Source organism: Pan paniscus, chromosome 8 (genome assembly GCF_029289425.2).
Source record: "Pan paniscus chromosome 8, NHGRI_mPanPan1-v2.0_pri, whole genome shotgun sequence".
Lineage (NCBI taxonomy): Eukaryota > Metazoa > Chordata > Mammalia > Primates > Hominidae > Pan > Pan paniscus.
In genome coordinates this window covers 68,866,610-68,938,698 of record NC_073257.2, presented here as the reverse complement: position 1 = coordinate 68,938,698, position 72,089 = coordinate 68,866,610, and the positions used below count along the sequence as shown (strand labels likewise).

General features: G+C 36.4%; 1 non-coding gene across 1 annotated transcript; it reads left to right on the top strand.

Annotated features, from left to right (window-relative positions):
• Positions 1-42,377: 42,377 nt before the first annotated feature.
• On the top strand, positions 42,378-42,446 carry LOC112441109 (small nucleolar RNA SNORD2). The gene has a single exon (XR_003029083.1). It is a non-coding gene; the product is annotated as a small nucleolar RNA SNORD2 (small nucleolar RNA).
• Positions 42,447-72,089: the final 29,643 nt, after the last annotated feature.

The following is a 72,089-nucleotide window of genomic DNA, read 5'->3' as shown; positions in this document are numbered from 1 at the left end:
GCTTTTTAAACTGAGAAGCAACTTTAGCAAAGTCTCAGGATACAAAATCAATGTGCAAAAATCACAAGCATTCCTATACATCAACAACAGACAAGCAGAAACCCAAATCATGAATGAATTCACATTTACAATTGCTGCAAATAGAATAAAATACCTAGGAATACAATTAACAAGAAAAGTGAAGGACCTCTTCAAGGAGAACTACAAACCACTGCTCAAGGAAATCAAAGAGGACGCTAGCAGATGGAAAAACATTCCATGTTCATGAGTAGGAAGAATCAATATTATGAAAATGGCCATACTGCCCAAAGCAATTTAGAGATTCAATACTATTCCCATTAAACTACCATGGATATTCTTCAAAAAATTAAAAAAAAAACTATTTTAAAATTCATATGGAACCAAAAAAGAGTTCACATAACCAAGACAATCCTAAGCAAAAAGAACAAAGCTGGAGTTATCACACTACTTGACTTCAAACTATACTACAAGGCTACAGTAACCAAAACAGCATGGTACTCATACAAAAACAGGCACATAGACCAATGGAACAGAATAGAGAACTCAGAAATAAAACCACACATCTACAACCATCTGATCTTCTAGGAGCCTGACAAAAACAAGCAGTGGTGAAAGGATTCCCTATTTAATAAATGGTGCTGAGGGAACTGGCTAGCCATATGCATAAAATTAAAACTAGATCATTTCTTTACACCTTATACAAAAATCAAGATGGATTAAAGACTTAAATGTAAAACCCAAACTATAAAAACCCTAGAAGAGAATCTAGGCAATATCATACAGGACATAGGCATGGCCAAAGACTTTATGATGAAATCACCAAAAGCAATTGCAACAAAAGCAAAAATTGACAAATGGGATCTAATTAAACTAAACAGCCTTCTGCACAGCAAATGAAACTATCAGAGCAAACAGCCTACAGAATGGGAGAAAATTTTTGCAATCTATCCATCTGACAAAGAGCTCATATCCATAATCTACAAGGAGCTTAAACAAATTTACGTGAATAAAACTAACAACCCCATTAAAAAGTGGGCAAATGATATGAATAGACATTTCTCAAAAAAAGACATGCATGTGGCCAACAAACGTGAAAAAATAGCTCAACATCACTGATCATTAGATAAATGCAAATCAAAACCACAATGAGATACCATCTCATGCCAGTCAGAATGGCGATTGTTAAAAAGTCAAGAAACAAGAAATGTTGGTGAGGTTGCAGAGAAATAGGAACACTTTTACATTTGTTGGTGGGAATGTAAATTAGTTCAACCATTGTGGAAGATGGTGAAGATTCCTCAAAGATTTAGAGCCAGAAATACCATTTGACCCAGCAATCCCATTATTGGGTGCATACTCAAAGGAATATAAATCATTCTATTAAAAAGCTACATGCACGTGTTTGTTCCTTGCAGCACTATTCACAACAGCAAAGACATGGAATCAACCCAAGTACCTATCAATAACAGACTGGATAAAGAAAATGTGGTACATATACACCATGGAATACTATTTAGCCATAAAAAGAAAGGAGGTCATGTCCTTTGCAGGAACATGGATGAAGCTGGAAGCCATTATTTTCAGCAAACTAATGCAGGAACAGAAAACCAAACACCGCACGTTCTCACTTATAAGTGGAAGCTGAACAATGAGAACACATGGACAAGGGGAGGGGAACAACATTTACTGGGGCCTGTTGGTGGAGGATGGTAGGGAGAGAGCATTAGGGAAAAGAGCAATGCACCCTGGGCTTAATATCTGGGTGATGGGTTGACAGGTGCAGCAAACCATCATAGCACACGTTTACCTATGTAATAAACATGCACATCCTACACATGTATCCCGGAACTTTAAAAAATAAGGTAAGATAATTACGATATTTTAAAAAAATGTCATAGAACTCGGTGGCTCAGACAATAGGAATTTATTCCTCACAGTTTTGAAGGCTAGGAAGTTTAAGATCAGGGTGACAGCATGGTGGGTTCTGTTGAGGGCCATCTTGCTGGCTTGTAGATGTTTGCCTTCTTGATATATCCTCACATGAGGGAGAGAGAGCAAGAGCAAGCTCTCCAGGCTCTTCTTATAAGGGCACTATTCCCATCATGAGGACCTCATCCTCATGACTTAATCTAAACCTAATTACCTCCAGAAGACCCCACCTCTTAATACTATCACATGGGGGATTAGGGCTTCAACATACAAATGGGTGTTTGCAGCAGTCCTTCAGCACAAATATAAAAGAACGGCTTGAGAAATGGGTTTCTAAAACTAAAATGTTTCATCTAAAAGGCTGAGATAATTTCCTACATACAAACATTAATCATAATACATGCTAAATCATCAGGCATGATAAAAGCTGTATTTTATGATTTATGATAATTAGTTTAGAGAACTGAAGGGTATAACTAAACTTCTGACAAGGACTTAAAACTAGCTAAGTTCATTTTATTTTCAGATCCTAAATGCAAGGCATAAGGTTAAAAAAAACTAGCTAAATTGATTTAAGTATTGTTGTAAGATCCTTATTTTTAAGTCATGAAGCATCAAAATCACTGTGTGATTTGATATACTCCATAAAAGATAAACAAATTACTGAACAAACCAAGTAAGAGAAGTTTGCTTTCCTCTATCTTTTACCCTTTTCCCTGGTCATCATCATATTCCCATAAGATCCAAAGTGTTCTTTTTTTTTTTTTTTTTTACTTTTGCCTTTTCACTCCTCCTTATAAGAGAATTAAAATAATATTAATAGTTTGCATGGCCGGGCGTGGTGGCTCACGAATGAATTCCTAGCACTTACGGAGGCCGAGGCGGGCGGATCACCTGAGGTCGGGAGTTGGAGACCAGCCTGGCCAACATGGAGAAACCCCTTGGAGAAACCCCATCTCTAATAAAAATACAAAATTAGCCAGGCGTGGAGGCGCATGCCTGTAATCCCAGTTACTCGGGAGGCTGAGGCAGGAGAATCGCTTGAACCTGGGAGGCGGAGGTTGTGGGGAGCTGAGATCGCCCCATTGCACTCCAGCCTGGGCAACAAGAGCAAAAACTCCGTCTCAAAAAAAAAAAAAAAAAAAAAAAAAAAAAAAAAAAAAAAAAAAAAAAAAAGCTTGCATTAGGGTTTTTTTTTTTGGTTTTTTTTGTTGTTGTTTTTTTTTGCCTAATATTAAACCTAATGGCAAAAACTGCAATTACTTTTGCGCCAACCTAATAATAACTGTAATAACTCTAGCTCACCTTCCTCAATCAAAATTAGCTAGAAAAATCATATTCTCCCTTCCTGACTAAACGGAGTAACTGAAATATCTCATGCATATGGCTGGCAAATGGCTTTGACTCTCATTTTGTCTCAGATCCTGTGGCTTGCCACTTCTTCATAGACTATAATCCATTCCTTTTCTATGAATAATTTTTTACTGAGATGACTTGGCCTCACATATGTTGACATGTATATTAGGATGACATGGAGCTTTGCTATTCTTGAATTTTGCAGAGCTAAATGTAGGCTCCCATTCTAGATGTGATGTTACTAAGAAGGTAAGTATCTTCCTTTATCAGGTGTGGCCCCTTCATGTGCTTTTCCTACCATTTAATAGAGACCCAGAGACACAGTTCTTTGACACCACCTTTCCTTTATCTTCTTGTGTCCAAGCCTTTTTTACAAGTCACTATCAACTGGGTCAGAAGACAATCTGAGTGACACACGCACACACAAGTACTCAAAATTGCCTCTCCCTTTCAACCGTTTTTCCCATTGTTTGTACCAGACTTCTGAAATTTTCTCCCTCCGCCTGAGTTCCTGCTTTATTAGGTAAACCTTTCCGGGGGGCTAAGTGGTAGTAAAATCAGCCCAGTTGTCCCATAGAGCTGATGTTTATGGTTCATTCTGAATAAACATAGAAATTTACCTTCCAAGTCTTAAAACTTGAGAAAGTTGCATTTGTCTTTTTAGAGTTCCTATCAGGCCTTCTAGAGAGTATCAAGGAACTGAAACTTACCAGATCACTGCATCTAGACAATGAGACAGCAGATAGCTCACCTGTTTTTACTGCCTAAACAACCACCTGCTTGCTATTGACCAACTCCTCTCTTCCTTACCACTTCCTAATTCTTGTTTTCCCCACATGTAATTACATTTCTTTCCTGATATGTGAACCTCTCATTTTAGTTGTTAGAGAAGACATACTTGAGACTGATCTCTTGTTCTCCTCAGCTGCAGCACCCAATTAAAGCCCTCTTATCTAGAGATACTCTTTGACTTAGTGATTGGCATTGTGTGTACTGAGTAGCAGGACCTAGAATGAACCCCTGGCATTTCTGTAACAGCAGCTCTTATTGATTTATTAATTAGAGGTATTTTTCCTGAAGGTCTCATCTTGAGTGCTGGTGAATCTGGTTGTTTCTATGCAACTCCTTGATGGAAAAAAAAAAAAAAAAAAAACCTAATGACATGCCTGAAAATTGAGTTTTAACATTTTTATTCTTTTCAATTAATTCAGTAAGTAGGCAGGTCTATTACTGGGATAAGTATTAGATACATCTGATTATGCTATGGTTATAAAGCTTGAGTGATTTCTGTGTGAAACTCTCACAGCGCAGACATTGCTAAAATATGAACCAGGCCACTTTGCCAATTATTGAACTATTTCCATGAGCTTTATGTAAAACTAATAGATAAAATTCCATGATTTTAAATTGTCTATCATACCATGTAAAATAAAATAAAATTATTTTAAATTCAAATAATATTGTAAGTAAAAAAACACACTATTTTATAAGCCCTTATCATTTATACTGTTTTTGACCATCACCTTTAAAAGAATAACTGTAGGCCAGCCTTATTATTCTTCATATTGCTAATAAGAAAACATGGGACACAGAGAAGTTAAAGGAGACACCTCAGATCACATAGAAATTTAATGGCAGAACTAGAACGGAGACTAGTGTTTCTGAATTTCTAGCGTCTTCATTTTTGGTCTATGGAGGGGTGCTGTTTCTTATTAAAAAGGACAACATAGTTATCCCATTTATTAGCCTGCTATAACTTACATTCTAACAGATTCAATTTGGAATTTCTCATGGATTAAATAAAAAATGTTACTTAACATAATTTAAATTATCTATTAGCAACTTTGAGGGTGTTGTTTCCTCAAGTCCACAAAGCAAATCTCTTGCAAAACTGCTAAATGAGAAAAGATCACAGATTTTCAGATCACTGTCAATAGTGTAGTCTCACATAGATTTTTTTGGGGGGGAATTAAAATATATGTATAAAGACTTTAACATCCCTCTAAATTTAGTCTTTCACCAAATGTTTACTGTGTGCCTACTATGATACAGACATATTCTAGGTGCTAATAACCCTTTATACGAAAAGAGAGGGCATCTTAGCATTCATGCAAATAATATTCTAGAAGGTGAAGGCAGACGATAAGATAAGAATGTAAAATGTACAGTATGTTATATGGTTATAAATAGTGTGGACACACAAAAAAGGAAGGGGATAGGAATTGTTGTAGGTTAGAGATGGGGGGACCACCAACGACCACATGGAGAAGATGAGTCATGGTGAAAGTGATGAGCAACATGAGACTATGGGTCACCTGTGCCATCTGTGGGCAAAGCCTAAAAGTGTGGCTCATGTGTACAAGGGACATCAAACAATCTTTGGATGGATTGAAGCATAAAATGAGGAAGAGATAGTTTTAAAAAGGTGGCAGAGGACAAGATCATGTAGAATATTTTGGGTCACAATGGGAATTCAGGGTTTAATAAAAGTGAGTGGTGTGGGAGTAGAAGGGTGGCTTTCAGTTTTAAGAAGACAACTCTAGCTGCAATATTGAGAATAAACTCCTGGACATCCAAAGCAGAAGCAGAGAGTTCTCTGTTTTTTACTGTGCTGAAGACAGACATTTCTATTATTGGGTGATTTACATGGCAATCGAAACCTGTATGCAACAGTAGTGTACTGTTATTAAAGATCAGTGGAATTCTGTGCTAAGTGGCAGAATCTGTCATGGGAGGTACTAGATGGATTTTGGTACTCTTGGTTGTCAGGTCCTTTTGATCAATTGTTGGCAAATGATCCCAGAGCTGCAGTGAGGACAAGGAAGAGGTGCTGAATTAGTACAGTCACTTAGGAGTTGAAGTGAATTCACTCAAAAACCAAATTGACTTTCAAATAGTGGGATCTATTAGGCAGTAATGATTTCAGTGTAGGCAGAGTTTTTCTAGGCTGGAAGGTAGAGATTGTGTTACAGCATAAAAATAACAGGTATTCAGAAGGTCCAAGACAATCTTTTGAGAGTTGCCCAAATTTTTCTGGAACCACTGCCAAACCATTTAGAGTTAACAGAAGGGTTATTTTCAGATACTACATTTTTATTCTTGCAAAATAGCTCTGTTCAAAACATGGCTCAGTTCTCAGAAGAGCCTTTAAAATATAACTATTATTTTTACTCCCATGGTCAATGAGAAGAAATGAACAGTCATAATCACTGAATAAATAATATGTATAAAGGATCAAAAATATTTTCCAAATGGAAAATGTGAATGAAAACATTCCCATTATCACAGAATATTGACAGAAAAGAAAGTTTTGAGTGCATTAAAAGAAACCAGTTTTGTATGAGTTATATCATTCCACTTTTAGGTTATTTTTGATTTTTTTCTCTCACTTTTAAGCTGATCCTCAAAAGATTGATTGAAACTCTGCCTGCTTCTGGTCTGAATCATTCCCTTTTCGCTGGGTCAGAAAAGCTGTAAAATTTCTTTTCTTTTCCAGGTTTGTATCTCAGTTGTTCAATTCTACTTGTTTGACCCTTCTATCTCTGGCTTTTTAATTTCAATTTTCCCTTTTTTATTAGATTTGTTTGGGAGTACATGTGCTTTCTTATCTCTATTTTCCCCACCCTTCATTCTGGCAATAACACTTGGTTTTAACAGAACATTGAATAGTTACAACCCTTCCTTATATTCATGAAATATTAATTCCTAAACTCTTGTTCATGTAAACTATTATTTTACTCTGAGCTTTTTTCATCTTTTTAATTAGATAAATTACAGCTAATTTAATTTATGTCAAATGATCAGCAGAAAGCAATTGGTAATGTGTTTACTGTTGTCATTGTTTTTGATGTTATTGTCACTGTAATTTTGTCAATAGAAAATAAAATCTCATAAATGCTATAGCGTATAGTTATTAACAAATGCAAATACAATTATGGATAATTAATTTAATTGATAAAGCTGTCTTCAAAATTCTGGTTAATGTTTATATGACTAGGCTTCAAATATTACCAAACAAAATAAAATCACTCTATCGACAGGTATTTATTTAGAACCTAAGTTAAAATAAGGACAGTATTGAAGCACATAAACAAAAAGCTGGACAATATATGACTCTCTAACAGTAAAAGTTCACATTGCTATCAGAGAAGCAGAAAAAGAAAGTGAGTGTGAGTATTAAATGGATGCATAAAAATACATTACATGATTTTATATAGATATTGTACTGTTATAACATGTCAGCTCAACTGGTGCTTTAGAAGAATATTAAAACACCCTAGAGAACATTTATACTGTATATCTTATTTACCTAATGGTTCCTTATATTGAATTGAGACTTTTTTCCCCAAAATCATATTATTTTGAGGTCATCTTTAGTTGATTGAAATCAATTAATGACTAGAGTCAGAGATGGTGTCTGGGTAAAAAATAAATGTGTAATAAGTATAGTTAATTAGCAATAAGGTGGATCTCAGTATTTCACCATATAGTATGGCAAGTGTAGAGAATATTTTTTAAAATATTTTCTCAAACAATGTACATATTTCTATCTTTTTCAGAATAATCTGTCACACTTCCCTATTAAAATGTTTCCAAAGATACTTCCTCCTAAGGTTTCCATAATTTCTATCCTTATTATAATAAGACAACTTTTACCTTGCCATTTGTTAATTGTATTTATGTTCTAGGTTAGTATCAGTTGTTACTTGAAGACAGATTATGATCTTCTTCAGTTCCATATACAAGTGATTATGACCAGGGTCTGTTTTATAAGCAGGCAACCTACATTGCTACATACATCAGTCACATAAGGCCCTACACTCAGATGGTCCCTGTACTGGTGTAATGCTTTAAACTCAGTACCTTAAAATTCTTAATAATTTTATTATGAACTTGTGTTTTATAATCAAAGTTTGTTGGGACAATAGGGCATTATGTGAGCAAGGTTAACATGTTCAATATAGTGCCATATATGTATCCACTGTTTCTTGCTGCTCACTTGCATATAGTGTTTGCAGTGATCCATGAGAACAGAATCCTGGTGTACCCATAATGCTTGGGAGTTCAGTGAAACAAGGTAAGCCTAGTCAGCTCAGGCTGCCATAAAAAGTACCATTAAAAAATACCATAAAATACTGATTGGATTACACAATACACTTATTTTCTCATTGTCCTGGAGCCTGGAAGTTGGAGATTCTGGTGAGGGCTGTCTTTTTACCTTGCCAGCGGCTGTCTTCCCATGTGTCCTCACATGTCAGAGAGAGAGAAATCTCTGGCACTTGGTATTTTTTTTTCCTATAAAGGCACTAATCTCAACACACGGGCCTCACCTTTATGATCTCACCTAAACCTAAATTATCTCCCAGAGGCCCCATCCCCAAATGCCATCACATTAGAGATTAGGGCTTCAATATACAAATGTCGGGGAGGGGAAGACAAAATTCATTTCATAGCAGTCTGTTACATCTATAACTGACTAAATGGGGGTGCTGACTGCCCTAATGTGCCACACTTTCTATACAAGCCATTATTTTATTTTAATGCAGAAAGAAAATCCTAGTGTTCTAAGAAACATGAATGACTGAGGAATTCTATTATATCCATCCTTATTCATATTACTTCTTGCATTAGTCAACGTATGCTGAAAATAATGACACAGAAGGGAGAAAGGCAGCTCGATCCACACACAGTTCTTTTTTTTTTTTCACTCCTTTCTCACTCCTCTGTAATCCAAAGTTAGAGGTATAAGATTATTGGTAGAATGTGCACATATCAAAAGTAAAAATAAATGAATTAATTTTCTTCAATGTTTTTACTATGTTTGTGTAGTGTGACAGATCGCCCACAAGGTTACTTAAGGTTACTTAAGATTTTATGTCCCCTGCCTGAACCCTGATCATCTCCAAGTAATGATCTCTGAAGCTCTCCTGCTGCCATCCAGGAGTGCCTCGTATGTAAGTCCTAAAACTCATCTGTTCACCAAACTGGACTTTTCCAAGCTGTTGTTGGGTCTCTGGGCTTTCTCCCAGTTTGGAGGATGGTATATTTTTTATATGATTCTGGGTTGTTCTTATTACAATTGGTGTAACAAACAGGATCCAAGAGACCAAATTAATGAGTCAGGAAGGGACGTCTGTCGGGGGAATCCTGGGGTGGGCAGTAACACGTATATGGGGTTGAGTTGCTCTACTGTTCAGCCTTTGTGGGCTGCCACGCAAGTATGGGGACACTCAGAGAATGCAAGTGGGACTGAGAATCTATTGCAAGAAGCTTAGATGCTAAAGTGCAATAAGGGTAGTAAACATGCTGTTGTTGAACTAAGGCTGGCTGCTGAGAAAGTATTAGAGCAGGGAAGGGAGCAAGGGTAGAAACTCCCACAGAAGTTTAAAGGCACGCCAGGTTTTCTAGGACTCCAGACGGTTGCATATTATGGCCCATTTTTGTACACTTCTTAATACTGATGGGTAAATTACATTAAGAAACATTCAGAGCTTAGATGGTTAATGTGCACCTATAGAGTTAAGTAGAGTCTTCTAAAGCTATTTCCTTTTCTATCTCCTTTTAATCTGCAGTCATACAAGCTACTGGAGTTGAGAGAAAACTGTTTATAGTAAAACTAATTAAAGGTTATTTGGAGATTTTGTTTTTCTTATACAGGTCAGCAAGTTGTAGCTAAGATATAAACAATGAAACTCATCTGGAACTAAAGAAACAGTAAAGACACAAAGAAGTTTTTTTGTTTGTTTGTTTTTTTATTTTTTTATCAAATTGTCATGGAAATGGCTTTACCCAAAATTTTAATCCAGTTTTCCTCAGACTATCTATCAGGGCAAATAAAGTTTAGCTGTATGAACAGGTCCCAATTTTGTCAAAAATAATTTGAATCCTGCTGTCTTTTGTAAAATAATGAGTTTGTGATACTTTCTCATGGATAAAATTTTGAGATAAAAGCTATTGGATCTTTGTGTGTGGATGTGTATGTTTTAATGTGTTTATGTGTATACACATGTATTATGTTCTGTGTTGTGTCTAGTATGCTACCAAGTTGGATGAAAAATACATTAGTGCTCTAAAATTAACTAAGTCCAGATTCTTTCAAGTTCATGTGAATTCAATAATCTTTTGTAAATAAGCTAGAGATAACATTATTGGCAAAATAAAAATAGAAATGTGTTCATAAGTGTCAGCAGATATTTTTGTCTGAGTTGACTGAACGGATAAGCTTTAGAATTATTTTAACACTTTAAGGTGTCAGGGTTTGAAATGAAGGTTATAAGACTGTAAACCTAGCCAAAAACAGAGTGATCTTTGTGTGATTTTTTGATAAGCAAGACTCATTCAATAATGTTGGTTTAATGAAAACAGCTGAATTTTCTGAGTCTCAGCAGAAATGTCCACATGTTTAGCTTTAACTTTCTTGCTTAGACAAATACCTGATATTCACAAGCTATGAAAATGGTTAACATGGAAACAACTTGGAATAATTATTAGCTTTATTTAATGTGTTGGTTCTCATCTAGATAAACTGCTAAAATGAGTATATTGAGCAAATGAAAGTGAAATAAATGCTTGCAGATGAAATGTTTGTGCAGTTTAAAATCTTAAACTTATTTTAGGTCCTCATTAAATGTCTAAGTCATTTCCAAATTAAAAAAAAAATGTTTTGATATGGGGCACTTGTCGCTCTTCTGAGCCCATTAACGGGAAATAGAATCTATGATATGAGGGACGCATTGGTGGACCTCAGTGAACTGCATGAAAGCAAGAAATTAGTTCAGAAAGTAATCAAAGAACAAAAAGGGGGTGGACCAAATAGGCCTGTACACTAGCTCTGTCAAGCAACTAACGCAAAACAGTACCATCCGCCATGGGGGCACTCTGAAATCACCCAAACAGTCCAGGAATTACGTAAATTACAAATAGCCCGGCCCAGAGCTTCTACAACAGCCCTGTGTGGTTTGTGAAGAATCTGAATGGCAGCTGGAGAATGATGGTAGACTACATAAGCTGAATAAAGTGATGCCATCTGTACATGCAGCTATACCTAATACTGTTCAACTGCTAGAACAAGTTGTCCTTAAGCTGGAAATCGTTCATGCTGTGTTTGTTTGGCTAACAGCTTTTCCAGTATTTCTTTAGCAGAAGATTCACAAAACCAGTTTGCCTTCACTTAGGAGGACCAACAATGGGCATTCCAGGTACTACCGCAAGGGTACTGGCACAGCCCCAACATCTGTCACACTACAGTTGCATGGGACCTGACTAGACTCTCTTCACCTGCCTCAGTTTTTCTGCTTCAGGATGTTAGTGATAACACGCTAATCTTAGAGTCTCTTACAGATCTGGAGACTGCCCTATAAACCTCCTTGTATGGCCTAAAGGACAGGGGATGGGAAGTCAACCCCTAAAAGTTATAGAGGCCTGGCATAGCAATCAAATTCCTGAGAGTTACCTGGTTGAGTAAGATGAGTAATATACCCAGAGGTGTCATTAATAAGAAAACACAGCAATCTGTTCCTCAGAATGTAAAGCAACTAAAGATTTTCCTAGGTTTACTGGGATACCGGAGGATATTCCTTTCTAATTTGGCACAAACCCTCTGCCCATTATGCACTCTAGTAAAAAGGGATAAAAATGGGACTGGACACACATGGAACAAGAGACATTTGACAAAATACATTTGTTGGTAAACCAAGTGTAAGCAATAGAAGACCACTGCCACAGCACCCTTTTGTATCAGAAGTCACTAGAGATGCTACAGGGATGAATTTTGGTTTGTGGCAAAAGCAACCAGTGGGAATTTACATGTAGAGTTTTGGTCTCAATTATCGAAAGGGGGAGAATACCATTATACAATTCTAGAGTAACAGCTATTGACCATATTTAGGGCATTGCAATAAACAGACGCTATCACCAGAAATAAAGCAGATTGCCACAGTAAAAACTGCCTATCCTATAAAAGTGTGAATGAAAGGCCTCCTAGCCAAGGTGAGTTTGGGCTCACCTCTGAGGTGGCACATCCATATATCCTGCAAACATGGCACATCTACCTACAATAAAGGGATGTCTCATCCACTTTTTTTTTAAGTGGGGCACTACAGGAAGTGCTTCGACCTATTCACTTTCAACAAGTGGAAGGGGCAGGCATAAAAATGGAGTCATCAACTAGGCCAACCACCGTATATAAGGAGACCCTGCCAATACCTGCTAGGGCCTGGTACACTGATGGGTCTAACCTGAGCGGATACAACATTGGGGCTGCTACAGGTCTTCCCAGTAAGATGTGCCACCCATCTGGATACCATCAAGTGTCTTACTACTTTTAGTGTCATGTATGGTATGCTGAGGATAGAAAGTGATCAGAGCCTCCATTTCACACACTGGAGGTTCCACTTATCATATAACCCAAACATGTACTGGCTTCATGGGGAAAAAAAAAAAAAAAAGCCCTGTTGAAAATCCAACTCTCATGCATTGTCCCAGGCTTGCTCTTTAAGGTCCTGGACCAAGAATCTCAATGAAGCAATGCAAACTTTGAATGGGTCATTCACTACCACACATGGCATCACTCCTTATGAATGGTTGGCCTGTAAAACAGGCCCTGCAAGCTCTCAGGGTTACCTCTGAGACTCTAAGCCATTCTCTGAAGCAGATGGTCAGACTGTGCTCCTGAGAACACCAGTGGATCTACCAAGTGGCGATGGCTGTATGGACCTGAAGTTGAGCTGGAAAGTGGCCCCATACTGGGTCGGTTTTATGGCACCAGAGGCCACCACAAGGACTGCCAGAGGTAGGTGATCTGAGCTGTGCTCCTTGATGGTGATCTGAGAGCCTTAAGATATCAACATGCAGCAGCACCAATACTTGCAGGAGCAGTCAGAGTGGGATAGTGTGGGCAAGGCTGGAAACTTACCATTTGGTTATTATGCCCAATCCTAAAGAGGGAAGTCATGTATATGGCACTGTAAGCCAGGCCTGGAGCCTACAGTGGCCCTTTGTGGGGCCAATGAGAAAAAATACAGCAGTAATAATGTTATAAGAAATGGATACGCCCATGATGGTCCCTACTGGATACCTGTGTTTATACCCATAAGCTTTTGTTCCTGCTACCCATGGCAACTGTATGGCAACAAGTAATGTCTTCCTTGTCTGGGTTGTGACTACAGCAGCAGTCAACAATCAGTCCGATTATTGGGTATATGTATACCTCCTCCTATTAAATGATAGTGGTATGCCTTAAATAAATACAATGCCATTCTCTGGACAGAACTCAACAGCACCAATAATGCACCCAGGCTCCTTGTGGATTGCATCCATCCAGAGGCTTGATCACCAATGCAATGGAGATCCAATAGCAGGTGCCCTTATCGGCACTACTGTTGTGCCTATATTCCTGATGAAGAAAATAATGTCACAGATGCTTTACATCATTTGTCAACTCAGATCTATGATATAGCCTGATTAAGTTTCTTTGACTCATTCTCAAATTTGTTACACACCTTTCCTACTCATTGGAGTTATATTTTGCTAATAGGCATCTTAATTTTAGTCACATCCTGCTTTTTATGCTGTTGTGTGTACTGGGGGTGCATCCTGTGTGTAAGAGTTATGGCTATACATTATAGACTTGTATAGTTTTTCCCCTAGTACTTCGCTCATTGCCTCTCACATAAGATTGGCAGAAAGAATGTAAGAGCTGGGGACAGGATGGATTGTAGTGTGATGGCCCCCCACAAGGTTACTTAAGGGTGAATATCTGCAGCCTGAAACCTAAACTCTGGGCAATGATCCAAGGAGCAGGTGTCTCTGAGAACCCAAACATCTTGAAGAATATCTGACAACCTCAGATAAAGTCCCATCACATACACACACACGCAGTAGGAAAACAGCAGAAAATTAGCCTAAAAGCAGCTTAGAGATCCCCAAAGCTGTCCTGCTGCCATCCAGGAGCACCTCGTATTTAGGTCCTAATAAACTCACCTACTCACCAAACTGGACTTTTCTGAGTCATTCTTTTGTCTCTCAGCTCCCTCCCTGTTTGGAGGAAGGTTTTTTTTGTTTGTTTGTTTGTTTACAATTCCAGGTTTTCTTGTTACAGTTCTTGTAAGAATTATGTATTTAAAATTGTATATATACCTGTGTGTGTATATATATATATATATATATACACACACACATGTACACAATACATACACGCACACACACACACACACACACATATATATGAGCCGGAAACTACCATTTGTGTGATTTCGGTGATTCCATACACATGGCAAATATTCAATTATCAGCATTTGCAATTTGTATTGCCCAACAGAAAAATGAATGGTAAAATTCATGCTAATAACTGAAAATGTTAATTTTTCTTACAGCAACATCAACAGCATGTAAATAAACATTTGAGGTCAACAAACATTTTAATTTTAGTATCCTAAAGGTCATAGGTCATGTTTCTCCTGTGTTTTGAGCAAAAGGCTCTGCAAATCATGTTGCCAGCCCTCACAATACTGTTCTGTGATGACTCTGGCCATTTGGGATTAATGTGGAAGGGAGAAGTGCAAACCTACCTTTGTATTGGCACTATGAAGCAGAAAAGATATAGCAGTGATACATTTAACTTTAAGGGAATCATTCTGAGTTCTACATACACTAAAAGGGAATGAGAGTTAATCCACCGAGTCCTGTGCTGAAAGATACAGATGAAGGTCAGTTAATGAAATACTAACATCAAGACATCATTGATGCAGGCCTGTCTAAAAATTAACTTGGTCTTTACAGCATTGTTTCCTTGAAAACAGCCACATTAAGATAAACTGGCTGTGTTTTGTCTGCTTCGATTGGAACACAGCTGGTTGAATATTTGTAAGTTAGCATGCTGGCTTGGCTCTGCATGCCTAAAATAGTATAAAAGATTGATGGGAAAGGGGGCTCTTGCTTCTATGTTTTAAGATGACCAACACACTTACTGGCTTTTTTTCTGGGAAGTTCTGGGTGAATTAAGGGGATAAAATACATTCTGTATTTGGTAGCTCGAAAACTTCCTGATGAGATGAACATGTTGTGCCTTCTGTATCTCCTTCCTTGTATCCTTTTTATAAAGCCAAATAAATATAGCATTAGATTAAACTTATTTGTTTCTCATGAGTCTGGTTGCCAGTACAATTTCAGAACCACAGCTGTTCTGGAATTGAGTAGAGTGAGGAATTGTCTAGGCTTTCTTTGATTCTATAGGACCAATCACTATGTTGTGGGAGAAAGAACAGTGGTGGGAAGGGAATGAAGAGAAGTTGATCGATGCCTAAAGGCCCACCAACCCACCTAGGAATTATAGTAGTGAAATCTCTGAGGCAAATAACAGGGGATAAATACAACTATTGAAATCTGGAGATATAATATTATCCCCTAGGGAATTGCCCAACTGTATGGTCAAGGAGAAAAATGAGGAGATAATAGCTAAAGATAGTTGTTTGGAGTTTGTATTATTAGCCGTAATGAAAGTGAAAGTGCTTGAGAGAGAGGTAGTGAAACCAAAGCAGCAATATGTTGAGTGCCTGAGACAAACATGTTCACATTGTAAACAAAAAGTCTTACTGGAGACCTGGAAAAACATTGCTTTAATCATGGCACAGCTTCATGACTGGTCATCAAAAATGTGATTTTGGGGTCAAATAGTGATAGAACCAGAGGCTGTAGTATAGGTATCATTTCATTGAGAAGAATCTTTAGAGACTAGAAGTCTCTATTTTTCTTGAATATTAGATTATAATTTCTGAGGGCTAATGTTTATTTGTGGATACAGCAGAGCCAAAAGGAATGTGTGATCTGTGTAATAATTCAATATTTAATGCAATAGTTGATATTCAGAAATTGCCATCAGTGATAAGAGCAATTCAACTTTTGGATAGAGATTGGGGAGTGATGTTAATCTTTGCAGAGGAGGGATATTGTCCACTTTCCTTTTGGCTATGAAGTAGAAAAATTCACAACAGTCTTCAAAATGAAGATAGTACTTCTGTACATTAATCATTAAATTTTCAAGTCATTTGTGTTATCACCTACTCCTTCTATACTTCTGTAAAAAGCCCCTATTATTCACTAATATGTCTCATTCTCTACAAAAAATTCAGTTTCTTTCATAATGCTGACTCTGTCAAAGATAAGTCTCAGAGTTACAATGATCTTATTTCAATAGTTCCACACTTACTTTGAAGCAAAGTAGCATTGTAATGAAGAGATTGGAATGAGATTTGACTACTTTTTCTTTTTTTTTTTAATTTTTAATTTGGGCTACAGATAGTTTTCTGAAACGCTGAAACAATAAAGAGATGCCAGCACAGTGAGAACAGATAAAGGACTGGAAATTTCTCCTGTAAGTGACAAGTGCGATCCTATAAAAATATGGTTTGTTGTTTTAGGGCAATAAGAACTTTAGAGTACTTTTTATATCCTGTAATTTTTAGTGCAATTCCACGTGCAATTCCACTGAATTGAAGACAGGAAATACTTTTTTAAAGGACTGACAGAGCATAGCCTAAATTGAACAACTGCTTGTCCTTTATAAGGTATTCTAAGGGAGAAGGTCTTGCTTTTGGTAGCTTTTCCATCTAATGTTTGGGTGGAACCCTAGAAGTCTTTTATAACACTATTCAGAGGTAGAATGTATACGAACTGTGCTCTATTCTTTAAAGACTTAGATTTGTCTAATGGTTAAGAATTTGGGCTTTGGTATTAAAGAATGTGGGTTTGAATCCTGGCTTTGGCACTTCTCAGTTATGAGCATGCTGACAAATAACTTACTTTCTAGGACTCAGTTTCCTTGTATATAAATATGAATAAATAATTGGTAGTTGCCTAAGAGAGGATTGCTAGATTAACTGACACAATGCTTGAAAATAACCTGTAGGAATGCTGACCATCTAGAAACAGCTTATTGCTGTTACTTTCATAGTTTTTATTTCTCCTGTTGTATTGCATAGATAGATAGATAGATAGATAGATAGATAGATAGACAGATAGATAAAAGATAAATGGATCAAAAATTAAGAGAAAATGAAAATCTGGGCTTATTAGCAACTTTTGTGTAAAAGAAGAGTGAAAATTTGAAAATATATTGAAACTTGCCTATCTCTCAAATTCTTTTAAGAAAGTAGTTCTGTTTGATATTTTGAACCTTTTATGATATATGGGATCCTCATCTGTAATCCTCACTTGTGATTTAAAATACAGACAATTTTTAATGACTAATTAAATAAGAGAACATGAATAACAGCATGAAAATGCATGAGACATGGTGTCTTCTTCCTAGTGACTGGAACTTAGTCAATATTACTCATCATCCTTTTCAGTGCATATTAACAGAGCTATTAATAATACCACTACACCTAATAATATAGTAATAGTCATGCTTAACACATATTGAGTGTTTATAATATTGTAGAAATTTCTCTCAGTGATTTTTTTATGTATCAACTCTCTTAATTTTTCACTGTAAATTTGTGAAAATTTTGCTATTATCATTGACAGTTTACAGAGGAAGAGTTTGAAGCACAAGGTGGAACATCTTGCTAAATCACACAAAGTTAATACACAGTAAATCCAAGATGTGAACCCATGTCATCTTTCTCCAAGATAGGAACTGCACCATATATTCAGTTCATTTTATTATGAATATTGTGTGAGAGCTGCAGATATATGTGTCTGTTTATAAAAATTAAAGAAAAAATATAAAACAAGAAAGGCAAGTAATGGTGAACCCATACAGCAGTTGCACTGTGAAGGAACAATAGAAATCTGAAATGTTGAAATAATATTCAAAAAAGTGTTGCTTTGAATTAAATTGAAATCTAAAAGTTCTAAAAATCATGGATAGCAGTTAAAAATTAGGTAAAATATCACATGTAGACTGCTTTTAAAAGATGATGCTTATTTTGCAATCCCATTAGTAGGTATATACCCAACGGATTATAAATCATTCTACTATAAAGACACACACACACACGTATATTTATTGCGGCACTGTTCACAATAGAAAAGACTTGGAACCAACCCAAATGCCCATCAGTGATAGACTGGATAAAGAAAATGTGGCACATATATACCATGGAATACTATGCAGCCATAAAAAGGATGAGTTCATCTCCTTTGCAGGGACATGGATGAAGCTGGAAACCATCATTCTCAGCAAACTAATGCAAGAACAGAAAATTAAACACTGCAGTTCTCACTCGTAAGTGGGAGTTGAACAATGAGAACACATCAACGCGGGGAGAGGAACATCACACATGGGGCCTGTCGAGGGGTAGGGGGCTAGGGGAGGAATAGCATCAGGAGAAATACCTAATGTAGATGATGGGTTGATAGGTTCAGCAAACCACCATGGCACATGTATACCTGTGTAACAAACCTGCACTTTCTGCACATGTACCCCAGAACTTAAAGTATAATAATGATAATAAAAGATGCTTATTTGATTATTTAATGCATGTTATTTAAAAATTTCTATAACATAAAAACCTCACAAGTAAACAAAAAATTCAGTGTTTAATAAAAATTTAGATAGAAATTTTGCTCATAAAGTGTGGATTAGATAAGTTCTCTTTTCTGTATTTTGTGAATATTACCATCTCTTGATATCCTAATTATTAAACCGGGGTCCCCATAAAAATCCTGCCCCACCAAAATAAGAAAGAAGAGGAATAGTCAAGATGAGACCCATAGAAAATGATACGTTTCTTAAGGTTTTATCTTTGATGCTCCCAAGTTTTCCTCTCTGACCCATAACTTCTTATCTACAGGGATTCTTTTCCTCACCTTTTCTTGATCTCTTCTCTAAGATCTAAGCAAACCTATTCACAAGGAATCCCACTATTAGTCTCTGACAATTTAATTTTCACTCAACTTGCAGTTTTAACTCTTCTAAAGCATTATCTATTTAAGACTCCTCTCTCATTAGAAACATTGAGAGTCAGGCATTTTGTAGAATTCCTCTCTCATGAAATTTGTCTGATTTTTTTTTTAATGCTCATAGTGGGATTATGGGTTTTTCAAAGGAAAATCATACTGATAAAGTTGCCATTTTAATCACAGAATTTCACAGATCTACACTATCAATGTAATTTATCACTATCAATGTTGACCTGGATCACTTTGTTGCAGTAATGGTTTTTACATGATGCATTTTTCTACCTTTCTTCACTATACTCAATGGATGAAAGTCTCAATGCACAGTTCACACTTATGGTGTGGAGACTTATGCTCACCTCTTGAGGATAGAGTATCTACATCAATTATATGAAGTACTGCACAGTTTACTTATCTCTTCTCCCTCATTTGTTTATCTACTCAGTTATTTATCTATATTTGTATAGGCTCGTGGATATTTATTGCATACTTTGGATTATATTCCAATCCTGCCCTAAGTATTCTGTGGATCAGTTCTTTTCTGGCTTGGCCTATTGGTACTTCTTCTGTTAGCACCTGTGTCCTTTTAACATACCCCCATCAGTGTGGGGATTGTTTGTTTTTAGCATTTCCTTGGTTTCTGGTATTACAGCTTGCTCTAGGTTTATCTTGTATATTTCCTTTCTCAATTTTAGAATCAATCATTTTTCCAAGAAACCCTGGTTTCTTCTATTGGAGCATGATTCTGATGCCAGGTATGTTTATTGCTACTGGGTAACATTTTTTTTCAGGCCCTAACACTTGACAGAAATAAACTGGATGTGTGTATACACATTTGTGTATACATACATCTGTGATTTTTTATAGTCATTTGCATCTTTATTTAGCAAAATATTAGTACATATTTATGTCTCCAACTCTAATCTATTATCACATGTATAATCATTCTAGGCTAGAATAATTTATCAAATTTTAAAGAAGATTCAAACCAAATCTACACAACCTTCTACAAAGTAGAAGAGGAGTAAATACTTATCAGTTATGATTATGAAGCTATTATTACCATACCAACATGAAAAAATTACAATAAATAAACCCATGAACCAATATCTCTTACGAATATAGATGTAACTATCCTTAACAAAAGTTAGCAAATAGAATTCATCAGTATCTAAAAATATATATATATAGGCCATATTCAAGTCTGTCATGACAAGGTTTCAAGACTGGTTCAATATTTGGTAATTCAATATATTAGAAGGCTAATGAAGAAAAACCATATGATAATACCGATCAATGCAGAAAAACACCTCACAGAATTAACACTTACTTATGACAGAAATGCTCAGAAGAATAGAGGATAATTTATTCAACTTCATGAAGAACATCAACAAAATATGTATAGCTAATATTACATTGCAGGGTGAAAGTCTGAATGCTTTCCCTCTAATATTAGAAACAAGAAAAGGTTGTCCGTTCTCACTATTTATATTCAACATATGCTGCATGATATAGTCAGTGCCATAAATCAAAAATAGGAAATGAAAGGCATACAAATCAGGGAAGTAGAAATAAACTGTCTCTATTGGCAGGTGACATGATTGTCTATATTGGAAATCTCCAGGAATTTACAAAAAGAAATCATACAGAAAGCAACAAATGGTCTCCAGAATTAAACAAAATACAATACCACTTATAATCACCTCTCTTGCCCCCTTAAAAAATGCTTAGATGCAAAGCTAACAACACATTTATAAGACTTGTATGCTGAAAAATATTTTAAAAGTGATGAATGAAAACAAAAAAGATAAAAATGAACGGAAAGTTTTTTTTTTTCATGAATTGAATTACTCAGTAGAAATAGCAATTTTTCCCAAATTTTTGTATAGGTTTAACCTAATTCCTATAAAAATCCCAGAAATAATTTTTTGTAGATATGGGCAAGATAATTTTTAAATGTATGTGGAAATGTCAAGGAACTGGATAGCTAAAAAAATATTTAAAAGATGAACTGGGTGGGGAGCGACGGCTCACGCCTGTAATCCCAGCACTTTGGGAGGCAGAGAGGGGTGGATCACCTGAGGTCAGGAGTTCAAGACCAGCCTAGCTAATATGGCAAAGCCCCATCTCTACTAAAAATACAAAAATTAGCTGGGTGTGGTGGCGGGTGCCTGTATCCCAGCTACTTAGGAGGCTGAGGCAGGAGAATGGCGTGAACCCAGGTGGCAGAGGTTGCAGTGAGCCAAAATCACACCACTGCACTCCAGCCTGGGTGACAGAGCGAGACTCTGCCAAAAAACAAAACAAAACAAAACAAAAACAATGAACTAAGTGCAAAGAACCATTCTACCTCATTTCAAGACTAATACATAGCTACAGTAACCATATATTAGGCTTGTATGCTGTCTAGTATTTGCAGAACAATAGACACATAGATAAACAGAACAGATTAGAAATCATGAAAATGTATCCACCTAAATGTCCATAAAGAATTCTAATAAAATCGTAAAAGCAACTTAGTGAAGGAGCGATATAGCCTTTTAAAAAATGATGCTAGACCAAGTGGACATCTATAAGCAAAACAAAAGAACTTTGATTTCCTTGATCTAAAACACATACTTTATGCAAAAATTAATATGAATCATGAACTTAAATGTAAAATTATAAAACTTCAAAAATTAATGGAATAAAATATTTGAAATTGAAAGCTAGGCAATTATTTCTTAGCTTTAACAGCAAATGCATGATCCATAAATGAAAAAAAATGATAAAATAGACTTGATTAAAATTAAAATCTAGGCCAGACACAGTGTAATTCCAGAACTTTTGGAAGTCGAGGTGGGAGGATCACTTGAGTCCATGAGTTCAAGACCAGCCTGGACAATATAGCGAGAACTCTAATAAAATAAAATTAAAAAAATTAAAATATTTTGTGATACAAAACACCCTGTTGAGAGAATAAGAATGCAAGCTCCAGAGTGGAAAAATAATTTGGAAACTACATGTTTGATAAAAGACCAGTGTCTAAAATATAGTAAGAACACTGAAAACTCAGTAGTGTTTTATTTTTAAACTAATGATCCACTTAGAAAACAGATAAAACAAAACAAACTTAAAGAGAAATTTAACTGGAGACAATTTGAAAATGGAAAATAAGCACATGAAAAGAGGCTCAACACCATTAGCTATTATGGAAATGCAAATTGAAAACACAATGAGATACCACTACACATCTTTGAGAATGACTAAAATTAAAAAATATATATATAGTGGCAACACTAAATGCGGCAAAGACAGGGCAATTCTGGACCACTCACACATTGCTGCCATACGTTTTAAGCCTCCCTTGATAACGTTTGACAGGTCACTAAAAATACTAAATACGCAAATATGATACGACCGAGAATTATACTCAAATAGGCATTTGTTTAATAGAAATGAAAATTTATGTTCACACAAATAACTGTTCATGAATAGTCATAACAGGTTTCTTCATGATAGCTCAAAAACGGAAACCATCTGAATGTCCTTCACGGTAAAACTATCTGTACTACATCCATACCATGGAATACTGCTGAGAAATGAAAGGAAATTAACTACCGAAACACAACAACCTAGACAAATCTTCAGGCAATTATTCTGAGTGAAAAAAAAATCCAATTTCAAAAGATTAAAGCTGTACACTTCCATCTACATAATATGATTGAAATGACAAAATTATATCAAAAGATAACAGAGTAATTCTTGCCAAGATTTAAAGACAAAAGTAGATGTAACTAAGAAATAGAACTAAGAATTTCTTTTGGCAATGGAAATATTGTGTATCTTGGCTGTATCACTGTCAACATTCTGGTGATGATATTGTTCTATAATTTTGAAAGATAATAACATTGAGATGATCTAGAAAAAGGACACATGGAATATCACTCCATTATTTATTAAAACTGACACATGAAGCTACAATTATCTCAAAAGAAAAAGATTAATTGACAAACATAAGCAAAAATATGTAAAGTATTTCAAATATTTGTCTCATTGTTGCTTCCATTTTCCTAAATGTGTTACAGTATAATCTTCCAGGCATCTTGGCCAATATGAAAATGAGAGGTATTCTTTCCACTTACAAGAAATTTCCAGTCCACTGAGGACAGTGATGTAGTAACAACAACAATAATAAACCAATGTAAACTTGAATATTGCTTTATAATATGTATCATATGTTCATAGAATAGCACATTAAATACTTAAAATTAATTATAGCTAAGGTTATATTACATATGAAGAATTTGAGATTCAGAGAAATTAAGTAATCTACCCAAGTTTCCATAGCTTACACAAATTAAGCTCAATTCAGAACCCAGGTTTGATTCCTGAGATAATTTACTTCCGATACACTAATTCATATTGTACATGCACAATTCTTTTTTGTAGATATCATTCACAAATTTTCATTAAATTTCAAAAGGAACAGTGATTGCTTACATTGTCAATAATGTATCTGGCTATGATGTGGATTTATCTGGCTTACTACATGCTTGCTTCCACATTAAAAACTATGGGTTAAGTAGACAACCATATTTTACTCAGCCATTTTCTTTTTGTGAGGACAGTTCACTGTTTTCCCATTTCTTCTTACAAAAAAAAAATCATCGCAATAAATATAAATAATATGAATGTGCTTTCTGACATTCTTTTTTACTTTAAGCTAACTTATTTTACAATCAAATTTTTCTTTTCACTTTTTGCTGAGATTTCTTATTCAGTTTTACTTTCTCAATAATTAGGTTTTATTTCTTTTTCTACTCATCAAATTTGTCAGTTCCACCAATTTTCCTATTACCCATTTAATTCGACTCTACAATGAGCATATCTTCAACTTCCAGTAATAGATAAGGAACACAGGAATCTCAAGTTGTGGAGAATGGTTCTTTACCATTCTCAAACCAGAATTGTATTTAGACATTTAGAGTCTTTAACCACTGATTTAAAGGATTTCCTTTTTGATTGTTTGATGTCCCACCCCATTCTCATAGATATATAAAGATGTGCTTTTTACTTTCTGTTTTGAAAGTAGTTTAATGAAGTACACAGTTCTCAAGGGAATGAGTAGTACACGAAAAATATTTGAGAATTACTGGCTTTAAATGATATTCTGAATGATCCTTATAATATGCATTAGAAATAATTTAGGCAATCAATCCATTCATAACTTACTTTTTGCATCACTATTTTGTTTGTGCAGTATTGGTGGCCAAAGACAGAGACCTACTCATGCTAGCTCTGATAAAGTGAGTTTACTTTAATGATATGCATAGAAGAGTAAGGAAAATTTTTATAAAATTAAAAAAATACAAAGTGTAGTATTTATAAATACTAACGCTGGAGTTCAGCTCTGCAATAAGGGAATATCCAGAAAAAAAGCAGTAGTAGAAGTTTGAGATCTTCATAGAACCTGACCATTAAGGTCTCTGAGCTACAACTCATATGTATTCCTCTTTCTATTTCATTACTGCCACCTACTTTTTAAATATCAGTACTAGGTTATAGATTTATAAAGACTTTATCAATATTGAGTTCTAATGAGTCAGCAGACCAGATAACTTAGATTTTAAAAATAGTGGCAAGGGAGATAAATTACTTTTAAATGGCTTTCTATGCCACACATATCTTTAGCTTGTATTAGGACTCTGAATAGGCAATGTCCTTTAAAGAGCGTGATTGGGCAAGAAGAGTGATTAACATTTCCACGAAAATTATTTTCAATAATCTTCAACCTTTCAAAGATTTTTCATACAGAAATCTCCCCATTGCATGGCATATCATCCAATACTCTTGCTATTTTCAAAGAAAAAAACTGAATCTTAAAGAAGGTAAAGGAGTTACCACAGCTTTATTTTTTTAAATAGTAAAGTTCTAGGATTACAATCTACGTCCGGTGGTAAGTCCTAGGCTTTTTCTGTTGCATCACAGTATCTCCATAAATGTTGCCTTACAATAAGCAAGGTATTTTATATTTCTTTACTGAATAAGGAAATGGAAGCGTAGGTAAATAAAAAGATTTGTCGAAGCAACAGAAGGAATAAGTATACAAACTACAACATTTTTTCTTTAGTTCATTAATAACTAAAGTGAATCATTTGTGAACAGCATCGATTTATTTCTTGATTTTTTTACACTGTCTGGCAATTTCAACTTTTCAAATGGAATGTAGAGTCCATTTACATTTAAAGTAAGTATTGTTATTTTTGAATTAATTCTATCATGATGCTAAATTTTTTCTTTTGGGATCATCTGCTCTTTATTCTTCACCTGTGTATATAAAGTTATGTATTTTACAAAATTATTCTATTACTTTATTTGTTTATTTATTTATTTAGTTTTTATTGTACTTTAAGTTGTGGCATACATGTGCAGAACATACAGGCTTGTTACATAGGTATATATGTGCCGTGATGGTTTGCTGCACCCATCAACCCATTATCTACATTAGATATTTCTCCTAATGCTATCCCTCCCCTAACCCCATATCCCACGACAGACCCTGATGTGTGATGTTCCCCTCCCTGTATCCATGTGTTCTCATTGTTCAACTCCCACTTATGAGTGAGAACATGTGGTGTTTGGTTTTCTGCTTTTGTGTTAGTTTGCTGAGAATGATGGTTTCCAGCTTCATCCATGTCCCTGCAAAGGACATGAACTCATCCTTTTTTATGGCTGTGTAGTATTCCATGGTGTATATGTGCCACATTTTCTTCATCCAGTCTATTATTGATGGACATTTGGGTTGGTTCCAAGTCTTTCCTATTGTGAACAGTGCTGCAATAAACATGTGTGCATATGTCTTTATAGTAGAATGATTTATAATCCTTTGAGTATATACCCAGTAATGGGATTGCTGGGTCAAATGGTATTTCTGATTCTAGATCCTTGAGGAATTGCTACATTTTCTTCCACAGTGGTTGAACTAATTTATGCTCCCACCAACAGTGTAAAAGCATTCCTATTTCTCCACATCCTCTCCAGCATCTGTTGTTTCCTGACTTTTTAATAATCGCCATTCTAACTGGCGTGAGATGGTATCTCACTGTGGTTTTGATTTGCATTTTTCTAATGACCAGTGATGATGAGCTTTTTTTCATATGTTTGTTGGCCACATAAATGTCTTCTTTTGAGAAGTGTCTGTTCATATCCTTTGCCCACTTTTTGATGGAGTTATTTGTTTTTTGCTTGTAAATTTGTTTATGTTCTTTGTAGATTCTGGGTATTAGCCTTTTTTAGATGGGTAGATTGCAAAAATTTTCTCCTATTCTGTAGGTTGTCTGTGCACTTTGATGATAGTTTCTTTTGCTGTGCAGAAGCTCTTTAGTTTAATTAGATCCCATTTGTCAATTTTGGCTTTTGTTGCCATTGCTTTGGGTGTTTTAGTCATGAAGTCTTTGTCCATGTTGCTTGGCTATAGTTTTTGTATTGCTATTGATTTTTTCAGGGATTTTAATATGCGTTTTTACCTTTTTACAGTCTATATTGAATTAATAATATTTCATTTCAGAAAAATATAAGAATGTTAGACGATTCTAATCCAACTTAAAAACTCTTCCACTTTTGGCTATTGTTGTCATATAGTTTATTTGTAAATAGCCTTTAAACTCCACAGTAAAACTATTTTTCTTTAAACATCCAATTGAATCTTAAAGAACTTATGAAAAAGTATTTTTATACATATCCACAAATCATCATTTCTAAGGCTCTGTATTCTTATCAAATATCCATAACGTAATTATTTTCTCAAACTTGAAAAATGTACCCTAACATTTTTGTCAGCAAAAAATTGAAAATAAATTATCTAAACTTTGGTTTGTATCATCATGCCTTTAGTGTGTCTTCTGCAGTTCCACTAGGTTAACAGCTTGTCTTGCTGTTGTGTACTTTTCTAAATATGTTTTTCCATTGTCTTCTGGCTCCTATTGTTTCAATTTAGACATTGATTCTGTTTGCATTTTATACTACTGATGTATCATTTGTTTTTCTATAATTGCTTTTAAGAATTTTTCTTTATCCTTGTTTTTGAGCAATTTGACTATCATTTACCTCAGGGTATGTGTGTATATACATATGTGTTTGTGTGTGTGCATGTGTGTGGGGTGTGTATGTGTGTGTGTGTATTCTCCATTTATCCCACTTCTGAGTTGACTCTTCTAATCAATATTTTAAGTCATTGAAGAATATTTTTAAAATTTTTCCAGTCCAAACTTCTCCCTACTCTGTCCTTCTGAGACTGCAGTTACATGTAGATTCAGCCACTTAAAAATGGTCACTGAATCTCTGAATTTAGTTAAATTCATTGAATTATTGAATTCATTTTTATTATATTTATTTTACATCTGTGCTTCCATTTGAATTATTCCTATATTTGTTTTTCTTCAAATTTTCTGGTCCTTTCTTTTTTTCATCCAAGTTGCCATTTATTTAAATCATTAGTATATTTCATTTTTCAATTGTAAGCACTGATACTAGTTTTTCATTTAACATAGTTTTCAGGTACCTCCTAAAATCACTCATCTTTTTTCCAGCATATCAGTCCTTCCCATTACTTTCTTGAATATTTAGCATAGATGGTTCAAAGGCTTTATCTATTAATTCCAATATGTACTTTATCTGTGGATTTTTTATTATTGACTGGATTTCCTGTTTACCTAATTTATCTTTCCCTGATGCTATACATGTCTAGAAATGCTCTTGTATTTTAGACTTTGTGCATAGTATGTACACTCTGAATTATTTTATTGCTCTTCAAACATGTTGACTCTTTTTTCCTCTCAGGCCCTTACATTACTGGGATTACATTTATATTTCGAAATGTAGATTTCACTAAATTGTTAGGACAGGTTAACTACTGGTTTGTTCTTAGTTCTGGGAAAATTTCTTAGTCCACAGAATTAGTCTTTATTACTGAAGTTGGCCTATCTAGGATAGCAACAGAAAGCTGTAAGAATTTAATGAGCCTCTGGCATGAAAGGAATCAAATTGGAAATTGTGTCCTACTGCATTAGCCATTGGCAAATACCTCTGCTCATGTTTTTCAGTTAGAGAGCTGTGCTTTTGCCCTGAAATCTCCAAAGTCTCATCTCATGCATAGGTGAATTAACAGAGTCAAGGTTTTAAATAGATTGTGGGCAAAGATATTAGGGATACCTTATCACTGTGGGAAGCCCCAAAATCTAGCTTCTCTCTAATTCCTCAGTTAAAAAGGATTATAGCTTTCTAAGTGAGTTTAATTTGTTGCTGGAAAAAAACAGTTCCTTCAGAAGAAAAACTGTATAAACATAAATCTCACCTTGTATGAGTAAAAATCTTGCTTTCTAGGGTCAAAATCCCTTCAGTTTTGGTTTGCCTTTGATACCGTTACAATGCTTTGAAACAATAATAATAACAGAGTGAAGTAATTATGTTATTTCCAACAGTAGCAATGTTTTATTATGTTACATTTACACAGGTATTGCATTTGATTTATACAAGTGTTGTCCAGCGTTTTATCATTTTTATAGGCATGAGGGTTATTCTAATATCACCCATTTTGCCTTTACCAGAAGTTAGAAAAATTTTAAATCTTAATTTATATTCTTACCTTCTTTTGGTTGAGGATATTTAATCATTTTTATCCTTCAATTTATAATGTGATATATTTAGGCTATTACAGTGGTCCAAAGGTAAGCATATCCATGAAATGGGAGAGAAGCCAAGAACTAAGATCATTCTCAAGCTAATAATATGCCCTTGAAAAAAAAACCAAAGGTTGAGTACAGTTAAACTTCCTTCCCTGAAATCCAGAAACTTATTTTCCCCTTATTGATACTACAATTTTGCTTTGCCAATAGTTTACAAAGTGCATTACTGTAAAAACCAACAAATAAATAAAACACAAATTTCATTCAAAAGGAAAAAAGAAAAGTTTTTGAGAGATTTAAACATTTGAATATCATGGTCTGGACTGAAAAGTCACATAAAAAGGGAGAAATAAGAAAACAGAAGATGAAGGAAAAACACTGGAATGATGGTTGTTTTAAATCTGAGAAACCAAGGTAAAAATTCTGTTTTGTTGGCCTGGGAGGATACTGACCTTTGAGGAGAAAAATTCTTTCTCATAGCTTGGAAGGCTCTTCAACATTACTTCAAGAATATCTCCTTATATGATCACTTCCTGTCACTTTTTAGATTTCCCACTGAAAAGAAATTACCTTCCCAGGCCACTGAATATATCCTAGCCAAGTAGTTCTCGTCTGAATATGATTGGTATTACCCACCTCTCTGATTCCGTCAGTCAAGTGCCTCTTTAGAAAGAGCTACATTTTGTTTCAAAAATAATCCATGAATGAAATCCTTTCTAATTAATTGATTTTTAGATCAATAAGAGAAAAATTTCCAGGTGCTCTGTGTAATCTAATATTTGGTATTTGGTTCATGAGTTTCATAAATTAGTAAATAAATCCAAATAAGAAAAAGCTTTGTTATAATCAAAGTAATATAAATAAGTAATAGCTAGCTGAAATGCCATCTTATTTCAAAATAAAGAAATATGGAAGAGACTTATTATGAGGAAATACCATATGATAAATTTTTTAAATTCACTAGTGTTTGGTATATTGACTTTCAGAATAATCAAATTTGTAGTCATAAAATCCAGGCCAGTCTTTAGATAATGATTAAATAGGTACTACATTTTAAAAGATGTTTTCTCTTTTAATGTAAATTGGTAAAGTTTTAAGTTCATTTTTTCTTCAATAACATACATGTGTGTGAAAATAACCAGTAATTCAACCTTGAATACTTTGGTTCCTTGCTTGTAAGCCTTAAGTTTCATTGTCCTTTGACTTCTCCTAGCCTGTCTCAGAAATAAAGCCTTTAGAACTCAAGTTTCGATTACTGGTGTGAGTGGAGTGTCAGTAAGAAAGTGAAAAAAAGGCTGAAAATAATTAAGCTAAAATCATCTATTATTAGTGAATGTGCCAATGTTTTCCAAAGCCTCAGTGATGTGGGTAAACCCAATGAAACATAAAATCTTACTAAGGAGACATGTTAACTTTTCTGAAAAAGTAGCTCCCTGAGTCCTCCCAGCTCCCAACCCAGACATTTATTGGTTTTATTATATCAGACATTATATCATTAATGTTTCAAGAGGTATTTGAAATAATTCTCAAGAAAGACAATTCAAGCTGTTTTCCCTCTCAGGGTGAAGGTAGTAGTAACACTTTATTGTTATGATGAAAATAATTCCCTTTCTACACTTGTTCTTGAATGGTATCAGAGATCACGTGTCTGACTTTATGATTGCTAAAGAGATATGGACAATATATCCCCATACTTACATGTTTAGCTTACGTATAAAGCCTGTATATAAAGGCAGTAGCCTATATATAAAGGTAAATGATATAGATGGCAAAGTTGGGCAATGGATAATTTTCTCTGCCTTTCAGAAATTCTCTCCTTACTACAAGCCCCTCTTCCATGAATTCTAGACTCCCAAATAGGTCTTATTATGTGTCCTATGAAACTTATCTTCCTAAGTAATCTAGAAGTGGCAGACTTTGACTTTAGTGGTATATTTGCTTCTCAGAAGTCCTAATCTTGTTTATCATTGCTACAAAACTTGATCTCATGATAGTAAATTTTTTTCTTGAACTTGCCCACACTAAAAATTTGAAGAATGGTGTCACATTCTACCATTTAAAGAACCTATACATTTTGATTATTCCTAGAAATTCAGGGAATGAGACTGTGATGATGGAATTTCAATTATAATGCTGAATGAATTGGGGAAAATAATTCTTCATTTTGTCTTTTATATCACACAGATATCTGTTTATCCTATTTGCCTTTAAAGCTAACTCTGCTTAAATGTTTTATTCTAGCTCTACTATTATATCAACTAATTCGACCGCTTTCTGATCACTTAAAGGAAGAAAAGGAAAGAAAATATTGTAATTGACTCAAATAATATTCTAAAATTGCTGTAGTCTTTTCCTCACAAAATGTAATTTCCCTTAGATCTCTGTGACAGAGTGTTGCATTCAGGGGTAGGTGTGTGTGTGCACATATATACCAGTGCCCAAGTTAATGCTCCCAGTAGGCTAGAATGAAAAGTACTGAATTCTGTAGGTGGTGATGAAGCCAGTACCTTACCACTTTGCCCCTTCAAAGATTCTCTTCCTCTTACTCCTTTAACCACGCACCCATTAGAAGACAAAATACTCTGGGTGCATCTGCAAGAGTAGACCATACTGTCAACTGTGTTTGCTCTCAGTGCAAAAGCCACCTGAATAATATGGGAAAAACAATCAAGAAAATGTATGTGTAGAAATAATAGGAATTGAATTTATTCCATAGCTAAATAGGACAAATATGTAGATATACACAACAATGTTCACATCTATCAGAATGGCTATTACCACAAGCAGACTAGTAGTTATTGGAATCACAGCCACAGATACATGACCCTCCAACAAAGAGCAAGGTCATAGAACTTTTAGAAAATAAAATCTGGTAGAAATGTAGTAAATATTTTGAAATTAATAAATTCTAATTTCTGTGAATGTATTGACATTTTGTTATTAAAAAATATAATGCATGTATACATAATATATAACATTTTTTGAGAGCTATGAAATGTCTGACACAAATCTTCATAGGTGATTCATATGCATGCATTATCCCTTGTAATATTTCTAGAAATATCCTCATTTTTTATACAAGGAAATTGTGACAAAGGTAGGTAAAGTGATTCATTCAAAGGCATAGAACTAGTAAATTATGAAAACAGAATCTGAACTCAGACAGACTGAGTCACAATCCAGTTGTTTACATATTAGTGATATAAGCTTTCCACATAGTACATCAATTTATTCTTGCTCAATGTCTTAATCAATTTATCAAACATGAAAACAAATTTTTAGATAGACAATTTTGAACTACAGTTAAATCTGAAAGTAAAAGACTACAAGACTAAATTAAATCTAGCTTATTTTCCCACTCCCTGCCTTTAAAACTTAAATATGTATTTTAAAAACATTTATTGATTGTACAAATAATTACATAAAAACTAGCTCTTCTACTAAGTTATTTAAACAAAAGATAATGCTTTAAATTTTCACTTGTTGTAAGGCAATCTTCTTATGTACAAACTGCTTTGATTTGATGACAGGCAATTTGGGGCTACAGGAAACTCCTTAATATCCAGCAGTTTCTATATGTATTAGACCTTAAGTTGGTGAGGAAATAAAGCGCTGAGAAAAATCCTGCTACCCTCGTTTGAATGCAAATCTTACTAATCTAATTCCAAACTAGTTCCTAGAATATATTCCTTTTTCATTTTGTGTACATGCAGCAACCCTGTTTTTATTTCCTTAACATAAACCTTCTACCAGTTAAATATTTTAAAGTTCTCTTTGGTTGGATGTTAGAAAAGTGGGCCTTCCACAAGCACAGTATTGTATAATGAACTTAGATTCAGATGTTCTTAAATGAACTAGTGAGGCCAGCAATCCACCTGTAGAGTCTGGGCTGTGAATATTAACTGTGTCACTTCCACGGTGGGGTGAGGAGAGATGGTATTACAGGTAATTGTGGCAAATTATTTTCTCTTTCTAGATTTTCTTCTTCTTTCTAATTTTGGATGGGGGAGACTGGTGTGGATGACGTGATTTCTAAAGTTATACTTAGAATGAAGTTTCTATAATTTCTATATGATTTAGCCTTATAAAAATTTTTACTTTCGTAACTGTCCTTCTTTTAAGGATAAAGCAGCTGAAATCCAGCAAGCACAAAAGGCTTACTGAGCAGCTTAGATGATCAGCAGCAATACTGAAACGGGAGGAGTTTTCCCTTATCCTGCTTGCAGGGCGTGCAATGGAGGTGTGGCTTGCTTCTTACGTGCTCTGCAGCTCAAACTCCTAGGGGGAACAGGCAGATGGGTAGGTCTTAAGAAGTGTAGGCTCCGACCTCACGTGCAGCGTCTAGGGTTAAGTGTTTACAGCTTCTGAAGCCCCAGTGAGCGTGTGTTACAGTGTGCTCTTTCAGCTTTCCCATCTGCAGGTAGCTTGTGTTAATAAGCTCAATTAGACCTTCTGCCTTATTGCAAGGACAGAGGGCTTTCTGTATCCCAGGGTTCCTTCCCTAGTGTACCAGAAAAATTGAATCACATGTGGGCTTGGAGAATGAGTGCAAGGTTTTATTGAGTGGTGGAAGCTCTCAGCAGATGGATGGCAGCCAGAAGGTGGTGTTCCCCTGGAATCCTGCTGCTCAGTGGCCGGGCTCTCCTCCCACTGTCCTAGGCCAAATTTCCCTCGGAGTCCACTTTGTTCCACCATCGATGGCCTGCTGGCATCTGCCAGCGTGTTCCTCTGCCAGCGTGTTCCTCTTGATGTCCATCCACTTGTGTCTGTTCCCGCTAGGTTCTCGGAGTTTTTATAGGCACGGGATGAGGGCATGATGCGTCAGGGTGGTCTTGGAAAATGCAATATTTGGGCCCGAAAACAGAAGTGTCTATCCTTACTTAGGTCCGTGGGCACAGGCCTGAGGGTGGAGCCCTCACCAGGGACCCCACCCTTCTCTGCCCAGCACTTCCCTACCCCTTTAAGCCAGTATCAATAATGTACTAGCCACTAGCCTCTGGATTCCCACTCCAATGCCCTGTTGCAATTTAGCAGCATTATACACAATTTCTTATTTTAGTTTTAGTAGGTTGATAGGAAGAACATTCTTTAAATGAAATTATTAAGACAGTTTCCTTTTGTTTTACATTGCGATGCTAATGTGTTTTTGCCATCAAAATTTATAAAATTTTTGACAATTTTATTAGCCAGCTCCAAGTCAGTCATTTGAAACTTTATTAATCAATCCCTTATGTACATTTTACTATATTTTTGGCAGGGTCCCAAGCTCTTTGCAAATATTGTCACATTTAATTCTCATAATAACCCTGTGTTGTAGGACATTATTATAGCTCCATTCTACATTGAGGAAAGCTGAGAAACAAAAAGCTTAAATGACTTGTAATTAAATGATTTTGTACTCAAAGTCACAGGGACAGTAGGAGAAGAAGCCTAGATTCAAACCCTAACAGACTGACTCACCTAATCTATGCCAGTCCAATATGGGAGCAAGATTATAGGAAAATTCTAGTTAGAAAATTTCAAGTGACAAAAATCTCATTTTAAAAATATTTTTTTCTATCTCAAAAGGATTAAGATATTATTTCAAATTTAAAAAGTGATTCTTCTGCACAAGTAACCTCATCCATGGAAAATATGTCATTTATGTCAAAAATAGCATACAGACAGGTACTGAAATTCTGCTGTCAGTAATGTGTTTTGTGTTGATGGTTTCTAACATATTGATATGAGTGTGTTTACTAGATAGACTGAATCCATAAAGTGGAAGAGAGAAAAAAAATAAGATCTTCAGTGTTTTCATAGGGTAAGTTCACCTAGAAAGGGAAAGCAAACATCACGGAAAATGGGGTATCCATCTCCTCAAGTATTTATTCCATGCCTATATCAAAGCATTTCATGTACTCCATCAATATATATACCTACTATGTACCCACAAAATAAAAAATAAAAAATTAAAAATAAAATAAAATTATAAATGTGAAAAAAGAAAGGGGAAATGAACAAGTTGTAGAAGATAGAGGCTTCACCCTCCTTTTGCCAATTTTTATTTGATTTTTTTTTCAAGTCAGACATTCTGTTGATTTTTCTATACCTATAGGATATGAATTCTAAAATGCCTTAAAATCAGACAGTTTGAACAAAAGTATCCACCAATAGCCTAAAATCAATTATTATCCCCATCTTGCTCATATGGAAAGAATGATGGGCTGCCCCTTCTGGGTATACTTGGCTACCTCAGTCCACTTTGAGGGTTTTCTTATGAAAGAGTGTTAGAACACATTCAAACTCCATTCCTACAGAGAAGTCATCATCCAATTCTACATTTGCTGTTCCTTGCTTACTCTGTAGGTTCACTGGTAATTGTCTTTTTTGGCTACAAAATTCACCAAGAAAACCTGAGGAAGAGAAAAATGAAAATGATTTTGGAAATATCAAAATTCTAAGAGTTGGAGGTGGCTTTTATAAGGACAGAAATGGTCAAGTAAAATCTAATTTTGGGGAGCTCAGCTGAAGTTTTTGATATGCATAGATATACTCTATCACTGAGGGAGCAATGCATTAATTTGGATCAAGTAATAAGAAATTTAGTGGATATAATGTCCTTGATTGTCTTACTGTTGAATGTTTCTGGGAGAGTGAAGCAAAGGTAGCATTTCAAGTGAAGGACCAACCTAAAGTACAGCATCTGTAGGACTTCCCATTCCTACCCCACACCCACACCCCAAAATCTCCCCCATCTCCACATATAACCATACACTCAAATACCTACACATCTATACAACCATACCCAAATGTTCAATCACACATGCATAACCATACATATATAAACCTACATGCACTAGTAGCAGAGCCATCCAGATTGGAACCTAATAAAAATGAATTGCTGACAATCCATCTTAATAACTGAAGAGCTGGGGAAGGAGATAAACAGATTACAGATACTATTACTAAGCCTTTCATCCAATATGAATTCAGTATGGTTTGAAAAATATGAATAAGCCTACCCTAAAAACTTGTTTTGCCCATTTTTCTAAACTTGATATGTGTGTGTGTGTATGCAGGTGAGTGTGTCTGCATGTGTATGTTTCTTTAGCTAATAGTAATATTGTTTAAAGATCAAGTAAATCCATCCCTTTTAATGTAAAATTATAGTGCTGGAGTTAAATATATAAAGGTTTGTCTCTAAGTTTCCCTGCAGAAACCCCTAATCTTGGTGGTCTGAAGAGGAAGTCATGAAGGAAAGCCTTTTGGTAGGACTACTTTTTCTATAGGTCCATTCTCTGATCTTGACCTGGAAAAAGTTTATGCCAAGGATGAGAAGATGCTGTTTTCCGAGAGATATGAAAAAACAAGTCTGTTAGGAAAATGGAAATACTTTGCTCCCAAATATGTATTTACATTCCTCCTTTGATCAATGATACGCTTTCCAGCTGCTTGGCCCTATGTCTTGATTCTTTAGAAACTGTGAAAGATTAGATTTCTGAAGTTTGATTATAACCAATGAAATAGATTAAACAAACCTAGCTTGTACTTTGTCATCTTTATTATTTTAAACATTGATGCCATAACAAGAAAAAAAAACCCAAATCATTCTATTAACATGCATTCCTTCTTTTATTTAGGATTTTAACTAATGAATAGTTAAGATGTTTTTAACTGAATCTTATTCCTTTTTATCTTGGCTTATTAGTGCTACAGAACACTTGGTCGGTCTATATATATATGTATGTAGTAGTCTACTACTATTATATACTATATACACATATATAGACTGATAAAATATTTAATGTATACATATACATATTAAACCTCTACATACTTGTTAGAAAGTCACAATTTTTTATCTTCATGTCCTTAACTTAAAGTGGAAATTTCTAAACCATATTTAGTCACTGCACTTCTTCACCTCACAAGTATGCCATTTAAAAGAGCTGCTATCATTTTGAATATCTTTCCTGTGCTTAAGGCATTTAAGCATTCTATTGAGTATAAAGTATTTTGGTGTGATGCTCATAAGAGATGCATTAAGTCAGCAATAATATGATTCTATTAGTGTAGTTAACACTTTTATTAAAGGCAATAAATCCTGTATTATGGCTTTGGTGTGCTTTGTATTTTTCCCAAAATGCTATTACATTTTATATGATCTTGTGTAAAAGATATTAAAATAAAAAATACATGTTCTTAGTATAATAGTGAAGGTAATAAATGCTAGGGAGATGTAAATATAATTTTTAAAATACTTATCTATTTTCCAAATTTTAAATTATCTTGTAAATGATAACTTTTTGAAGAAGCCAAAATACACAAGAGCAATAATTAGACTGATACTATTCAATATCTTAAAATGTAAGTAGGTCAAAGAGCTGCTTCTTGAAAAGACCCTAAAGCTTGGAGTGTAGAAAAACAGATACAGTGTTTAAATATTTATTGGTTATTATTCATGCTTGAAATAGATTGTTTAAAAAAACACAAATTTCAAAAATTTGGAAATAAGCAAAATTATAATGGAGTATCCTTTCAGTGTTTTACCAGAGCTTAGTGGGTGGGTCTAACAGTCCCATTCAAAGATTAATTTATCAGTGGTTATGCAGTTTTCCTTAACTTACTTTTTGTTATTGTATAGGATATTTTACAACTCTGTAAAGGTTGATATTAACTTGTAGAAAAGTGATAATGGTGCAAATAATATTTGTGAAATAGTAAATAAAATGGATTTGGTCCTGTAGAGATACAAATAATTTTTTCCCTAAGAAAAGATAATTCCCAAAGTTTACAATTTTATTGTCTTGTGGAACATTACCCAGTATTGGATAGATTTTGACATTATTGTTTCAGTATTCTTTCTTTCAGTGTCTATTAATAACTTTATTTCTCCTAAACTCCTTTGAACCAACATTTCCTTCCAGGTGTTCCATAAATGAATTACTTAAGTAAATCTTTGAAACACAGTCTCCCTCTTATATTTGTAAGAAAGTAATGTTTGTTTATTTTAACCTTTTAGAATCCATATTTTAGCCAGGTACAGTGGCTCACACCTCTAATCCCAGGACTTTGGGAGGCTGAGCAACAGGAGGATTGCTTGAGTCCAGGAGTTCAAGACCAGCCTGGGCAACATAGTGAGACTGCATCTCTATAAAAAATAAACAAAATTAGTAGGGTGTGGTGGTGCATGCCTGTAGTCCCAACTACTTGGGAGGCTGAGTTGGGAGAATCACTTGAGCCCAGGAGGCGGAGGCTGTGGTGAGCCAACATCGTGCCACGGTATTCCAGCCTGGGCGACAGAGCAAGAACCTGTCTCAAATAATAATAATAAATTGCAAAGGAAAGGAAATAAAAGAGAAATTCATATTTTAACAAGTTTTTCTTCATTTTGTTCTTCCCACTTTAGCGGAGATACATATGAAGCTGAAATTGCATACAATCTGTTGCAGATTTCTATACTACTGCTTCAAGGCTTAATCTTTCTAATTACTTATTATAACTTATTAGGTCTCTTTCTAATTACATTTTCCATTATTATTTACCTTCAATTATCTTGAATATTTTCAGTGTCCTCAAAAATTTTAATTTCTAAACATTTCTCTTAGGTTTACTCCTGTGAATTGGCTTCCATTATCTATCTATTAGAATTAATAAGCTAAATTGGGTTTATAATAACATCTGTTCATCTTTCTCATTCATTATATCTTTATTTTTAGCCATACTTACAAGGTTTTTAAACTCCCAGCTTATATAGGGGTTCCCTCATGGGTTTTTATTGTATTTTGTGAAAATTTTACTTTATGCATTTTTTTTCAAAAATTGATATTATTTTCTAAACAACACGGTATAACAGCTATTTACATTGCATTTACACTGTATTAGGTATTATACATAATCTAGCAGTGATTTAAAATATGATGGAAAATGTGCATAGATTATGTGCAGGTACTGTGCCATTTTATATAAGGGATTTGAGCTTCCCTGGATTTTAGTATCCACAGGGGCCCTGGAACCAATCCACTACAGATACTGAGGATGACTGTATTACCTTCTATTGTCACATACAAAGAAAAATGATTTAAATTGGCAGTTGGAGGCTAATTACAAATGTTTTGAAGAATACTGTGTGGTCCATAGTGTGACAAGAGGGAAGTCTGGCAACCAGCTGCCATGGACTCCATGGGGTGCATCTTCTATACACCAAGGTCAGATCCTCATTCTTTTATGTCAGAAACCAATTCACCCAGGGACAATACGATGCTCAATGATAGATTCACACTAGGCTGATGGATAATGCTCATTTATAGTCATTCCAGTTCATGTATTTACAGAGGCGGATATGTGCTTTAAATGGGAAGAATGTCATAGTGCTTCCTAGAGCACTTCCTACCTCCAAATTAAGATAGCCATGACATCTATTAGCAATCAGAAATTTAGCTGATATGAGAGCAGTGACAACGAAGACAAATGGATAACTGCATTGATTTTAACTCAGACCGTGGAGAAGCCTGAAGAAATCTCTCTGCCATATACCTGTAGAAACATTTTGGTGACCAATGTGGCCCTATCTCCTATATTCAACATTAAGCCCTATTCACTGTTGCCATCTACTTTTGTCCTGCTGAACTCCTTCATTATCTGCATACATACTTTAGATGGATTGATGGAGGTAAAACTGCTCCTGTATATAAGCTGTTCCTTTACCACTGTCTATATGTTCATTTAATTAGTTTAACTTATAGAAGATAATATTTTTCCATTATGGTACTTCACGATCTGCTATGTCCTGCTTACAACAGGGATAATGGCAAAATAAGGAAACATGCATATGAAAGTGAATTATTGAAGATGACTTTGAATAACTGTATTCAATAGGTACAGGGCAGGGCCTTTAAGTCTGCATTTTTAGTAAGCACCATGCATACTTGTGTTTACTCTGTGGTACCTCAAAGGTTCTGCTGGCTTCCAACTCTTCAGTTCTGAAGTACTGCTCTCATTTACTGAATTATCTAATTATCACTATAATTAAGGGAAGTTGGGGCCGGGCATGGTGGCTCATGGCTGTAATCCCAGCACTTAGGGAGGCCGAGGCAGGTAGACCACGAGGTCCGGAGATCAAGACCATCCTGGCTAACACGGTGAAACCCTGTCTCTACTAAAAATACAAAAAAATAGCCAGGCGTGGTGGCGGGCGCCTGTAATCCCAGCTACTCGGGAGGCTGAGGCAGGAGAATGGCGTGAACTCGGGAGGCGGACCTTGCACTGAGCCGAGATAGCGCCACTGCACTCCAACCTGGACGACAGAGTGAGACTCCGTCTCAGAAAGAAAAAAGCGGGGGGTGGGGGGACGGGGAGTTATTCCATTTACTCAAAAACTGTCAGGACCAGATTATGGATTGCTTCAAGTTAGGAGTTACCAATCTCAGGTCAAGAATGGCCAAGTTTTTAGACCACATTTTTCCATAAGGGAAAACTTGCAGTCCAACAAGCAAGCTGGGTTTTGCTTTTATGTAGTTACTACTCATAATGGACAGGAACCGTAAATAATGTGGTTATGTTTACAATGTAGGACTTAATGTTCAGATGTTCAAGCCATGTGGAAGGTCACAGTTTCAGTAATAGAAGTCAAAATCAGAGTTGTTTAGTCAAATTTACTGAGGGAAACAGATTACATGAGAGCTAGAACGGGCAGTAGTTTCCACTCAATACTAAAGCTGGCAGATTACTCTTGATCCTACAGCAAGGACTGCCTATCTTATTATTTAAGCAGTCATAGTAAGTGATTAGATAAGAACTATTAGGTTGGTGCACAAGTAATGGCAAAACTGCAATTACTTGTTCACCAATCTACTATCTTGCTTTATTCCTTTCATTAGAGCAGAGATTTCTGGGTGGAGAGGATTGTCCTGTAAGTCCACTTTATCTGGCAAATCTTCAGAGTTAAAGCAGATCATTTGGCATTCTCCTCAAATTTCTAGCTTCTACATTATCACATTCTTAGGATGCACAAGCAAGAATGCACTATCTGATCAGTAACAATAATATCTCCTCTTTGAGTGAAAGAACAGACATTTGAGTGAAATATCAAACTCTAAAAGGTGGGAGGGTGAGAGGAATATGAGGGTTAAAAAACTAGCTATTGTGTACAATGTTTGTTATTCAGGTAAAAGCCCAGATTTCACCACTATGTGTGTATCCATGCAACAAAACTGCACTTGTAACCCCTAACTCTATTTCTAAAACTATCCTGTGAGCTCTTTTCTTACATGGGTCAGACTGTAAATCTTCAAAGTTTGTCTCTTCTCTGAACTTGTGACACTTATTTTTATGAAAAAAATAATATTTGGAAATTGTCAGCCCTTTGATCTTAGATCATATTTGAAAAACTATTTATAATAGAATTAAAAACTATTTCTCATGGGTGTATGAGAAAACATTTGATCAGGAGATTGATATCTATCAAAAACTGCATGAGCCACATGAGTCCTAAGTTTTCTTTGAGTCTAGTATCTTAAGATTTTAAGATTTAGGGCTTGTTTTCTTTATAATCTCGTCCTTGTTAGGAAACTATATTTGCCACTTTTATGCACACCTTACCAAATGTAGGACCAAATAAGATGTTTGGTCTTTTCCTCTGTTTTCCACGTCTATTATTGACCAGACAACTTAATCAGGAGAAACAAAATACCTTTGTTTCCAGCTGAGCTATTTTCTTTTTGATTACTTTGGTCCCGCAAACTAAAACAAATCTTCCCTGCTTCCTATCAATTGTTTTGCTTTCTTTGTATTTGCTTCATTACATTCTTGAATTGATTTCTTTTTTCTGTTGGGTACATTCGGCTCTGATCTTTTATTCCTCACAAATATTTAAGTATGTGACAACTATAAAAGGAAGAAGATAATTTATACCTATTTTCTATGTTTCAGAGTTTACCACCAATGGTTTTCCAGCAGCATCAAACAGTCAAATAATTCACTTTGACTTCTAGGTTAGTATTGATAGTATTCAGAAAAATGGTGGTTCTTCTGAAGGTCTCTTGTTTCAACTGAACAGTGAACCATGACTTAGTTTTCACTGCTCATTTGACGTTTTGTTGACCACAAGGAAAGGGTGAATGTATTCATTTGTTTAAGCTGAAATTCGAACTCTAACGAAGACAATATATGTTCAGATTCTGAGTCAAACCTGTAACTCATTCTAGCCCAGTGTTTCATCTTTAACATAAAAGTATTCTACAGTGAAGACTTAAATTTTCCTTATGATTTCATCAGAAATGGTCAGGAATTAACCCAAATATCAACGTTTGAGGAGATTTTTGATAAGTACTAAATATTAATTCACTGTACTAATACAGCAACTGGTTTTCAATTAGAGAACTCAGTATTATTTAAAATTAAGATTATGAGCTCTGGTGCCAAGTCACATGAGTCTAAATATGTCCTCTGCCTATTACTGGTTTTGGATTTTGAGTAGCTTGCTTAAATTATCTCAGTGTATTGATTTCTAAAGAAAATTCTATCTGATGAATTGATGACAGTCATCTTTTGAGAGTGACCCTAAATGAAAAGAATACTCATTGCTGATCACTTGATTATTTGAGCATAATTCATGTTCTAAATGGAATACATGGTGTGAAGTAGAAGTGACATTTTGATGTGGGATTTGTAAATATGTACCATGCCAAAAAAAAAAACAAAACCCTACCTCACAAGATTAAGTGATATAATGCATAATGCATATAATGTATTTAGAATATTAGAATAGTTTCTAACACATGCTAAGTACACAACAAAAGTTAGGTATTAAGTTGTGTACTGAAAAACATGCTAAGCATGTGTGATGGTTAATATTGACTGTTGGTTTGATTGGATTGAAGGATGCAAAGTATTGTTCCTGGGTTTGTCTGTGAAGGTGTTGCCAAAGGAGATTAACATTTGAGTCAGTAGACTGGGAAAGGCAGACCCACTTTCAATCTGGGTGGGCACAATCTAATCAGTGCCAGTGTGGCCAGAATAAAAGCAGGCAGAACAACATGGAAAGACCAGACTGGCTTAGTCTTCCAGCCTACACCTTTCTCCCATGCTGGATGCTTCCTGACCCTGAACATTGGACTCCAAATTCTTCAGCTTTGAGATTCTTGGATCTTCAGCCACAAACTGAAGGCTGCACTGTCAGCTTCCCTACTTTTAGGATTTTGGGACTCAGACTGTCTTCCTTGCTCCTCAGCTTTCAGATGGCCTATTGTGGAACCTCACCTTGTGATTGTGTAAGTCAATAATCCTTAATAAACTCCCTTTTATATATACATCTATCCTATTAGTTCTGTCGCTCTAGAGAACCCTAACTAATACTGTGCATAAGAAATTAAATTTTCCTTCAAACATGAGTCTACTGTCCAGAATTAAGAGTCTACAGAGGGAAGATAAGCTTGTTTGAACCATTACATGTAGCATCAACGTGGTCGGCAGTCTTAGCTTATTATTATTACCCCTACCCTAACTTACTCAGAAAGTTGGGAAGGCAAAGCAGCTTAAAATTCCCAATCAGCCAGTATTCCTCCCTTAGTCATACATGTCAAGTCTTTATATTGATTCCCTTCTCTATGAACAGTCCTTCACCACCCTCTTTCCCTGTAATATTCTAAACCAGAAAGACTAAGTTTTAGTTCTTACTCTACTGCCATGCTCAGAAAATCAAAACGTGTTCAATTAGTTAGCTGTTCTCTTTTCTTCCACAAGTTTGACATATAACAGCCTCAGTTCAGCAAATTACATTACAACAAGGGAACAATTGATGTGGAAGAAAGAAATAGTGCTGTATGACTTCAGAGGTGGAATAATTTATTTCTGTTTGGAGATGTTGTGGGAGGTTTCATGGAGTACATTACATGTGTATAGTAAAAGACTAACTCAGCAAGCCTGGATTCTTTGAAATCTTCACATTCCAAAGAAAGGTCTGATGCTTAACTGGACCTAGAAGAAAAACCCTTGGAATATCTTCTCTTTGTTTTTCTGGGGCCTTGGGCCAAGCCAGATTATTAGCCAGGTTTATGGTAACAATGTGATGTATGGTGAAGACATTGGATCATACAGTATCATATCAGTTTGGAATCTGGAAAGGCTGAAGCAAAACCTATTAAAGGCCCATTCATATTCCCTAATAAAGAGGGAAGGCAATGTCAATTTGGGAAAATCTTTTGTCACACACAGGGAGAGACAGAGAGAAAGGGAGAAAGAAATATTATGGCCAATAGCCAGTGCAAGAAATAAACTTTAAGCACTCGAAAATTTCATCAAGCCATAAGAATAAAAAGTGTTACTGTTTTAATTTCCAAATTACAGAAACTGAGAGTGGCCTCCCATGTTGAAGAAAGTATACGCCTAGACAAATGGTAATCTTATGAGTGTTTCTTTCATACTTGTGTGGTAATTCATATTTCATATAAAAGATCTCATTTATGTTAAAAGATATTTTTAAAGTGACTATTTCTTTTTGTTCTTAGTAAAAATAATGCTAGTTACAGAAACATAAGCTAGAGTTTAAAAGTTCTTTTTTCCTGGAGAATCAAGCAGATGACCAATTCCTTACAAGAGATTAGTAACCGTAACAGGTTTGCTTATGCAAACCTCCTGATGTGGTTTGGCTGTGTCCCCACCGAAATATCATCTTGAATTCTCATGTGCTGTGGGAGGGACCCAGTTGGAGGTAATTGAATCATGGAGGCAGGTCTTTCCCATGCTGTTCTCATGAAGGTGAGCAAGTATCATGAGATCTGATGGTTTTGTAAGGGGCAGTTTCCCTGCACAAGCTCTTTCTTTGCCTGCTGCCATCCATGTAATACATGAGTTGCTCCTCCTTGCCTTCTGCCATGATTGTGAGGCCTCCCCACCCACATAGAACTGTAAGTCTATTAAACCCTTTTTCCTGTATAAATCACCCAGTTTCCAGTATGTCTTTATCAATTCTTTATCAAGAATTGGCCTAAGACCAGTCATCTCCAACCTGATAAATCCTCCAGTTCCAGAGGTTGGAACAAAGCTATTCCCAGGGACATAAGAGATAAGAAAAAAAAAATCTTAACTTTTTTTTGAAAAGATGACCAAAGGCAAAGTTTACCCAAGTATACCATTCAGATAAGGATTTCTCAATTCATCTGTCCTTTAGGTTTTCTCAAATACAGACTCATCTTTCTTCTGACTTTTTCTTAAAGACTGAAGGCATAAAGTGATCAGAATGGTCAGGAAGGCTTGTAAGAAGGCATTTTTTTTCACTGAGAACAGTTTTTAAATAAGATTAAAGTATTCATAAAGGTTTCTGTTTCCTTCAAAGCAAAATATAGTTTGAAGTAGAAAAGAAAAAAAGAAATGAATTTGAGTTCAGACTTAATGATAGACTACCTCACTGTCATATTTAAACAGATGTCTAAGAAAGACCTCAGCACTAAGGAAGTGACCCCCAAGCATGAGGATTAAGTAACCTCAGAGGACTATGCTTTTCTCAGTTGAGGACTTCAGCCAAAGCAGCAAGGGTGTTTGTATTGGATGTCAATGACATCTCCAGGTTTCTCAACAAGCAAAATCTCAAAAGCCAGATCAACTAATCAACAAACCAAACAACAGCAACAACAATGTTGAATAAGCAAAGTTAAATTCATTAATCCTACGGCAGTACAAGAAAATCACCTTGATTTTTTTTTGTAGTAGTGTTATACAGAAGTGAAACACCAAAGAAAATCATTTGTAAGATACCGGAACCTAGGCTTTGTGATTTTAAACAAAGTTTTGCAAGACAGAGAATTGGTTGAAATTTTAGTTTATAACATAAAAGCTTTAGATTACTTGCCACAGTAAGCAAGGGTCTTGAAGCAATTCTTGACAAGCAACCAATTCGTCCTATGAAATAAGCTCTTTTAGTTGGTTCACAGTCTTATCTTTTAGAAGCAAGCATTTTCTCAATCAAGTAGCTAAGTTGACTTTGCTTATTCTCAATATTAGTTAACCTATTAATAGGAAAGTATTTCCAGTCCCAATATTGTCCAACATAGAGACAGGAAATTATGTTGGCTTCAGTTTTAAAATCATACAGTTAGTGAGGGTAAACTTTGATTTTAGTCTCAGAATTTTTTCCCAAAAAACGCTTAAAAGATTAAACATTTTTCCTAAAGACTAAAGTATTACATTAATTTTCTGAATTCTAGAACAGTTTTTACATTTGTTTCTGCATTATTCAATAATTTTTATGGTAAATTATGTACTCAAAACTCACTCTATTGAACCATCCACTAAGTGTGGACAAATAATGTGGATATAAAAAAAGAATACATGTGCAATGTAAATATTTGATCAAGAAATAAACACTCATCATTTATTGAAAAAAATTCTAAAATATGTTGAATATGCAAGTGACAAGAAGGAATAAGAATCACTTGCCCCACTAGATATTTCAATGGCTATTAGATGTTGTATCAAGGTTGTTTTATTTTTCAGTCTGAGAAGTCTAAGTAGAACTGAATTAGGTAAATAAACGTCCACTCTCCAAAACACTCTTTTTGCAAGTGTTAGCCTATTTTTCTGTGATTTTCTGCCAAGCTATTCATGCTTTTATATGCAATGCTCACAGCAAAGCATTCTTGTATACATTCCTTTTTATAAAAAAGCTTTTACCTGCCACTTGGAAAACACTTGAAGCTTATGTACAGAATAGTGATCGATAGTCTTACTGCACCTGCAAGTTTGTAACTCATTTCAGAGTTTTCTGCTGATGCAGATAACAAGAACATCTCTTGAGTACTTTATAACTTGTTTTAAAATCCTGAGATTAAATTTAGAGCATGAATATTTACTTTATATAAATGTATTTGCTTCCCTAAATATGAGGATTAAAATGCTGTATGGATATATGAACGTTATAATCTAAGTATTTAAATAATTGTACTAAAAGAAAGGAGAGAAGTTTCTAATGTAAATTTTGGATATCATATTTCAGTGACTTGAAAAGAGAGGAATTAACATTTTTTTTCCTCGGGATGGCAGATTGGAAGCACTGTGAGCATGCTTCTCCCACTTGGCGAGACAAAATAATGTGTAGGGACTCATGCTGTGAACTCGTTTTTCAAGAAGCAACACAGGAACAAAGGGAAAACTGAAAGAAACCACAGTCCTTTTGAAGGAAGCGGCAGGCTGCAGCTTACACTGTGAGCCAAGTGGAATACTGCCAAGTCCCCAGAGCCTAAGAGGAAGAGAAACTGCCTCTGGGATATGCACTCTCACTGGGGAACTTGGCAATCCAGGCCACCGGGAACAACATCGGACCGTGCTTTGCTCTCCTAGACTCCAGCAAGAATGGAAGGTAGCCTGCCATTCCGGATCCTACCTCACAGGGGACCTCGCGGAAGGCAGCCGGCTAACTCAGGAGGCGGCCACAGGTTGAGAGAAGCTCACAACTGAGATGCGTGATATAATCTCAAGCAGGGACAAACTCACTTTGCCAGAACCGAGCGATGAGTGGGAAGTATGTTGTAGCCACAGGCACAGGAGCTGGATGCCCTGCTTTGTGAGGGGACCACAAAGGCCATGTCCTCAAAGCCACAGTTTCTATCTCAGTGGGAAAGGAATATGGCCTGGGTCAGTATTAAGTTCTGGGCACAGACTGCCTTGAAACCTAGCTAGCTGTTGCTAGTGGAACACTGCGTTTGAGACGTGCCTTGCCAAGTGCTTGGGGGCTGGATGGAGCTTACTGCCACCTGCTACTCTCCACTCCCCATATGGACTCTTCTATGCATTGGGGCAGCTGCACTACTTCCTGTGGCTAGAAGACTGCCCTTTGATTCCCACTGGGGCTGCTGCTTGTACCAGCACATGGGCATTCAGAGCATGAACTTGCCTGACTCAGTCCCGTGCTGGCTTTGCCCCTTCACTCGTCCTGGTAGCTTACTTAACACAAAGGGCAGAAACCTTGGGGAGCTCTATGGCCCTGTCCATTGCCTGAGACAGCGGAGTACCTCCTTGAGGTAGCATAAGGCAACACAAATCCTCCTGCTACCACCACAGTTGGCATTCTTTTGCAAGGGCCATTTCTTGCCTGGAGCCCAGCTGACAGAGTCCATTGCAGCATCCACAGGCACAATAACAAAATGCCAAGGAAGGAGAAAATTTGTGTGTGACCTCAGCTATCATCACTGCCTGCATCACGCTGGCTAATCAGGAGGTCCAGAGTCTGTCCACATGACCAGTTCTTAACTACTAAAATTGGCATTTGATAAAGTCCACACACTAAGGCTATTTATACCCAAAGAATCTCACAGAGTCTATGTCACTCCCTTGCCAACCCCATCAGAGCTGGTGCTGCTACCTGCCACTGGGAGACTTGAGTACAGGTCACATACATCCTCGAGAGTCAACAAAGTAAATGTGTTGTGTGTGTGGGGGGGGGGTAAATAAAATATATATATAATGTACATGTATATATGTGTATTATATATAATGTACACACATATATGCATTACATATATTCAATATATATTCATATATGTATTCATATATACATATATATAGGAATACTAATCAACAGTAAGAAAGAACAAAATAATCTCTTTTTAAAATCTTTTGCAGCAACTTGGATGTAGCTGGAGGCCATTATTTTAAATGAAGTTACTCAGGAATGGAAACCCAAATACTGTATGTTCTCATGTTCTCACTTATACAAGTGGGAGCTAAACTGGGTACACAAAGACATACAGAGTAATATAATGGACACCGGAGACTGAGAAGGGGGAGAGTGGGAGGGAGATGAGGGGTAAGAAACTACGCACTGGGTACAATGTACACTACTCAGGTGACCAGTGCAGTAAAATCTCAGACTTCACTGCTATACAATTCATTCATGTAACCAATAATCACTTATACCCCTAAAGCTATTGAAATACAAGAAATAAATGAGTAATTACAAAGAGAATTATATTTTAAATTCTTTAAAATATATTTGTCAATCATTTTGCAGTTTCAAATGATGGAAATGTAATTACAAACAGAATTGTTTTGCTCTCATCTCTGGAAAGAATGGTGATGTCATTAGAACTGACGGACTAGTCAATACATAGATTTGATGCTGTGAGGACTCAATACTCCACCCTCAGCTTTGCAATTATCTTTGTATTCACTTCACTTTAATGCTCTGCAAGCAGTGAGCAGCTTCATCTACATAGTGGGATATACAATTATCGAGAGCTCTTGAGCTTCATACTTCTCAGTTTCTACTACCATTAACTCTCTTTATTCCCAATTAGAAAAAATATGGTTCAGGTTGATAGGGTTTAATCTTCCCATGACCAGAGTTAGAGCCACATAATACACTTGCAGCTCTCATTGGGAAATACAGATGTAAGTGGGAGGAGGGCAATATGGGGAGAAGAGACAAATGTTGACTCAAAAATATCAGAGATGTTGGTTTTTAAAATCTCCTCTGAAAAACATAAAAACGCTGTATCAGTTACATAGTGTTGGTTACAATAACAGAAAAGTTGACTCAAACTGTTAAGCAATGTAGATATAGATAGATAGAAATACAAAATACATGAAAAGCCTAGAGGTGTATTTGACATGATTCAACATCTCAATAATGTCCCCAATAGCTCAGTTACTTTATGTCTCTTTGCCTTGACTCTGCATTATGAACTTTAGCAAAGGGGGCTGTGCTTATGACTGTAAGATGATTACAATGAGCTCCTGGACATGGGTATTTTTGTACCAGTATTCCCTCCCGAAGTCCTAATACTCACACTTATTGAAGTATCTTAGACTCATGTCTATCCTGTAACCACACTTGGCCAGGGCAGTGGAATATTCTGATTGTTTATGTCCTCCTCTAATTTTGGAGCTGGGAATGGACACAAATGGATAAGTAACATAACTTGAGGGCTTTTGAGAAGCAGAAAGTGCAGAAATGCTTGCTAGAATGTAACCTAGATTACCTGCCATACATCCATCTCTGTGTCATTATTTTTAAGTTATTTTATAGGGATGTTACTTAAATGGAAGTTAATAAAATTTAAATAAAGAAAACATTGTCAGAGCTTATATATGTAATTTACTCCTCCTTCCAGGGAAGCCAAACAGTAATAAAATCCTGGTTGTTGATCACCAGCTTGGTATTTTAATGAAAACTTTTACGGTTGAGTTAGAAATCACAGTTTAGATTTAAGGCTAAATTATTCCTATTCCCTCTTTCCCATTCTATATGTTTGTAGGAATAATTGAGTATACCTATGGAGAAAGAATGAGAGAAATAAGACTAGATCCCTAGAGAGAATATAACTCAACTTATCCAGTTCACTAAAGGGATCAGCACAGCCAGTCTGCCTTAAATGCTGGCAGCAAGTAAAAGAGGAGCCAGAAAGAGACAGAATGTGCTTTGAAAGAGTGCTGACTTACAGCATAGTGACTTGCTCATACATGTCGATTTGCTCTTCTACCTTAGGGAATACTTCAAGAGAGAATGAAAGAGAATGGCAAAATCTCTTTTCCCTTACTCCCCTGAATGAAATAAGGCAGAAAATTTAGGGGTTCAACTTTTCAATGAAGAGAAAATAATTGTGTACCTACTTTTTTAAGTAACACATTTCATATCAGGTAAGAAATCAGCATATATATATATATACACACACACACACATATGTATATATATATGTGTGTATATATAAACATACACAAGTATATATGTGTGCATTTTCAGATATAATTGTATATATATTAAAATTATATATATGTGTATTTGTATATTTTATTCTCTGTAAGTTGTGTGTGTCTACATGTATCTTAAAATTATATCTATTCAGTGACAAGGGAAATGGATGAGAGATAGAAAGATCAATGGTTGAGCTCACTGAAGTTGCCCTTCGCTGGAGTCAGAGTAGGAAGAAGGGAAATAGGCAGAAACAGATTTTTCAACCAGTTTATTTATTGTATTGATTATGTGATGATGAGAATGTGAACATTTTTATAAGCACAGTTATTCCTAAGGCTTGGGAGTTTATTGATCCACTTGAGAGTGAAAACTTTAGCTAACAGACTGTTAGCTACTCTACTTGTTTTTGTGTTTGTTTTGTTTTGTTTTGTTGTTTGTCTTTCTTAGAGGTAATTCACCAAACGAGCCATTTATATGTACAATAGAATTATGGTGCTTGGTAAAGAAATAAACAGAAAAAGATATTGACCCAAGTCCTGAAATTCAACTCCTTTTCACCCCTTCTGTTAATGTTTAGATTCTATTTATTTATACATTATTTTTTAAATGGAATTTCTTATTGACAAGGGCACAGTAGAACAAAGAATTTAGCCTCTTTTAGGCTACTAAGCAGTCATTGTGTTAGGACTGACCCATGAGAGTTCATGAAAGCAGATTTTTTTAATAAAAAAGCGAAATTTCCTGATCTTACTATGTATTACACTATTTCATATTAAAGATCTCTAACAGAAATGAGGATGCAAGAACCCTCTGTCAAAAGCCTTCAGGGCACTGTGTGGCCCTTCTAGGTTTTGCCACTTGCCTAGTTTAAGTGTTAGAGCCAAAAAATTGCAAAGACATGACTCACAAGACTGTCTGTCGATTAAGCATAAAGGGGCCAAGCTATAGGGGATTTGAGCTGCATTAAAGCCAAACTTAAAATGGAACAGAAGGTCTGTGGCAGAAGTGACAATAATTATGTGAAGACAGTTATCAAACAGCATTGCTATTTCTCCATTTTTCCCTTCACCTCACCATACTCCTTTCTGGATTCCAAGTGAGACTCCTCTGACTAAGAACAGTATTTCTCTTGCCCTTACTATATAGCCAGGCAGTACCTCACTGGCCTATCCAATCAGTCACTAGCTTTGTTCTCAGTGGTAAAACTCACGAGATCTGTCATAAACCCTGTCTTCATTATCCAGGTGCTCCTTTCTTAGGGAACTGACTGATGTTTAAGATTTGACTTGTTTCAAATAGTTCAATGTAGAGTCCACCACATCTAAAGCTAGCTGATATCAACCCAAAGATAAAAGTGCAATTTACATTGCAGGAAAAGGAACATTAGTTGTTCCAATGCTATTCTTTTCTTTAATAAGTGAAAAGGAAAATATGATTTTAGGAGTTTGATTTCTATCAAGAAATCAAACATTTCTAAATGTTAAACTAAATTTAACATCATTTAGTTAAACAAATTCAAGGACCCCCCTGTCTAATTATTTTTATCACTTTATTAATTTATTTCACTGGTAACTGTTTTAGTAAATTACTATGTAGTAATGATCCTAATTTTTACATATATTTTGAGATTACAAATCTCATTTCTTGACCATCACTGTAAATCTGGGTCCCTTTATATTAAGAAGAGTGTGTCAATTCAGCACCATAAAGTTATGTTTATTATTAAATATTAATAGTCTTGTTGGAGTCTAATCTTGAAATAGAATTGGAAATGAACTCGGGCAGGAAATTTAGTATCTACTCCCTCCTCTCTGATCACTCTCAAATTTATTAATGGAGGATGGCATTGAATGGCCATTTGTTTGCATAATGACACTGTGTTTCTTTTATTTCCATTGACACTGTTAGAATGTGTGTGTGAAATGAAAATATTTTTAAATTTAGGGTTCATTTGTAGAACTTGGTAAATCTAGCTAACTAGACAGATTGGCAGTGTGTTTGGAAGTCTGTTACACTGATGGCTCCCAGTGATCACATCTCTTGACATTCACAACCTAATAATTCATCTTCCCTTGTATCTAGGCTGGGCCTGTGATTTGTTTGAACTATTAGGATATGGGGAGAGCAATACTGTCCCAATTCTCTGCCTAAGACAAAAGACAACATGGAAGCTTCCACCTTTGCACTATGGGGAGCCCTACACTACCATGAAAGAAATCTGGATATTCTACTGGAGATACAATTTGGAGAGAGACTCTATGGGGAAGGGAGGCCCTAAGACATCATGGAGGCAAGAAGATGTCAGCCATTCAAGACATCCAGTGCATCTCACCCTCTAAATTGATCGATCAGCTGAAACGTGGCCTCATGAAAAACCACTGGCACAGAGAGCTGAAGACATCAAATGCAAATGAATGGTTGTCATTTGAAAGACATAGTGTTTCTGGGAGTGGGGAGAGTGGTTATTTAGAACAGATAGGAATGGTGAAAACTGAGTATCTCCCACCCCTATCCCCATCCCCAGCCTTAGCCATGCAGTATATAGATTTAGATTTGGGGGTTTGGCCTGGGCAACCAGAGTCTGGGGTTTATCTAGTACTTGGAGTATGAAATGATGAGACAAGTTAATTAGACAAAACAATATCAGGATTCTCACTGAATAAAGTGTGGTTGTTACTTACAGAACTATATGTCCTAATATGATCCCCTCCTGTAGCACATTTCATGAAGTACTTGCTACTCTCATGAAGTAGTTGCTACTTTGCCTTGAGAAGGAAAAAATATGGGTGCACAGGATATTCTTAGTTCTTAAAATCTTTGTGAGAGTCAGTGCTCCCTGCACTGCCACAACTGTCAGACACTCTGCTCTGAGTTCATCTTGAAAGGGACATTGACTTTTGAGTTTCCTTAAAATTCTGCTTCCAGTTGTCTCAATTTTAAATTGCTCTACCTCATGTATATGCAGGGACGTTATTATACGTGTGTGTCTGTGTGTGCACATGCAAGCATGTGTGTAAATTCGTCCACAATACTTTGTAGATGCTAAAATGACTTTACAATATGGTCTTTGACTGTATTTTTGTCTAACCATTCAGGCAAATTTTACTATTTTCATTCAAAATGAGTAGATTTTGCCAAGAATATTAAGAGTTTTTCTGGAGCAGCTGTGTTTTAAAAAATATCTATACATATGTCAAATACAAATACTGATTCTCATATTAAGTGTAAAGCTAACTTTTTATAAAAATAATACATAACACTAATGCTGCACATGTAATGAAAACTTGTTATTTTGAAAATATCATAAAAATAGTTTATGTTTATTACATTGTCAAATTAAAAGTATGATAATTTTTTTCAATGTGTAGTATATGACAATCACCTGGAATAATTTTTGAAAATATATAACATTAACCCATATGTCTAGATTCTAATGACTAGTATGTACTACTATAGAATTTCATTTAAACATATGTTTCAAAGCAATTTACTGGAAACTTAGTAAATGAATCAGTAAGAATAATGAAAATACGATATGAACAAATTATGTTTTCTATCTTATCAGAATTCTTGTGACACTTAGGTAAGAAATCTGATTGCTATAAAATGCTAAATTTCTACTCGTGATTATGTTTGCACCTCCTGCAATTGTGACTGTATCATAAAATTTGAACTGGTTGTGGTTTTCAATTGCTGTCTTCTGTTTTACAAAATTACAAATAATTATTCGGTAATATTTATTAACTATGTTTACCTTGTATGGATAGTTGCTTATTCCTATAGCGTGTAGAGATATATATTTTCAGCAACAGTATTTTTAAACTGTAATCATTAGTAACTATATTAACCCTTCATTAACATGGATATACACAAAATTGTTTTAAAATTCTTAAGGAATAAAACTTCACTAGTAATTTGCTACCTGTGAATTTGTTGTAACATAATGTCAAAGCAATCATACTTTAAGTTTGTGGGTATTTTTTAAATTCACAGGTAGTTATTTAGTAATCTGAGGTCATATGTTAATTTCATACTCATGTTTTATTATTTATTAAATATTTATATTGATACAAAATGTTACTGTTAGTATTTATGTTATTGTGTTTATGGTATAGTGTTGGTGTAATTAGTATTTATGTTATTATGAATTGGTTTTATTATGGGATGTTGAGGATGGTTGAAGTAGCCAATGTTCTAGTAGGTAACATCACCCTCAAGCAGCTAGAATAGAATTAACTAACATCTTATTTAGGGACACCACAGAATATAATGCTACAAGTTCTACCAATACTGGAAGCACTTACGACAATTTGGGATGTGTACAAGAGTAATTTTCAGGATCCACAGAGGACAACTGTATGGGAATGGCCTCCTGTCATGAGCAGAAACTTGACAGAGAAATAGCAAATCAGCAGGGAAGGAATTTTGAAAATAAATATTCCACCCTCACTCTCTGACTAATGTCCATCTCCTAAAAGTGACTCTCTTTATTTTAATTAAGGTCATGAGGCAAGAGAGTACACTGATATAGTTCAGTTTGTCTGTCGGGGTACAGAAGATTATAAAGAAGGGTGCAGAGTGAATCTGGAAAGCAAAAGAAAATATCCAGTATATATTGGTAACGAAGATTTTGGAGAACCACTGTTTTAATAAATCAGTATTTCATATAATAATTCAAATATGTCATTGATGTTTTCATATATTATATTGTATGTGCTTTGCAAAGTTGACTTCATTGTAATATTTAAGCATTCATGTTTCTACAAGTTGAATATTGGTTCCATAGCATCTTGGATACTTTCTAACTGAAGCGCTATACTAAATCTTACCACTACTTTTTAGGAGTTTCTCTCATTTTTCAAGGTCAGTTTATATTGATTTTATGTCTCAAAGGAATTAAAACCTCTATATACTTCAGAGTTAAGTGGAAATTTGCCAAGAGATATTATTATTCCTTTTTTGAATCACAGATTAAGAAATGACATTTAAAAAAATTACACCTGCCTCAATTTGCAGTAGGCACTCATTCGTGATACTGTAGAAGGATGGATGTGATATAACTAGTAAATCACTAAATAATGAATCTGTTTGTACACTCTGGCAATTTGCTTTACAAGAACAAAAATAAGTCAACTTTCTACACATATTTATAATATAATATTTCATAGTTTACATTTTGTGTTCTTTATTTGAGCATAAGTAGTGGTCCTAATAATACTGACAGCTGAACTTAAAAGTATGCAAAAACCAAGTTTATCAATAGTTTTAGAAGAGAAGAAAATGAGTAAATAGGAACTTCAAGTTTTAAGTAGGTAGATTAAAAATGTGTAGAAATAATGGGAGTCTCAGCTTCAACCAGTAGCATCAGGTAAAATTATGAAGAGTTCATAAACCATCTTATACTCAAATTCATATGGGACCAGGAGGAAAAAAAATATATATATAAAAACATATATATAAATAAATATATATGTAACCATATATATATGAACAAATTATATATGAACATATATACGAATATATATGTTCATATATATATGAACAAAACATATATATATATATGTTCATATATATACTTTAAGTTCTGGGATACATGTGCAGAATGTGCAGGTTTGTTACATAGGTATGCATGTGCCATGGTGGTTGATGGGTGCACCCATCAACCTGTCATCTACATTAGGTATTTCTCCTAATGCTATTTCTCCCCTAGTCCGCCACCCCCAGACAGGCCCCAGTGTGTGATGTTCCCCTTCCTGTGTCCATGTGTTCTCATTGTTCAACTCCCACTTATGAGAACATGTGATGTTTGGTTGTCTGTTCCTGTGTTAGTTTTCTGAGAGTGATGGTTTCCAGCTTCATCCATGTCCCTGCAAAGAACATGAACTTATCCTTTTTTATGGCTGCATAGTATTCCATTATGTATATGTGCCACACTTTCTTTATCCAGTCTATCACTGATGGACATTTAGGTTAGTTCCAAGGCTTTGTTATTGTGAATAGTGCTGCAATAAACATACGTGTGCATGTGTCTTTAGAGTAGAATGATTTATAATTCAATGGGTATATACCCAGTAATGAGATTGCTGGGTCAAATTGTATTTCTGTTTCTAGATCCTTGAGGAATCACCACACTGTCTTCCACAATAGTTGAACTAATTTACATTCCCACCAACAGTGTAAAAGCTTTCTTATTTCTCCAGTATCTACAAGGAACTTAAATTTACAAGAAAAAACAAACAACCCCATCAAAAAGTGGGTGAAGGATATGAACAGACACTTCTCAAAAGAAGACATTTATGTGGCCAACAAACATATGAAAAAAAGCTCATCATCACTGGTCATTAGAGAAATGCAAATCAAAACTGCAATGAGATACATCTCACGCCAGTTAGAACGGGGATCACTAAAAAGTCAGGAAACAACAGATGCTGGAGAGGATGTGAAGAAATAGGAATGCTTTTACACTGTTGGTGTGAGTGTAAAAAAACCTTAAATCTCAAATTTTATTTCTTTATATAGCAAAGTGATTTCATCTCATAATGTAGATATATTGACCTTTATTTTTCTACCCTTAAAATAAAGAAGTTTGCCATAATAATGCTTTCCTGCTTTAAAATATTTTATTTAAAAGTTAAAAAAATTCACACTATTATTCTAAATGAGCATCACGTTTCTCTGTTAAAAAACTATAAACTAAACATACGTATTTTTTTAAAATTCCCAAATACCATGAGTCTTCTTCAAAAAAAATATGGTAAAAAATATAAATTCAAACAGATTTTATCCATTATGGAATCTAGTTTACAAGGCTGGTGAAGGGAAAGTTGTGCCTTCTTTCCTTTCAGCCCTGTTTTCTATTACTTGGGTTATTTATGGTCCGTTCCTTTATTGTTTACTTAAAGACTACTGCCTATTGACTGCTACATTATTCTAAGTTCAACCATGGTGACTCTATGTTTTCTCCTTGAAACCCATGGTCTTCTCCAACCAGCACATCCATATCACCCAATCACTTGTTAGAGATGCAAATTCTTAGACTTCAACCAATCCTAGAACAATTGAATCAGAAATTCTGAAATCAGAATGCTCTTTTGTATCCCCCTAGGAATGGCCTTTCTCCCTTGTCTATTTATCAAAATTTTACCCATTCTTTATGATTTGTTTTGGGCATGATGCATCATAACACAAAGGTGGCTTCTTCCTCTGGAGGAGAATTTTTGTCTATCAGTGATCATTTTTATCCCCAGCACCAAGCACAATTTCCCAAGCATAGAGCTTTCAACTAATAAATAGTAGTTCTAAAAAAAACCTTTGTTATGTCTTTGAATTACTGGTAAAAACACAAAAATATAAAAGAAGGTAACCATTCAGGCAATTGCATAAAGAGTAGTAATGCTTCAAGCCCTAATAACCTACCATCAACTGGTAAGATATACAGGAGGTAGATCATGAAGAGCTGATTAGCCATGTTCAAGAGTTTGGACTTGGTCTGAAAACTTTGCATAACATTTTAGTCTGGGCAGAGTGTTGATTGGTTAGTGTTATGCTAGGATCACCATCACAGTGGTTCTGTGGTTGGAGACAAACTAACTGTACTTGAAGAATATGATGGGTTTGTGTATGCAAATATAGAGGGAAGGAACTTCCTAGGCAAAGAAAAGAGTACTTTGGACTTTTTCATCATCCTCTATGGTCATGGTAAAGGGTGCTGAGCAAATGGTGTCTATAGCTTACATTCTAATATTTAAAGTTAAGAGAGGGAAATTTACCAAAGGAAGACAGAGCTAATTTTTTTTTTTAAGAATACTGAAAAAAAAAATCTGGGAAAACCAAGATTAGTTCACAAGTCTAAATAATGCAAGAAGACAAAAATATCATGATCATCCCCAAGAAAAATGTCAATGGCATATCAGAAGAAAGAAAGAAGCTGAACATCAGAGTATGTAGTGTGTAAAAACTGAGGCATTCCTAAAAAATTTACCTACAATCTATGTGAATGGACCTGGCTAGCTTAAGGTATGGGATCAAAACTGGGGAAACATATAAAGAGAGGCTCTGAATTAGAACATAAATAAGACATGTAATAAACTTTGGATATTGTCCCTACCCAAATCTCTTGTTGAATTGTAATCCCCAGTACTGGAGGTGGGGCCTAGTGGGAGGTGATTAGATCGTGGGGGTGGATTTCTCATGAATGGTTTGGCACCATTTCTCATGAATGGTTTAGCACCATCTCCTTGGTGCTGTCCTCACAGTAGTGAGTGACTTCTCATGACGTCTCTCTGTCTAAAAGTGTGTGGCATTTTTCTCTCTCTTGCCCTTGCTTTTGCCATGTGATGTGCCTGCTACCCCTTTGTCTTCCGTCATGATTTTTAGCTTCCTGAGGCCTTCCCAGAAGCAAATGCTGCTATGCTTCCTGTATAGCCTGCAGAATCGTGAGACAATTAAAACTTTTTTCTTCATAAATTACCCAGTCTCAGGTATTTCTCTATAGCAATGCCAGAAGAGGATAATACAGCATGCATGAAGGAAAAACAAGTCAGATTCAAAAAACTGACACATTCATAATGAGGATAATTTACATACAGAGTTTGGAGACATCTTATGTTTATAAAACTGATAAAATAATGGAATATACATTCCTTTCAGTAAGACATATCAGAAAAAAAGGCCAAAATAATAACTGCCTATTTAATTGCCCTGTTTATGAGAGAATCTTAAAAGGCAAGGACAAAGCAGTTTCTGTAACATTGGTCACTTGTTTGATAATAGGATTTAAATAGGTCTGATGATGAAATATTGTCTCAGTTAAATGTGACAACTTCAGAACTGGTAGAGAATGTTAATACCAATATATTGATTTTTCATTTTTCATTTAGCAGCAGGATGAGAAAACTGTTTTTGACACTGCATATATCAGTAATCAGGCCAGTGAGCCAAATGTAATAGCATAATGATATGTTGAGTTATCATAGTGTCTTTGAAATGCATTTTCCATGGCAGCATCATTATCCCCAATTTATAGGTAAGAGGGGCATGTACCTCTGTCAGTGTAAATAGATGGATTTTGTAACTAGGCCTCAATAGCTACTGTCTCACCATTGTGAAGCATAATAGTCCTTGCAAGTTTAAAGCTTATCCTCAAGTTTGTCCTGGGTTCATTACTTTTTGTTCCTGGTATATTTCTCATTATTTTTTACATGCTAGAACTGGCCATGGAACTGTTATAGATACCTCAGCATATGCAGTGGAGTGACAATTGTAAATGAAGAAAGGGTTTTCCTCCCTCTGTACTTTTACTAATTGATAAGAACACCAGATACTATAAATATTATTTTTGAAATTGTCTTTAATTCTTTTTGGTTCTAGAATATGAAAGTGTTTTAACTTTTAGATATCTGAAAAAATGAGAATTTATAGTGATGAATATGATGATAAAACTAGTAAGAGTTTAAAAAGAGTTAGAAACTATCCAATTAGTGGCACAGCTAAGGTTTGAACCAAGGATTGTTAAATGTTAAAAATCTCTTTTCCACTAGGTCAAATAGTTTATTCATTTTACACAATATATCGATTCACTTTATTTGTCAAAATTTTCAATGTAATAACTTATAATTTCAATTTTTATAGGTTCCACATCTTATCTAATTGATCTTAGTGTATTTGATTTAAATAATAACTTCTGGTTGCACACAGTGGCTCACACCTCTAATCCCTACACTTTGGGAGGCAGAGGTGAGAGGATCTATTGAGGCCAGGAGTTTGAGGCCAACTTGGGCAACATAGCAAGATCTCACCTCTACAAAAAATTAATAAATTAAAAAAATCACTTCTCTATTGGAATATATGCTATCAAGAATATTTCACTTCATTTAAATTTGATTTCAAAAGAGCAGTCTTCAAAGGTAGAATCTTTAATAAAGAAAAGTGAAATGAGACACAGTGAGTGAGCAGATGTGAAGAACCATTTCTGTTAAAACTCTGGGGTTAAGTAAAGATTTGCGAGTTATGGGGAAGCAGGCTTTATATACATATCTAATGTGTCTATTATAATTTCCTAGATATAGAAAGAGTATATGCTTATGTATATAATACAGAGGTGAAGACAGCTGGACTTCCTGGGTCAAGTGGGGACTTGGGGAACTTTTCTGTCTAGCTAAAGGATTGTAAATGCACCAATCAACACTCTGTAACAATGCACCAATCAGTGCTATGTGTCTAGCTAAAGGATTGTAAATGCACCAATCAGCACTCTGTAAAAACGCACCAACCAGCATTCTGTGTCTAGCTAAAGGATTGTAAATGCACCAATCAACACTCTGTGTCTAGCTAAAGGATTGCACATGCACCAATCAGAACTCAGTAAAAACGCACCAATCAGCGCTCTGTGTCTAAAGGATAGTAAACACACCAATCAGCACTCTGTAAAATGGACCAATCAGCACTCTGCAAAATGGACCAATCAGCAGGATGTGGGTGGGGAGAAATAAGGGAATAAAAGCTGGCCACCCCAGCCAGCAAAGTCAACCTGCTCGGGTCCCCTTCCATGCTTTGGAAGCTTTGTTCTTTCACTCTTCACAATAAATCTTGCTGCTGCTCACTCTCTGGATCTGCACCACCTTTAAGAGCTGTAACACTCGCTGTGAAGATCCGTGGCTTCATTCTTGAGGTCAGTGAGACCACGAACCCACCAGAAGGAAGAAACTCTGGACACATCTGAAGGAACAAACTCCAGACACACCATCTTTAAGAGCTGTAACACTCACTGAGAAGGTCCATGGATTCATTCTTGAAGTCAGCAAGACCAAGAACCCACTGGAAGGAACCAACTCCGGACACATCTTGGTGACCCAGATGGGACTATTGCCAAGCAGTGAGTACCATCAGACCCCTTTTGCTTGCTATTCTGTCCTATTTTTCCTTAGAATTCAGGGGCTAAATATCAGGCAACTGTCAACCAGTTAAAAGCAACTAGCACAGCTGCCGGACTAAAGACACAGGCATCAGGCTTTCTGGGAAAGGTCTCTCTAACAACCCTTTTTGGAGTTGGGAGCATTGGTTTGCTTGGAACCAGCTTCTGCTTTTCCTGTATTTCTGGGCTGAGCTGAGGAATGACAGAGAGGAAAGCCATTCAGCTCCGGGGTCCCGACAAAAAGTTGGTTGACCCTGTAGCCATGAGCGGAACTCTCAAAGTCACATCGCCCAAGCGAGACTCTCCCATCTATCCTATCTATCCTGATCCTTGCCTCCTGGGTCCTGATGCCTGTCAGACAAACTTCCTCTCATATCTCTTCTCTGAGGCTAGTCCTGCTTCTAAAAACCACTCCCTGTCTCTAGTGATTTTCTAGTTTCTCCTATTAGAATGATTTCTAATATAAACTTCAGGAATCTGTTCCCTTCTTTAGGCACCCAGGCTCACTAGGCAGAAAGATATAATTTTTGCCCAAAGCCCCACTGTGGGGGTGGGGAACTATCTGGAATCTCAGGATCCCTCCTCAGACTAGCAGGCCTAACAAAAGCTTTTCCCGAAGCTAAGATATGGGGAAACTCAGAAATGATATTCTTCCTATTCATATTTTGAGAAGTGAGGACAAAAGGCATCGCTCTTCCAACCCTGGAGATCCCTTCCTTCCCTCAGGGTATGGCCCTCCACTTCATTTTTGGGGCAAAACATCTTTATAGGACAGGGGTAAGATCCCAATACTAACAGGAAAATGCTTAGGACTCTAACAGGTTTTCAAGAATGCATCGGTAAGGGCCACTAAATCCGACCTTCCTCGGTCCTCTTTGTGGTCTAAGAGAAAAACTAGTGTTTCTGCTGCTGCATCAGTGAGCACAACTATTTCAATCAACAGGATCCAGGGACTGTTGTGGTTGCTTGGGCAAGAGGGGTTCCTGCTGCTGCATTGGTGATTACAACTATTACGATCAGCAGGGTCCAGGGACCATTGTGGGTTCTTGGGCAAGAGTGGTTTCTGCTGCTGCATTGGTGACCACAACTATTTCGATCAGCAGGGTCCACAGACCATTGCGGGTTCTTGGGTAGGGAGTGGAAAACAAGCAAAGCAAAACAATGGGCATTTTTTTCTTTCAGATAGGAAACACTCAGGCATCAGGCTCACCCTTGAAATGCATACTAAGTCGTTGGGACCAATTTGACCTACAACCCCTGAAAAAGAAGTAGTTCATTTTTTTCTGCACTATGGCCTGGCCCCAATATTCTCTCTCTGATGGGGAAAAATGGCCACCTGAGGAAAATGTAAATTACAATACTATCCTGCAGCTTGACCTTTTCTGTAAGAGGGAAGGCAAATGGAGTGAAATACCTTATGTTCAAGCTTTCTTTTCATTGAAGGAGAATCCACAACTATGCAAAGCTTGCAATTTACATCCCACAAGAGGACCTCTCAGCTTACCCCCATATCCTAGTCTCCCTATAGCTCCCTTTCTTATTAATGATAAGCTTCCCCTAATCTCCCCTGCTAAGAAGGAAACAAGCAAAGAAATCTCCAGGGGTCCACAAAACCCCCCAGGCTATTGGTTATGTTCTCTTTAGGCTGTGGGGAGAGGGGAATTTGGCCCAACCTGGGTACATGTCCCCTTCTCCCTCTCTGATTTAAAGCAGATCAGTGTAGACCTGGGGAAGCTTTCAGATGATCCTGATAGGTACATAGATGTCCTACAGGGTCTAGGGCAAACCTTCAGTCTCACTTGGAGAGATGTCATGCTATTGTTAGATCAAACCCTGGTCTTTAATGAAAAGAATGCCACTTTAGCTGCAGCCTGGGAGTTTGGAGATACCTGGAATCTTAGTCAAGTAAATGACAGAATGACAGCTGAAGAAAGGGACAAATTCCCTACTGGTCAGCAAGCCATCCCCAATATGGATCCCCACTGGGACCTCAACTCAGATCATGGGGACTGGAGTCACAAACATCTGTTGACTTATGCTCTAGAAGGACTAAGGAGAATTAGGAAAAAGCCCATGAATTATTCAATGATGTCCATCATAACTCAGGGAAAGGAAGAAAATCCTTCTGCCTTCCTTGAGTGACTACGGGAGGCCTTAAGAAAATATACGCCCCTGTCACCCGACTCCCTCAAGGGTCAATTGATCCTAAAAGATAAGTTTATCACCCAATCAGCTGCAGATATTATGAGAAAGCTCCAAAAGTGAGCCCTGGGCCCTGAGCAAAATCTGGAGGCATTATTAAACCTGGCAACCTCAGTGTTCTATAATAGGGACCAAGATGAACAGGCTGAAAAGGAAAGGCAAGATCAGAGAAAGGCTGTAGCCTTAGACATGGTTCTCAGACAAACAAATCTTCGTGGTTCAGAGAGGACAGAAAATGGAGCAGGTCAATCACCTGGTAGGGCTTGTTACCAGTGTGGTTTGCAAGGACACCTTGAAAAGGATTGTCCAACAAGAAACAAGCTGCCCCCTCACCCATTACCACTATGCAGAGGCAATCACTGGAAGGTGCACTGCCCCAGAGGACAAAGGTTCTCTGGGCCAGAAGCCCCCAACCAGATGATTCAACAACAGGACTCAGGGTGCCCAGGGCAAGCACCAACTCATGTCATCACCCTCACTGAGCCCCAAGTACATTTAACCATTGAGGGCCATGAAATTGACTTCCTCCTGGACACTGGCACAGCTTTCTCAGTGTTAATCTCCTGTCCCGACAGCTGTCCTCAAGGTCCATTAACATCTGAGGAATCCTGGGATGGCCTGTAACCAGGTATTTCTCCCACCTTCTCAGTTGTAATTGGGAGAATTTGCTCTTTTCACATGCCTTTCTTGTTATGTCTGAAAGCCCCATAGCCTCATTAGGGAGGGATGTATTATCCAAAGCTGGAGCCATTATCTACATGAATATGGGGAAAAAGTTACCCATTTGTAGTCCCCTGCTTGAGGAGGGAATCAACCCTGAAGTCTGGGCATTGGAAGGACAATTCAGAAGGGTAAAAAATGCCTGCCCAGTCCAAATCAGGCTAGAAGACCCCACCAGTGTAATTACACCTTACAACTTCAAGCCCCAACTGATCATAGTAACTTCCAAGTCACCCAAACAGCTCCATCCAGATGGCTTGTCTGCTTCTAAGGAACTCCAAAAATCATCAACTCCTCCCTTCTTAACAAATAGTCCAGGTTTTGTAATGGCAAACATACTCCCTGCATGACCATTCACCCCTGGACCCCCTGCAGCAGCACCCCCATCACTAGTGAATGCCTTCTCATCCCCTCTTTCAATCACTCCCTCAAATGGTTCCTAGCAGATACAAAATGATTTTTCTCCAATGGGAAAATAGAACACAGGGAGCCACTCAGTTTGCTCCCAACACCTCTTTCCAGCCACTCACTAGAGCTGCCTTGGCAAGTACTCTAGGAGTATGGGAAAATGGAAACAACATAGCTTTTTAACAACATAGCTTTTTAACACACACAACCAGTTCTGTCTACCCAGCCAAGGCATATTCTTCTTATGTGGAACGTCAACTTATATCTGCCTCCCCACTAACTGGACAGGCACCTGCACCTTAGTCTTCCTAAGTCCCAACATTAACATTGTTCCAGGAAATCAGACCCTATCAGTGCCCCTCAAAGCTCAAGTCCGTCAGCATAGAGCCATACAACTAATACCCCTACTTATAGGGTTAGGAATGGCCACTGCTACAGGAACCAGAATAGCAGGTTTATCTACTTCATTATCCTACTACCACACACTCTCAAAGGATTTCTCAGACAGTTTTCAAGAATTAACAAAATCTAGCCTTACTCTACAATCCCAAATAGACTCTTTGGCAGTAGTGACTCTCCAAAACCGCCAAGGCCTAGACCTCCACACTGCTGAGAAAGGAGGACTCTCAGGAAAAGGCTTCTAAAATCAGACAAAGCCTTTCAAACTCATATATGAACCTCTGGAGTTGGGCAAGATGGCTTTTCCCATTTCTAGGTTCCATGGAAGCCATCTTGCTGTTACTCACCTTCAGGCCCTGTATTTTTAACCTCCTTGTCAAATTTGTTTCCTCTAGGATAGAGGCCATCAAGCTACAGAAGGTCTTACAAATGGAATCCCAAATGAGCTCAACTAACAACTTTTACCCAGGACACCTGGACCGACCCACTGGCCCTTTGGCCTAAAGAGTTCCCCTCTGGAGGACATTATAACTGCAGAGCCCCTTCTTGACCCCTTTCCAGCAGGAAGTAGCTACAGCAGTCATCGTCCAATTCCCAAGAGCAGCTGGGGTGTCCTGTTTAGAGGGGGGATTGAGCGGTGAAGCCAGCTGGACTTCCTGGGTCGAGTGGGGACTTGGAAAACTTTTCTGTCTAGCTAAAGGATTGTAAATGTACCAATCAGCATTCTGTAAAAACGCACCAATCAGTGCTCTGTGTCTAGCTAAAGGGTTGTAAACACACCAATCAGCATTCTGTAAAAATGCACCAATCAGTGCTCTGTGTCTAGCTAAAGGATTGTAAATGCACCAATCAGCACTCTGTAAAATGGACCAATCAGCGCTCTGCAAAATGGACCAATCAGCAGGACATAGGCGGAAACAAGTAAGGGAATAAACTGGCCAACCCAGCCAGCAGTGGCAACCTGCTCGGGTCCCCTTCCATGCTGTGGAAGCTTGGTTCTTTCATTCTTCACAATAAATTTGCTGCTGCTCACTTTTTGGGTCTGCACCATCTTTAAGAGTTGTAACACTCACCACAAAGGTCTGTGGCTTCATTCTTGAAGTCAGCGAGACCAAGAACCCATCAGAAGGAAGAAACTCGACACATCTGAAGGAATAAACTCTGGACACACCATTTTTAAGAGCTGTAACACTCACCATGAAGGTTCATGGCTTCATTCTTAAAGTCAGTGAGACCAAGAACCCACTGGAAGGAACCAACACTGGAGACATAATCACAATATTATCATGATGCTACCATGATTTTTCATGGGATATAATGATGCTCTCTAATAAGCACTTAAAAATTGTGTACATTATGCTATGTTCCTTAGTATCATTACCTTTGTATCTCTACAAGACGCTCTGATCAGTCCTCTGATTTGTATTATCTGCATGTTCCCTTGCCCCCTCTTCTTGACACTTTTCATTAATAGATTTTCCTACTCCAAAACTTTTTTTTCCATTCATAGGTTTCCCTACTCAAAAAATTTCTCTTGTTTTTCTCCTCAATATTATTCTCTGTCTGTATGTCTCTCTTTCTTTCTTTGTCTTACTGTTATACATAAAGACAGTCCAGAGCAGATCAAAACATAGTCATTTTTGCCAAGCAGGATCTTCTCAAAAGGATGTGTGTGGAAAGCTTATTGAATTCAATAGCAAAGTAACATCTAGATTTAATTGCTTTGAGTTTTGAATAATAATATGTGTTTAACTTTGTATCTCAATAATATTAAAATACAAATTGAGTTTTTTGGGGTTTATCATGAAGAAGTAGGCTTCTATATGGTTGAGAAACCAAAAAGAATTTCTCTGTGCAGTCGCAGAACTGAAAGATGACTAATATATCAGCGCCTTATTTTTCTAGTGTGTCTGTCACAGTTATTTTATTTTCCTTAAGCTCATTCTATTGATGGGACATGAGTATAATCCTTACGACACTGAGTAATGAAGACTAAATTTTCAGTTTTCTTTCAGAGGTTTCAGCATTTTCTCTACAATATAAACTTAGAGAAAGGTATCAAGGTGGAGAAGGGAAGAGAAAGAGAGAGAGAGAAAGGAGGTGGTTTGTTGAGTTCATACACACACACCCACACACTTATATTTATTTTGTCCAAATGAGAATAAAATATATTAAATTATCATTCCATCAGCATCTTCTGCCAACATTTCACTATACCAAACATTTCATAAGTCATAGACATACTTTGGCCATAGGTTACAAGTCTAAAATATACCTATGAACAAGCACAACACACAGAGAGATTTATAGCTAAACTTTAATATCCTTAAAATCTGACAAGTGCAAGCTTGCATAGAGGAGGCCCTAGGTATCAATTTACATAAAGGCTCATGCAAAGCAATTTATCTTCAGGGAAGACAAGATACATTAGCTTAATCAAACAATAATGAATCCATGTAATAGAGAAACAATTATTTAAAATATAATATGAGGTATATTAATTGTTTCACTACTAAGGACCTTGTACACAGAGCCCACAGAGGAGGAGATTATAACTCTGGGATGGCTCATATCACTCAAATCTCTAAGACATGTGGAATATATGGTAGTATTATTTTATGGTAGGGGCAAAGTAGGGTGTGAAAAGGATTTTTCTCATTTTAGGGAGGATGACATCTGGAGTCCACTGATGAGAAAAGACAACACCCATGAAAGAAAAGGATAGTTTTAACAGCAAGAGGTCAGTTTAGCCAGTTTTAGTTCAGCTGCCATGCCACCTGGGTACCCATAAAAGAAACACTGGGAACAGGAGAAATCACAGCCATATGCAAATCAGACTCCTACATCAGAAGCAAGTATATAGAAGAAGTGGTAGATTAGGTGTGACAGATAATGCCCTCACTGCCATAGGAAACTGAGGGGGCCATGAACAGTTTCTGAGATAGTAAAGAGAATGTCAGTTGGCTCAGTGGTCCTTAGCTAGTCATAGCCATTCACAGAATTTTACTCTTAAGGGGAACATAGAAATTGAGCAGTATCAGTTCTGGGATTTAAGGTGAAAAAAAGTTGTTTTTTTTTTTTGGAAGATGAAAAATATTCCAAAAAGTTGTTATGCTAATAGGAGTAATTAGTAAAGAGAGGAAATATGACTGTGAAGGAAAGAGGCCAGAAGGTGTAATCTAGTACACATGCAGAGATTAGCTTTGGGATTTTGGACTTGGTGCCCTGTATCCCAGCCCCTCCACCTCCAGCTGTGGCTGAAAGGGGCCAAGTTCTAGCTCAGGTCACTTCTTCAGAGGGTGTAACACCCAAGCCTTGGTGGTTCCTATGTGGTGTTGGGCCTCCAGGCGCACAGACGACAACAGAGCTTTGGAAACCTCTGCCTAGATTTCAGAGGATGTACGGAAACTCCTGGATGTTCAGGCAGAAGTTTGCTGCAGGGGTGGAGCCCTCATGGAGAACTTCTGCTAGGGCAGTGAAGAAAGGAAATAGGTGGTCAAAGCCCCCACACAGAGTTCACACTGGGACACTGCCTAACGGAGCTGTCAGAAAAGGGCCACCATCCTCCAGATCCCAGAATAGTAGATACACCAACAGCTTACACCGTATGCCTGGAAGAGCTGCAGACACTCAATGCCAGCCATGAAAGCAGCTGGGGAATGTGGGTATGTACCCTGCAAAGCTTCATGGGCACAGCTGCCCAAGGCCATGGGAGCCCACCTTTTGTATCAGCACGCCCTGGATGTGAGACATGGAGTCAAAGGAGATTATATTGGAGTTTTAAGAATTAATGACTGTCCCATGGGATTTCAGACTTACATGGGGCCTGTAACCCCTTTGTTTTGGCCAATTTCTCCCATTTAGAATGGCAGCATTTATCCAATGCTTGTTCCCACATTGTGTCTTGGAAGTAACTAACTTACTTTTGATTTTACAGGCTCCTAGGCAGAAGAGACTTCCCTTGTCTCAGATGAGACTTTGAACTTGGACTTCTGAGTTAATGCTGCAATGAGTTAAGACTTTGGGGAAACAGAAATATAGACCAATGGAACAGAATAGAGACCTGAGAAATAAGACAGCACATCTACAACCATCTGATCTTTGACAAACCAGATGAAAACAAGCAGTGGGGAAAGGATTCCCTATTTAAAAAACGGTGCTAGGAAAACAGGCTAGCCATATGCAGAAAACCAAAACTGGACCCCTTCCTTACACCTTATACAAAAATTATCTCAAGATAGATTAAAGACTTAAATGTAAAACCCCAAACCATAAAAATCCTAGAAGAAAACTTAGGCAATACCATTCAGGACATAGGCATGGACAAAGACTTCATGATGAAAACACCAAAAGCAATTGCAACAAAAGCCAAAATTGACAAATAGTATCTAATTAAACAAAAAAGCCTCCACACAGCCAAAGAAACTAGCATCAGAGTGAACAGACAACCTACAGAATAAGAGAAAATTTTTGCAGTCTACCCATCTGACAGGTGCAATATCCAGAATCTACAAGGAACTTAAATAAATTTACAAGAAAAAAAAACAATCCCATCAAACAGTGGACAAAAAAATATAGACACTTCTCAAAAGAAGACATTGATGCAGCCAAACAAACGTATGAAGAAAAGCTCAGCATCATTGACCATTAGATAAATGAAAAGCAAAACAACAACATACCATCTCATGCCAGTCAGAAGAGTGATTATTAAAAAGTCAAGAAACAATACATGCTATCGAGGCTGTGGAGAAATAGGATCACTTTTACACTGTTGGTGGGAATGTAAATTAGTTCAACCATTGTGGAAAACAGTGTGGTGATTCCTCAGGGATCTAGAACGAGAAATATCATTTGACCCAGCAATCCCATTATTTGGTGTATACCCAAAGGAATATATATCATTCTACTATAAACACACACATACACAAATGTTTATTGCAGCACTATTTGCAATAGAAAAGATATTGAATCAACCAAAATGTCCATCAATGATAAACTGGATTAAAAAAAGTGGTACATATACACCATGGAATACTATGCAGCCATAAAAAATAATAAGATCATGTCATTTGCAGGGACATGGATGAAGCTGGAATGCACCATCTTCAGCAAACTAACACAGGAACAAAAAACCGAACATCTCATGTTCTCACTCATAAGTGGGAGTCGAATAATCAGAACTCACAGACACAGGGAAGGGAAAAACACACCGGGGTCTCTCGGGGGGTGGGGGACAAGGGGAGGGAGAGCATTAGAAAAAATACCTAATGCATGTGGGGCGTAAAACTTACATGATGGGTTAACAGGTGCAGCAAACCACTATGGCACATGTATACCTGTGTAACAAACCTGCACATTCTGCACATGTATCCTGGAAGTTAAAGTAGAATAAATAAAATTTTTTAAAAAGTAAAAGAAAAAGATTTTGGGGGACTGTTGGAAAGGCATGATTGGTTTTGAAATCTAAAAAGGATGTGAGATTTGGGAGGGGCCAGAGGCAGAATGATATAGTTTGGCTCTGTGTCCCCACTGAATTCTCATCTCAAATTGTCATCCCCATAATATCCATGTGTCAAGGGAGGTGACTGGATCATGAGGGCTGTTTTCCCCATGCTATTCTCATGATAGCGAGTGAGTATTCATGAGATCTGATGACTTCATAAGTGTTTGACAGTTCCTCTCCCACACATTGTCTCTCTCCTGCGGCCTTGTGAAGAAGGTGCCTGCTTTCCCTTCTGCCATGACTGTAAGTTCCCTGAGGTCTCCCCAGCCATGCCAAACTGTGAGTCAGTTAAACCTCTTTTCTTTATAAATTACCCAGTCTTGGGTAGTATGTTTATACAGTGTGAAAATGGACTAATACATAGTGATTGAAAGTTTCCCTTCTAATTTTACTTGGGTCTTCAATTATAATAAAATGCCCAAAGTTCTGTGTACCATTGATTTTAGGTATTTAGAACCCCTTGCTGTACAATTTTGCAACAACTGATATAAAACTCTTAACCAAGGGAAGAGTTTCTCAAAGAATATAAGAGGCCCATCACACTTCAACAAATTCAGCAAGCATTTGTTGAGAATTTATGCTTAGGTTTACTTATAAGCCATATATATATACAGTCATGTCACTTAACAATGTGGATGCATTCTGAGAAATGTGTCTTTTGATGATGTCATCATTATGGAAACCTAATAGTGTACTTACACAAACCTAGATGGTATAGCCTACCAAACACCTAGGTCCTATAGTATAGCCGATTGCTCCTAGGCTGCAAACCTGTATAGCACATTAGTATACTGAATACTGAAGGTAATTGTAACACAATAGTATTAGTGTATGCAAACATAGATTTTAATTAATTTTCGTTCTTATTTGGAACTTAGGCTTCTAGGCAAAGGTGATTCTATATTCCACCCAACTAAGTCTCATTTTGTAACTGTTGAACTATACCATAAGGTGCTATAATATAACCCCAGGAAGTACCATATGTAGGTATGCCATTTTTAGAATCTTTATACTGTATACAGTTGTGCCATTTATAGGATCTTTTATACTGTAAAAGTACAGTATCTTTTTACAGTGTGCTTACTGTAAAAGTGAGTATAAAAGATTCTAAAAATGGCACACCTATATACAGTAATTCCATGAATGAAGTTTGCAGAACTGGAAGTTGCTCTGGGTGAGTCAGTGAGTGAGTGGTGAGTAAATGTAAAGGTCCAGAGAATTACTGTACACTACTGTAGACTTTACAAACATTATACACTTATGGTACACTAAATTTGTTTTCTAAAATAAAGTAATTGAGCTGCAGCCTAACAGCAGCTACATCATCACTAGGTGATAGTAATTTTTCAGGTCCATTATAACCTTATGAGACCACAGTCATATAAGCAGTTCTTCATTGACTGAAAC